Source organism: Sipha flava, unplaced genomic scaffold (assembly GCF_003268045.1).
Source record: "Sipha flava isolate LNK unplaced genomic scaffold, YSA_version1 3_pilon_pilon, whole genome shotgun sequence".
NCBI classification, from domain to species: domain Eukaryota; kingdom Metazoa; phylum Arthropoda; class Insecta; order Hemiptera; family Aphididae; genus Sipha; species Sipha flava.
The window spans coordinates 4,361,437-4,433,525 of NW_020273108.1; the positions used below are offsets into that span (position 1 = coordinate 4,361,437).

General features: G+C 30.8%; 4 protein-coding genes across 4 annotated transcripts in view; 1 reads left to right on the forward strand and 3 right to left on the reverse strand.

Annotated features, from left to right (window-relative positions):
• The window catches only part of LOC112688665 (cuticle protein 7-like), a 2,670-nt gene extending 391 nt beyond the window's left edge, over positions 1 to 2,279 (reverse strand). The window contains exons 1-2 of the mRNA XM_025561976.1: positions 2,152 to 2,279; positions 1 to 844 (exon numbers count right to left, since the gene is read on the reverse strand). The exon at positions 1 to 844 is cut by the window's left edge and continues 391 nt beyond it. Of these exons, the coding sequence (XP_025417761.1) occupies positions 422 to 844; positions 2,152 to 2,163 (435 nt within the window). The 5' untranslated portion in view covers positions 2,164 to 2,279 and the 3' untranslated portion in view covers positions 1 to 421. The remainder of the gene's footprint in view (positions 845 to 2,151) is intronic.
• A 2,727-nt stretch (positions 2,280 to 5,006) lies between these two features.
• On the forward strand, positions 5,007 to 8,702 carry LOC112688759 (sialin-like). The gene is made up of 3 exons (XM_025562110.1): positions 5,007 to 5,564; positions 7,467 to 7,853; positions 8,310 to 8,702. The coding sequence occupies exons 1-3, from the start codon at positions 5,007 to 5,009 to the stop codon at positions 8,700 to 8,702; spliced, it is 1,338 nt and encodes a 445-aa protein (XP_025417895.1).
• A 2,546-nt stretch (positions 8,703 to 11,248) lies between these two features.
• Positions 11,249 to 17,959, reverse strand: LOC112688760 (jerky protein homolog-like). Its single transcript, XM_025562111.1, has 3 exons — positions 16,871 to 17,959; positions 16,458 to 16,721; positions 11,249 to 11,317 (listed from the first exon to the last, which is right to left on the reverse strand). The coding sequence occupies exons 1-3, from the start codon at positions 17,957 to 17,959 to the stop codon at positions 11,249 to 11,251; spliced, it is 1,422 nt and encodes a 473-aa protein (XP_025417896.1).
• Positions 17,960 to 26,667: 8,708 nt separating this feature from the next.
• On the reverse strand, positions 26,668 to 49,514 carry LOC112688733 (uncharacterized protein PFB0145c-like). The gene is made up of 16 exons (XM_025562078.1): positions 48,896 to 49,514; positions 39,156 to 39,270; positions 37,528 to 37,703; positions 37,307 to 37,442; positions 37,142 to 37,238; positions 36,807 to 37,005; positions 36,590 to 36,676; positions 36,398 to 36,444; positions 31,850 to 35,844; positions 31,673 to 31,786; positions 29,444 to 29,483; positions 29,286 to 29,359; positions 27,909 to 28,052; positions 27,669 to 27,846; positions 27,213 to 27,597; positions 26,668 to 26,873 (listed from the first exon to the last, which is right to left on the reverse strand). The coding sequence occupies exons 1-15, from the start codon at positions 48,921 to 48,923 to the stop codon at positions 27,220 to 27,222; spliced, it is 5,808 nt and encodes a 1,935-aa protein (XP_025417863.1). The 5' UTR covers positions 48,924 to 49,514; the 3' UTR covers positions 26,668 to 26,873; positions 27,213 to 27,219.
• Between the last annotated feature and the right edge of the window lie 22,575 nt (positions 49,515 to 72,089).

Sequence of the window (72,089 nt, forward strand, 5' to 3'; positions counted from 1 at the left end):
CTGAATCGCACAAGTATTTTCTTCGACGCAAGTGAAACTGTTATATCACTGACAGAGATCTTGTAAAAAATAATCATTTTACATTTTGTCCAAATAATGTTTTATTCGAATGAATAAATAAAAAATAATTCGGAGTAGATAATATTGTAATACGTTTCGATAAATTTGTCCGGAGTGAAATGACGTAGTGTTTCGAACGGGATTTAAGGGACTGGACTCGGGAAAATGAAAAAATAAAAATAAATAAAAGACATTAGCCGAAGATGACACGGCTTGTTTGAACGAAAGAAAAAACAAAAATAATGCGCGACAACGTATACAGTAAATGAAAGCGAAAGTCTCGGGAAAAAAAACCAAAATTAAAAAACGCCCCCGAAAACTGAATACCGCCGCGGCGCCTCAGCGGTACGCAACGTGACGGTCAGTGATTGTGGAATATGTACGACTCGGGAACGTAGCTGTACTGGTGCCCGTGGACGGGCGCGTCGTACTCGGACGGCTTGGGCTGTTCGATCTTCTTCACCTGGGCGCGGAACCCGTGCTCGTCGTCCGCGGTGTACTCGACCACCCGCTTGGAACCGTCCGGCTCGACCACGGTGTACGTGCCGGTGACGGTGCCGTGGCCGTCGCTCACCTCGTTGTGGCTCTTCTCGTCGCCGGTCAGCGGGTCGTGCACCGCGTACTGGAAGTGATACGTCTTGCGCGACGGCTGCTCGCCGTGGTGCTCCGGTTCCGGCGGCCCGAACGCGACCGCGTGCTCGTCCTCCGCCGGCACCGCGTAGTGCGACGGCAACGCCGCGCCGGCCGCCAACAACGCCGCGATCGTCACCATCATCACGTTCAACTGCAATGCGTCGCGTCCTGTACACCCGTACGTACACATGTGCGAACCGAACCTACCGCGAACCGTCCGCGAACCGTTCGCGCCGATCCATCGAGAGTCGGTTTTTTTTTTCGACGAAAATAACCCAGTCCAAGTTGGGACGCTGTTGGTTCGTCGTCGGTATTGGTTGGCGAGCGGATCGCCAGCGTATACGTGCCATTAACGAACATGACACGAACCCTTCGCGAACGGCGAGCGGTATGTTCGGCTCGCACGTGGATACGCGTTCTGTGTCGTGCGACTGTTTTTTCGGGCGGTTTTTTTTTTTTTTTCGTTCACCGATAGAATGCGATCGGTTGTACTAAAAAAGTACTACCGACGGTTACAACGAGAAACTTCGAAACGCGCCCTTACGTATTTTTAACTCAAAGATATTACAATTGTTAGATATTGTATTCAACAATTGCTCCATAAAATGCAAATTTTTCATTTTCGCACCCGAAACGTAGGTACCTTCACCCCCCTTAGTTACGATCCAGATCGATTAACTCGATGTAAACACATTAGAAATTATGGGTAAGCTCGTAGGTGCCGTAAGTTCATCATTACGTTGATAATTTCAAGTAGAAACAACATTTGTATTAAATCCGTTTACATTTTGTTTATAAATCCGCTGTGTTATCCAGCGTATCGTGTTCAAATTTTTTTATTTTCTGTTCGCTAATTTTTAATTTGTTCATTTTTTAGAACATTAAGAAATTCATACACTCCAAGTATAATTCGATTTAATTTTTTTAACATATTGATGTATTGTGAATCATAACAGATAAAATTACAATGCACGGTTGAGTTTAATTATTGATAAATGACAAATTACTACGTCATGTATGTTCGGATAGTAAGAACAAAAAAAAAAACCGTATGGCCCAAAGTCAAGTATAAACTGTAACAGGTCATGTCACCAAAGATATTCATTTTGAATTAAAGGCTTTAACTTGTAAATTAATACCCTTAAACGCGTACTGGTCTGACATATTATTTTGCAAGTATGGTAAATAGTATCAAAAGACCATCGAAACCTGAATGGGAACCTGTTGTTCGTAAACACTCAGAAACAGACATTATAACGATTATTGAAAAGAAAAGCGTTGAATATTATTTTTGATTTTTCGATATGGTATGTGTAAGAAAAAATAATAAATACGAACAAACGAATCAATCACGGTTGATGTTACGAAAATCAGTAAGATAGAAAACCAGAGTAAAAAGCTCTACGACGACGACGAAAATGATTTTTCGTAAACTCCGGTACCCACGTTATTACTCACCTTAGAAACCATGTTTTGCTCGGCGGCGGGTGTTCTGTGCAGCGGGTGCAGAGTAGTTTGGTGTCGGAGTCGATGTAACGTCGTTTCTTGTTTCCTGTACCGGGACGCAGCGACTGATGACGGTCATCGCAAACGTCCGGCGGTATTTATACGCATCCAAAAGGGGGGCGCACCCGCGCGAGTGGCGAAAGTAGGGGTTGAAAGGATTGACCGTGGCCAATTAACGGGGAATCGTCAGCCGCGCATCGTTGTTACGTTACGAGTACAACGCGAAGAGTTGCAAAAAACGACCGAATATGTCCGTACGTCAATCGGTTACGCGTCCGCACGGTCCGGTGCTCATCCCAGGACCCGAGGGTCAAACGGTTGCCCGTCCGATGCGCTCGACGGACGTCAGAATGTCGGTCGGATCAAAAGTCAGACGTCAGTCGTCGTTCTGTGCCGCCACCGTTGTCGTAAGCGCGTACGCAATACACATGATCTCGATCGGTCGAACGTGTCGCGCTAGACCGTGAAACATCGTTTCTCAACCGTGTGCTCGCGCCGTAAACGAACTATTACGTCGTAGCGTAGCAGCTCTGTAGTGCCTACGGTTGTCGATTAGAACGTAATCGTAACAATAACAATAATAGTGGCTACAATGCCGCGCACGTGTTCGTGTCCAACAGTCGCAGGGACGGATCTGGGTCGCGGACAGTTCGGGAGTTTTGTCGGTGGGCCGCTTCTTCGAATAATTATTTTAAACATTATTTTACGGCCAATACGATTCCGTGACACTCAAGCACTTAGTTGATGATATTATTATTTGTTCTTACGTGGCTTCTCCGAATCGGCATAACTTTTGGTTTGTTTATACCGTCAACGATCGACAGTCGTGGATAATATCGATAGAATAAAATTGACTAAGTAATGAATGGAATAAAATATGCCGGCGGTTCCCAACCGTTTTAGCAGTGCGGACCACCAATTTCGTAGAAGATATTTGAGCCCTACCAATAGTTATTTATGTATAATGTGCACATGTGTTAGTTATTACAATTTATTTATTAAAAAACAATTGTTTATGAAAAAAAAAAAAACTTCATTGAACTAGGTTCTTCAAGAGCTAAACAATTTAATGTAATTTTGGATTGTCCCCCACGAAAGAATCAATATCTGGATTAAAATGAAAAGTTTTAGCCTTAAATCGTTCAAAATTCAATTTATTCCATCATTTATTTTTTAAAAAAAATTAAGTAGAAAAATCTCGTTCACACAGCGAAATACTATGATTTTCTATAAACACTTTTCTAGGAAAATAACTCAATGATTATTGAACATTCTACAAGTGTATTTTTTTTTATTCAAGAAACATTTTTATGAAAATAATAAAATAAATAAATAAAATGACATTTTATTATTATTACTATTTTAAATTAAGATGAAGAATTAAAAATCAAAATTATTTTTATTACTTTGCTTTGCTTTTTCTATATTTATAATTTTATAAAATATAAGTGCATATTTTTAGAGCATATTTGTACTTTTTTAAGCGCATAAGTGCATGTATATTTAGTACTTTTTAAATGCATTAAGTTCCGAGCCCTACTTATGACCAAATCGTTGGTCCCCTGTTAATTCTTAACCTGGCAAAAAAAGTTCCCGGCCTGAAATATTAACCCAGTCCATCCCTATTTATATAAATAATGTTAATATAATATGGTTCACGGCCCAGTATCACCTGCTAACGGTCCACTTATGGTCTGCGGCCCATGGGTTGAAAACTACTGAGTTATGCAAATATGCAATCACTCGATCAATACGAAAAAGAAAAATATTTGTTATAATTTATGTTAAATTTCTAATTTTTTTTAATACATTTTTTAACATAATTGATACTTAATATCAAATATTACAAATTTTGTAATACTCTAACAAACATTATTGCCCAACATTGTTATTATAAATTTAATTGCCATACCAATTATAAAAATATAAAAGGAATACCGTAATGTTTAACTGTTATGAAATGATTTTTCAACTTCACCTCTCCGTAATAACATGAGCAAGATCTTCACCTGAGCCCGTATTTCGGAAAGAAAATAGTGTTTAATTAACACTGTTACTTAAGTAATAATTTTTACATTTAATTCAAAAATAGTATACAGTGTACCTTCTATTGTCCGCGGTCTTACGCGGAACGTTTCATATACAAATTTACATATAAAAAGAAAAACGTTTCTATACGTAATAAATATATACATCATTACGATTAGGTTCGTTGTTAAAAACAACAACTTGTTAAATTTTGTCGAAAACTAAAAATAGTATAAATATTAAATGTCATTATATATGATTTTTTTTTTAATAAAAATAAAAGGTGTAATTGTTTGATTTTTCTTAAATATTATATATAGTCACAAGATTTAATTTTCGTTTCAATTTGAATTTAACTGTTAGGTTCCGGTCGGGAGTAGTTTCGAACTAAACTACTGTCCAGTATTGATCTATAAAATGCAATATATAATATGCAATTATAACAGTTTCGGATTCTCACGGAAGTGTGTAATACGTGAATAATTGCTAATTTTCTAATTTCTTTCGCAAAAGCCGAGGACCGATGCGGGATTTTCTGTTATGTCGTTCGTAAAACGTGAAACGTTCAATCGACTTTTTCCCGACAAGACATTTATCCGACACAAACGGTCACGGTTGCTATGCGCGTGCCAAACATTCGGTACGCTACGTCCGGCGATTTGTAATAGCCCGCGGATGAGAGCTGTATGACGGGAACGCGCTCGCGACCACAGCCCTACTGAACGGATTCGCGGCTCGCAGTGGTCGTGTAAAACAGACGGGGTTATAGTAAGGTGACCATGACGTACAAGACGTTCGTGTCGTCCCGCAGCCAGGTGACCGCAGCGCTGATGATCGGCGTCTACCTGACCATAGCCAGCCGAAGCCACTTCAACCAAATGTTGGTGGACGCTACTGGCGGCCGGCACCAAGTGTACTCCGCGATGAACGTCGTATACCAGGTGGCGTACGCGGCCATCCAAGTGCCCGCGTCCATGTGCGCGGACCACATGGACCCGGTGCCCGCGCTGGCTATCGTACCACTCATGTTGGCCCTCACGTCGGCGGTCGCACCGTTCGTGCTCTGGTACGTCGACTGGACGGCGTCCGCGCCGTTGCCCATCAGCTCCATCGTGGCCATCGGCGCGCTGTTCGCCGTCAACGGTGCATCGCTGGGCGCCTGGTGGCCGTTCATGAACGTCATGGTGTCCAACTGGGCGCCGCCCGACAGGCTGGCCGTCATGTACGGCACTATCAACACCGGGCTGCCCGGTGGCATAGCGCTGGGCAACGCGGTCTGCGGCTTCGCCTACAGCGTGCACGAAACCACTTTCCGTTACAGCTTCTTCGTCGTCAGCGTCAGTACCTATCATGTTATTATAAAATACACCCTGCGCCCGTCACCGCGCGTACCAGTCACAATACCGCCGACGGATTCCACGGTACCTCGTGGCATATTTACCGTTTCAGGTTCCCGATCGCCATGTCCAGTGTCGTAGCAACCAAACACTGCTCCCGGGACAAAACTTCGAAATGCGCCCTAATGTATTTTTAATTTAAAAATATTATACTTATTAGATATTATTTTCAATGATTGTTTTATTAATGTGAAGGTTAGGTTAGGTTGAAGATTTTGTAAACAAAATAGACGACGTTGACCGTTGTAATTTTTATCATAATACATAAAATGTAAGATTTTCGTTTTTACGTTCTCCCAGGAATTCCGCCGGAGCATAGGCACTTCTCGCCAACCCCCTTGCTACGACCCTGGTCCGAGCTCTCTCTCTCTCTTCGTCTTATCGTAAATTTCCTTCTAAATTTTCCCGCACCTGCATGTTCAATCATTCATAATGATGCGCGATCCGTTTATCTTCACACTCGATCATCGTTAATTGCTTCTGGTTAGGTGTAATAGTTGTTATGATTATGTTCAAATTTCCAGGCACAGATTATCATATCCTAATAAGAAATTCATGCCGCTGTTATTATGTCGTACCTAATGTTATGTATGTATGTATTTATATATTATATAGCTGTTGAGCTAAATAGATCATATACTATTATAGATAAGAAGCGTTTAAACAATTTGCAGTAACTTCTATACCGTATTACACTACCCATCCGTACAACATGTGAAACGGACTTTTGAACGAATTTCCCGTCCATGTCGTCCAGAGCCTAGGTTTCTTCGGGCAGACATTTGTCACAATTCCAGATTACAATTGATAATCGATATATTTTTTTTTTATATTAATTTTTTTTTCTACTGCCTTATTACGATTTGAACCCGTGGGTATCGACCGCTTCGTGTAAGAGGCACCCGTTCAACAGAACGTGGCGGATCGGCCTACTATTAACACTTACTAATCTGTTCGGAACACCGTTTTAGTTACTCACTCACGAAAGGCGTAACATTCACGTGCTATTTATGCCGTGAACGTCTACGAGTAAAGATTTCGCTTTAATATTTAAAAAATAATGTTTCTGTAACCACTTCTCAACCTTATCTGTGTTTCTCGTTTAGGTAACATGTTATGACGGTAACACGTTGTTTCTATCGATTATATTAATTTGCCCACATTTCCCGAGTACCTATTCCCAAATGGATCACAATATTACCTTACTGTTCAGTTTTTCGATAACGGCCCTACAGATCGTCGGTTTAGCGTGGGTCTGAACGGCTTTCTCCGGTGAAAACGAAAAAACGGTTTTAGTACGTAAGGGATGTTTTTACAAAACTCTGCAGTCCCTGATAAAACTTGATTCGTAGACGATTGCCGACTATACAAATAAGTCGTCCGTAGGCGGGGAGTATTGTACCCAACACACCCTCCAACGCTGGTCCTGTTAGGGACCTAACACTGCTATCGTTGAGTTCCCTGTTGTGCAGACGGTATGACCGGACGGGGGTGTCAATACCTGGTTATAAATTCGGACACCGATGTCGACTCAGATGTTAGGGATTTTTACGCCCGGGAAAAATGTTAAAATTACGCCCTATCATAAACCAATAATCAAATACTCTTCTCGAGAATTTTTTTCTAATAATTAATATACAATCATACTTATTGAGTTTTAACTTAATAACAGTATTTAACAAAGTTAAAAATATCAAATTAGTTGTTAATAATTACAAAAATTACACCCTCGAAAATGTTACCCCCGGGGATGAATCCCCATTTTCCACCCCCTAGTTCCGCCCTTGTGTCGACCCGACGACACAGCGCATGTGTGTTGTACGATGGTATGATCGGTTGCAGGCGGTCTGCGCACTGTGGAGTGCCGTGTGGTGGCACGCGTTCTACCGTTTTCCGGCAGACGACCCGGGCGTGCGGCCGGACGAGCTCGAACACCTAACCGCGGCCATACGGCCCAAGATCAAGTTGCCCGTGCCGTGGCGGAGCTTAGCCACCTCAGTGCCCGTGTGGTGCGTCGCAGTGGCCAACTACGGGTCCACCGTGTTCTACACGGTGCTCATCATGTACATGCCCGTTTACCTAAAGGAAACGTTGAAGGTGGCCATCGGGCGCAACGGGTTCTTGTCCACTTTACCGTCGCTGGGCCAGTTGGCCATGTTGTGGTGGTCCGGATGGTTAGCGTCCGCGGTGCACACTAGACAGTGGACGGGCGTGACGAACATTCGAAAGGTATGTTACGCGGGAGCGAGTGTGACGCGGAGCGTGGCCGCGCACAACTACCCCGACCGCACCGCGTACACCCTGTACTGATTATTTAGATTTAAGAAATGCGACAAAATAAATTTTTTATGTATACCGGTTTCCAGGCTGTGCGGCGTGCCGTACGGGTCGTCGTTGGTGCATGCGTGACATGCTAAATATAATATTGTTGTTTGGTTAATCAGTTTTTTTATTACACGCCAACGGATTTCTCTAGAAATCGCACTCGACAGACGATCCACACATTCCACGTTTTGTTCTATGAGATTTCCGTGAGATTAAGATAAGATAAGATATTTTTCAATGAAAATTTTAAGCGCAAGACTCTGGACAAATGACTCGTTTGGCCTCCCCTTGACGCCGGTCCTGCGTGTGCAACGCGCGCTCTCCTCGATGCGGCGCAACCGATTCGCTTTTCCGTTCCAGGCGCTGACGGCCGTCGGCATGGTGGTGCCCGCGCTCGTGCTCCTGACGGCTGTGGCGGTGTTCGCCGACCGGTACGTGTTCTACGGCTCGCTGGTGCTGGCGTACGCGCTGTCCGGCGCCGTGTTCTCCGGGTTCCGGGTCAGCCAGATGGAGATGGCTCCGAATTTCGTGGCCGCGATCACGGCCGTTTGCGACGTGGTCGGCAGCCTGGCCATGAACTCCACCCACGTGGCGTTCATAGTCGCGTTCGGCGACACCGCGGACCAGGCCACGTGGAACGACATCTGCTTGGGCCTGTCCGCGGCGCTGGTCGCGTGCGCGTGCCCGTTCCTGTTGGCCGGCAGCAGCGACGTGCAGCCGTGGAACGACGGGCCGCAGTCGTCCAGCCCGTAGCCGGCCGCGCGCGAGCACGTTCGCTCCCGGACAGCGGCACTCGACGTCCCGTTGTTTCGCGTCAGGTCCCGTCACGCGTTCTCAGACGGCCGATCGGCGCGCGCGCGCGCGTTCCAGCGAATCGTCTTCGTTGCGACGGACCACACTAGTCGTCGACGGTGTATTACTGTTGACCGGGTCGACGCGTTCGACGTTTTACTCTCTAAATATATTATGTTTACGTAGTTACATAGGTACACCCGTACAATTGTTTTATTCGTCTTATCGGTAGAGTCGCGTGTCCGTTTCACATTTTCAAGTGTACAACGCGTTCTTTGTGGACAATCGTAAATCGTCGGCACCGGTATCTAATAAGACCCGTCGCGATCGCCACCACAAATCGTGAACTAAAATATGAATCAACGTTCCGTTCTCTACGGTTTCGGAATGCGGTACGATTTACGGGAAACAAATAAATAGGTTTTCCGTTTTTTCGCTGAAACACACTCTTACACGGACGTTTAACTGTCGACAATTGTTTAATTCCTAAGGAAAATACGTGATTTATTTATTTTACGATAATGTCATGTTGAGGAGACGAAACGAACTCGAATCAAAGCGTTATTTTCTAATTTCTGGAAGGTATATAGGTTTAATAGGTGTAGATTATACATAAAATATTATAATTATTATTTTATATTAAATGCCTTGTCAAACAGAACGCGTTAGTATCGTCGCGTTCTTAACGCTATCGCGGACGTTATCCACGTCGCACAGAAACCAAAAAGCGTCGCATGTTCTATGGTTCTTAATAGTCGATATTGTTCGTTATTTTTATTATATTTTCTCGTATTGTTCGTAAGTTCTCGAGGTGTGTGGTTTATATTGAAAATACGTCCGCTAGTTCAGACGAAGAAGAACTTTTACTTTCATGCGCATTAACCGAAGGTCAACAAAAGAGGTAGCGAATTATTTATTATTAATATTTATTTATACTCGTATTTATGTATTATAGGTATTCCTTCTTTCGCCATTATCTGAACGCCAAAAATAACGCACTGTCGCGCGTGATTTTGTGATTTTGTACAACGTCGCGTTCTATCGCGCCGGCTGGTTTAAGAGGATGGCTAAGGGGGCATTGACCCCCACCCCTTGGGGCTAAGCTAAGCTAATTTTACAAAGCAAAGTATTATTATATATTAATAATTATAATAAAATATCGTCAATGGATGGTCATTGATGAATATAGTACCTATTTTATATATTTTTTTTATAAATAAATAGCTTACTTTTGTTGTTAATTATATGTATTTATCAGTGGCGTACGGTGGTAAAACATTATGGGCAAGCGCTAAAATAAGCATATCTACTTACCTAAAATCAGGGGTGTATTTAAACTAACTTCTAGGGGGGGGGGGGGGAATCAATTTTTTTTCTTTAATTCAGGCTCAAAATTTACAAGTAAAATTTTTGGTAACATTTAAATCAGATGAATCCTTAATATTTGTGGTTTTTAGATTCTGATTTGGGTTTTTCGATAAGAATTAATAAGAATGAAAGCGTCCATCGATGGCCGGTTCTGCCGACTACCATGGAATATGCCATAGTCAAGAACGCGCTGATATAATGTGACGGTGGTGGTGGCTAATCAAATCCAGTCAGAAGTGTTTTGCCGAGCGCTTTCGAGGACCATGTAAAATCGTCGTAACCTCCCCCCCCCCCCCATCTACCACACCCAGTCGTTCTAATACTACAACATAGGTCGAGTCTGGAAAAACTGAGAGCTTACTTATGTATATTAAGTTGCCTATACAATAAAATATTTTCTTAATTTTTTTTTACAAATTATATTATTGTTTGTAATTATTGTATTTGTAAATTCTTCTGATTAAATCATTAGCAATGACATTTTATATTATTAAAAATAACCAATTAGTACTCTTTTTTTCCCTTTCTTTTTACTTTAATCTGAACATGCACCGCTTACCTCGCTTGCCCTGACTGCACGTCACTGGTATTTACCTATATTTTAAAATGCTTTCAGATTAAAATTGATACCAATATTGTAACTATTTAAACTTTGACATCATTGTGAAAAAAATGACTTACTTATGAGGGACTCAAAAACATATTCTATAATTTAAAATCTTATATAGATTTAAAAAACCAACTAACTAAATTCTTAAATCTTTATTAGCCCCTCCCTTGGTTAGTGATAAAACCCGCCTCTGTTTTATCGTCGCGTTAATCACGTCGACAACATATATTTGACATTCAATATGACTTGGAATTGAATACAACGCGACGGTAATAACGTTTTCACTCGCGTTAATAACGCGTTTTGTTTAACAGAGCCTTAAATATATATATTAAATTACTTATGGATAAAACTTTACCACGGGATAACGATTTCTGGGAATCATAGATCTTACTACAGTAGAACTCCGATTGTACAGAATAATTATTCTCAACGGTGTACCGGGATAACCAAATATTCGGATAATAAGCTCCAGAATGAGACGACCCGTACTCGCCTTCAGTCAAACCATCGTCAGTTAATTTTCCTCTCATTCAGTATCACCCTTTCCACCTAATTTATGAGCTACTTTATCATTTAAAAGTATGTGGTAAGTATCCTAGAGATGATTTTTGTCCACAAGCAACCACTCATTTGTATTATCTTCATCACTGTTCTCTAATACGTGGACTTGTACACTAACACAATACAATTTACGATTAACGAGTAGTTTAAAGAAATAAGACTGACTTACAATTTTCAACATGCCGTTATATTTGATAGACAATCATCATGGGCGTAGCTTTGTGTATTATTATCTATGAGGGCTATTATATTATAGGATCAGAAAAATGTATTCCAAAAATTTCTTATCTTTAGTTTGAATTAAAGCGAAAGAGAACATTTCCAAGAAAAAAAATGTATAGGTGTCTCATTCTTTACCTAACGTTTTATTTTAAAATACATAAAAAAAAAAAAAAAAAAAAAAAACAATTAATTTTGAGTTATTAAATTAAACTAAGACGTCGGTGTTTTTCTACAAAAATATTTAATATATTTTCCGATTCTATTGCATATGATAAATCTCTTTCAATATGAAGAATTGATAAGTTTGTGAACCTAACGTTTGCCATGGTATTTCTAGTCCAATTTTTTATTCGTCTCATTACAAAAAATAAACGTTCACATGCGTGTTCTATACAATTATTCGTTATCGTTATAATCAAGGCTCGGAACTTTAGGCATTTGCATATTTGTCTAGAAAGTGCATATTGAAATTCTGATTCGATACAAATTCGATTCATAGTATGTATATTTCAGATATAAAAATTGTTGTTGCATAATTTTGTATAATTTGTTACTTTTTGTACCAATTCGCATATTTTGAGTTTAAGAACATTTATATGCATATTTCATGGATTTAACAAAATTTTTTAAAAAAATGTATAGTTTAGTAATAAAATATTAGATATATGACAACCAAAATTCTAAGTCTTATATCATTTGGCAAAATAAATTAATTCATCAACGGCTATTATTTATATTGCTCCGGCTCTCAATGCATTTAACAATAATATTATAATCTTTATAGTACCGAGAACTCGTAATAGTGACCACCACTGGCCAGTACCTATTTATTTTTATATAAATTTACCACTATATTAATATTTTGTAACATGACAAACAAATTGTATAACCATAGGTAATTCGTAAAAAATTATGTTTAACCATTAGGTTATCAGCTTATACACAATATTATTTCTATTCATTATAATACTGCATACATCTGCATGCAAGCGACTTCATTGTACAGTGTACACTAGTCAGTAGTCAGTTTATTATTATTTAAGCAATTATTTTCCAATTTTTTACTGCATATTATACCGCATATTTTGATGTTTTTAACGCATATGTATGCGCATATTTTAGTACTTTTTAGAGCATAAAGTTTCGAGCCTTGTTTATAATATTATCATCGGACGACGCGACAATGCATGGCCTGACGGGCGTATTCGACTCCGCCAAAAAGATCTTTTTACTCGTAAAAACTTAAGCTATCGATTGCACCGGCTATTTATTGCGCCGAATGTTTTTATATATCGACTCCGCCGAAAATATGTACCGTATGTTCACCAATTTAGAGAACACTGAATTTCTCGGCCGGAAATAAATACACATTTTCAGAAATTGTTGGTTAAAATTGTTAACCCTCTCAGTACGCGCATCCACAATGCAACTTATTGTTTTTTTTTAATAGCAACCGGTATTTTTTATATCAAATTCGGGTGGGCTGTATATTTTTAAGTCTTTTTGATCAATTAACCATGACTCTAAAATCAAAATTGACTAAATGAGATCCATTTAAATTTTAAGATTAACTTAATATGGATATACAATCATTTAATTAAAATTGTTTACACAATTAGTGACTTGCTTACCTTCAATTTTAATATCCCCCCCTAATAAAAAATACTAAAAACGCCTCTGGCTAATATTGATTATAACATACTCCATTTTCAATTGTAAAGTGTCTACTAGGCTACATAAACTATCCTTAGATTCCATTCGATATAATACAAATACAATTTTATAGGTCACAAATACTTTACTTGAAAAACCAATAAACGTTTTAAGAAATATGATTATGTAATGCAAAGAAAAACGTACGATTCACAGTATCATATTGTATTATAATATAATATTTTCATTTATGCGGTCAATAATTGTACTTCATAAAAAATATAAATATTATATAGGTAAATAACGCTTATTTGTAAAAAAAAAAAATTACAATAAAAAATTAACACTAAACTTAACAAAAATATCACACGTAAGTATTAAAGCCAAATGTTATAAATTTACAGTTAAATACAGATCCTACCTATTTCAATTTAAAGGCGAGCGATAAACGGTTTACTCTCACAATGACCATAAGACATTCATAACAATGATAAATATTAATATTATCCCATTGTCGGTCTTAAAATACAGGTTACCATAACTGTAGTAGAAACATAACGTGTCCGAAAATTTGTACAATAATAACCTGTTCGGAATAAAGTATCCGAAAACTATTAATTGTACAATAATTATAGAACACGATGATACAACAATTAATATTCATATTTTAGTTTATAACTGTACTATATTAATACACATAAATTAATCGTGTTTATGTATTAGATTTAGATGGTATACCTACACTTTGTCATTAACAATTATCATACAAAAAGAATCGTATTTTAATAATTGCTTTCCAATTAAATGATAATGCAAGTGTTATTTTTTAAATTATGTTATAGAAAATAAAGTATAACAAATAATATACCACTAATACTTCCCTAACCTCCACCCAACCTACATAACCTCCACGCATAATGAATACTTGAACCTAAAAACGTAAGCTATGAATAATCGAAAAATAATTTAAATAAATCTATTTAAAAATCAAACGACTTATGAAATACGAGTTCGTCTAGTTATAAAAAATTACTTTCCGTCTCATATTTTAAATGTTAAAACCACGTTGTTTGGTTATAGCACTTCGACAACAGCGTCTATGTTCCAACTGATCTTGATAATCAACCACATTATGTATAAAACATATCGATTTTATTGTGCAGCAGAAAAAATATGATTAATATACTATTACATTATGCATTCCTGTTAAATAAACTGTAATCAGATATCATATCTTATGTAGGATATAAGTTATAACCTACATTAAATATGATAAACTTATAACAGTTACTCAGCTCATTCAAGGGGAGGGGAGGAGTTTAAAACCATAAAATAACGCAGAAGTTTCCTCTCAACACTATAAATTAACAATTAATAATTAGAAATATTACATTTAAAATTAATTTAATATTGGTTTATTTAATTATAATTCTGAAAACATAAAATTAAGAATTTTACTACAAGTTGTAAATATTTATATTTATTTTTAAAACAGAAATATTACAAAAAAATATTACAATATTTTAATAATGCAACCTACTTCTTTTTTTTCCGTTGGTAAATCTATTAGGTAAAATATTAATTTATCCTACTCATAATAATAATAAATTTTCATTTGACAATTTAAAGTTTAAACAAATAATTCACAATTCAGAGGAATGAAATAGAATTATATTAAAAAGTAAACACTGCAAGTGAACTTTTCTGATAACAGCCAAGAAAAAAGTATGATGAAGTCAACGAGATATATAAAATATATATATATATATATATATCTGAGATGTCAGCATAAAAGGTTATTAATACATGGATGATTATATTATTATCATTTATAGGCCAAAATAAGATAACAATGGCATATTATATCATTATCATTACCTAACATTTGGAAACGTTGATAAAAAATGACCAATAACTAGTGAATTATGAAAACCATTTCAACAGTTAACAGGTAAAACCACATTATAACCATAGGCAGATATCAGGGGATTTGGGGGGGGGGGGAAGCTTAGACCCCCTAAATATTTTAATAGCATCCCCCAAAATCGAAACTTTGTTAGACATTTTATTTGTTGTTTTTATAATTTATTTATAATTATCTGTTAATTTTTTTTGAAAATCGTAAAATAAGAAATAATGAAAAACTATTTACAATAGCATTAACCAATTACATAGTTTGGCTATTTGCGAAAGAAGTTTCAGTGCAATGAAAAAAATAAAAATTTGGTTAAGGACATTGTTGGTTCAAGATAGATTCAGCAATCCCTCAATACTATATAGGTATTGAAAAATATATATCGAAAAATATAGAAAGCGATGATATTTTGAGTATCTTTGCTAATACAAATAGTTATTTGTCATTAAAATAAATTATTAATTATTTTTAAATATACGTTATTTAGAGTTTTTTTAATACAATTTAAATATATCTATATTTTTAATAGTAATAAGTTTTACTTATGTATGGGAAGGGGTGTGGGGACGAAGCCCCTGCGGGTTATTTTACATTGAATTATTATAACCCCCCCAAAAATTCAACCAAATGTCCGCCTATGATTATAACATTAGCAATCGGCTAAAAAAACTTCTAAAAAAATCAAAAATAAATTAATGATGGAGGGGGGGGGGCGATCGAATGCCAGAAAAAATTATAATACCTACCATAACAATAATATAGCTTTAAATGTAATTATCGATATATTATTTGTAGGTAGATAAAAAATAATTGATAAAAGAAACCACCCATAAATTACTCTAACAAAAATATATAAAATAAAATAAAAATAAAAATTCAAATATAAGCATTTTTTTTAAGTATGAATCAAAAATATATAAATACTTTGAACAATATATTATAAATAATAGTCAGAAATAATAATTCAAACAAATACACTTATTACAAATTTAATCAGATTTCACTATATTATACCCAATATTTGTTAAGAACAAATCAACATTCAATTCTCCCCCATTAAATTATATACAGTAGTGCCTCGATAGTCCGGACGAATTCAGACCGAGCATCGTCCGGATTACCGATTTTTTCCGGATTACCAGAGGTTTCTCAAGATTACCAACTCAAATGACTAAGATTTTATTTTTAATTTCACCATCTTTATATTTATTGCATTTTAAATTATAAGAATAACAAACAACTTAATTTAAAACTAAACTAATGAATTACAAAAAAAAAAAAAAATGTTTATAATATGTAGAATTTAAGTATAATAATCGGTAATTTTTTTCTGAATAGTACTTTTAATTTTCATTTCAAAAGCGAGTTCTCTGAATCGACGTACCAACAAAATATCAGTGCTATCCATGTTCTCATCTTCCGCCCATTGCAATACAGTATTCAGTGCATTCACAGCTTCTGAAGGAGAAACTTTACTTATACTGATTGAGCCACTTTCATCCTCGTCGTCAATATCCTCTTTTGCTGCAATTTGTAGAATTTGATCATCAGTTAAGATTTCATGATTCGCTAAATCTTCGTCTGCGCCACGGCAAGCCCATTCCTGTGCTTGAGAATCAGATATTTTATTCGTACATATTTCCTGTATCTGGTTTATGAGTGTAGAAAGTTGAATGTCATTAATTTCAACAACTTCCGTCGATTTTATTTTCTGTTTGGAAAGGAAGCAAGTTTTTCCACGATTTTTTTTAAGAGCATTGGCGGGACCAATTTCCAACAATATGCAAGACTAAAAACTGCGTCTTTTAAATTTATGGCCTTTAGAGCATCAATAAGGTTTTCACCATGCACCGGATCAGCAAGAACATTGACTAAGAGAGACTTACGATAGTTTAATTTAATATTCTGAATTACATTTTGATCCATCGGTTGAATAAGCGCTGTAGTATTAGGGGGTAAAAACATTGCAAAAATGTTGCCATCATCACTACGTAATTCTTCTGCTGATGGATGTCCAGGGCAATTATCCAACAACAATAAAGCTTTTGGAGGTAAATTTACATTTAAAAGGTGCTCACGAACTACAGGAACAAATTGTTTTTGAAACCAGTCTAAAAATAAAAAAAAGTGGCCCAAGCATTTTTTTTGTCCACGATAGTATACGGGAAGGTTAACTGATTTAAACGCACGTGGTTTTTGTGCAGTACCAATGACGAGTAAAGGCAATTTATGTGTTCCACTTGCATCAGCACAAGGCATGAATGTTATTCTAGCTTTAATCATTTTTCTTCCAGGGGCGTTTTTCTCATGACTTGATGTTAATGTATGCTCTGGTAACATTCGCCAGAATAAACCGGATTCATCAGCGTTATAAATTTGTTCTAGGTCCAAATTGTTTTCATTTTTGACTCGCAGTAACTCATTTCGAAATGGTTCGATTGATGCTTCGTCACATGAAAGTTTCTCACCCGTTATTTTAAGGCGCCTAATACCATGACGATGTTTAAATTTGTCTAGCCAATCTCTACTAGCAGTGAAACCATCTTCCTGCTTTGTTATTTTACGGTGAAATAAACGTGCTTTTTCGCAAATTATTTCACCACTTATCGGAATATGTCGTCTCTGCTGTTGCATAAACCATATAAATAAAGCACTTTTGAGAATAAGATTTTCCGGTTCTTTTAAAGTTTTACGTGTGCCTGGACCACGTTCAGTTGTGCTGACAAACTTCATAATTTTCTCTTTATTTTTTTTTATGTCACCAACAGTCGATTTACCTATTCCGTATTTCTCAGCAATCATACCATAGTTCTGGCCATTTTCCATTAGCTTAATTATTTCAATTTTTTGATCTAAAGTCAAAGTTACGTGTTTACGAGGAGCCATTGAACAAACAAGAATAATAACCCCTCGACAAGAAAGAAGTAAACGAACTGATCATCGGGCATCGATTTATTACCTACATATGTACATATTAGTCTTTACTAGGAACAGTAGATAATAAAAATGACGAAATTGTATTTGTCGATAACAATATCTTATGCATAGATTAATTGGGTTCCGGGAATTCTCGTAAAATCTATTTACGAACAAATGGAATTTTGCCGTCCGGATTACCGCGTTCACCGGATTATCGGGGGTCCGGACTATCCAGGCTCCACTGTATGTCTTTTAGGTTGTCGCTTATAAGTTGATTGCCCAATATTACTCAATGTTAATTTCATTTTATTACCACTTCGTTTATCATATATTTCAATAATTTCCAAATTGATGGATTATTATGCCCAACTAAATAACTAATTAACCTATTATTCTACTTTTCACACACGTTATTGGTTTTACTACTATTTAGTAAAGTAATTTGGTGTACATTTCACATTGGAGACGGGAATTGAGGAAGTCAACGAAACCGAATACTTAAATCATCATCAGTTCCTATTCTACTAGTTATTTGATAGACGCGTATAATCATTTGTTCAGATTAGTACGGTATACACAACCCATACCTATTAGATAAAGTAAAAATATTATATTGTAACGTTTATTTCGTAAATTACTCAGGTTGAAATTAACGGGGGGGGGGGGGGGGTCCGGGGACTCTTTTATCGGAGACTTTTTCTGTTTACCGGACTTTCGACACATCGCCTAACATTATACACACCACTATATTATAACATACTTCGAACAGATGCTCTTCAAATTTACCAGTGTTTACCAATATATATATTCATATTTTTATACGAAATACTGTCAGGTTAATAGGTACAGATAATAAATACAAATATAAAATAGATAAAATTGTATCGTGCAATGGTTAAACAGTGGAATAAAATAAAATAACATTTTCAGAGAAGTAATACAATTAAGTTAATAGAATGAAATAATTTTTTTCACTAAATCATCATACTAACAATCAAAATAATAACAGTTGAAAATTATTGAATATATAAAAATGAATCGCAAAATGTGTTGGTAAGCGCATAACTCAACAACGCCTGGACCAATTTGGCCAAATCTTTTTTTCAAATGTTCGTTGAAGTTCAAGGATGGTTTTTACGGCGAGAAAAATTAGAATTATTGCTGGAAAAACCCTAAAAATAGCCCTTTTTGACCCGGTCGATAACTGCACAATTGAAAATGAATTATTAAATAAAACTATTAAAAAACTATTAAAAAACTATAAAAAAAAACTATTTAAAAACTATTCATTTTATTTTTGGTAGTAAATGACGGTTATTGCATAAATATTAAACAAAAAAAGATCCCGCAACAGGTGTCAAAACAAATCAGAATGTTAGTTCGAAAAATTATTATGCATATCGGTTGATGATTAAACGATTAAAGATAATAATAAATAATAAATGATTAAAGATCAAGACAAAATTATTCTACGATATCATGAGCTTCGTCAACAATTCATGGTCGAAATGTATGTAAATACAGAGAGCGAACGATTTTGATACTTGCGATTTAATCAAAAAAAGCTGCGTGCAGAAGATTCTCAAAACAATTGTTAGATATTGGAGATGGGAAAGTTACTACAGATAAAACGGAATGTATAAAATTACCGACCGATTTCTGCACAATCATTTATTCGCAAGATGCTCTCATTGACTAGATATTTTCCAATGTACACAAACAATACATAAATCATGAGTGGCTGGCAGAAAGGGCAATTTTAGTAGTAAAAAATGTGGACGTCAACGAATTGAATCTCAAGATAAACATTTATTACCAGGAGACATGGTGTCATACAAATCTATAGATATAGTTTGCTATGCTACTGAAGCTGTAAATTATCTAACAGAGTTTTTAAACTCATTGGACTTACCAGGCATGCCACCGCATAATTTACAATTGAAGGTTTGTTCTTCGGTTATTTTGCTTCATAATTTGACCTACCACGGTTGTACAACGACACGCGATAAGTTGTTAAAAAATTAATGAAAAATGTTATCGAAGCCATAATTTTAAATGGCAAATTCCGAGGTGAAAATATATTATTACCACGAATCTCTATTATACCCACAGATGTGCCAATACAATTTAAACGCTTTAAATTTCCAATTAGATTGGCATTTGCAATGACTATCAATAAGTTTCAAAGCCAAACAATGTCTGTAGCTTAGATTTGAGCACATCATATTTTTCACACGGATAATTATACGTGGTGTGCTCTCGAGCCATCCAGTTTGTGTTTGCGAAAGATGGGATTACAAAAAATATTGTACACTCTGTTGCATTAAGGGATAGATATTGTTTTTTACTTATATTGTCATAATTAGCGATATATATTATTTCAATGGATCAATTTTAATAAATTATTAAAAAAATAAATGTTTGATGTTTTTTCATTTTTATATTTCGCTACCATTCATAGCACGCCATATATCTTCCTTACATCCTTATACTTACCCACATTCTTACATGCCTATATTTAATTAGTTATTTTTTTCTAGCAAAATATTCTCTAGAAATAATTTATATGACAAAACAACGTTTGTCGGGTCAGCTAGTTGAATATATAGCCAACCAACCTTAATAAACAATAATAAGTTACAGCATTTATACTTGGATGACCTAAGACCTAAGTGTGAAGTTACCAAAAATCATAATTGTATAATCAGGGCTCGAAATGGACCGGAACGCACCGGAACGCAGTTCCGGTTCAAGACAAAAAAATTTTTAGCGTTCCAGTTCGTAAAAAAAAAACCGTTTATCGTTCCGGTTCAAACAAATTTTTACTGTACCTACCATATTTCTGTAAAATTTAAACATTTTGCAGAATTGTGCATTGTAAAATATTTAATAAACGACAAACGACCGCAACGCATTAGTAAATTTATTGCTTATCTTTAGATAATCGTTGTCCGCCGATAGTGTAGTTATTGTCTATATTCACACGATACGCACCTATGTGTATTTTTAACGTACGATAAGAAATACTATGGAACGGCACCATACGACGGTTTGACATCCCCACGTGCCTGCAGTTTTGTACATACGTTCCCGCAAGTTAGCCGGAAATTCTTTATCAAACGTAAAAGTTTTGATTTTTCTGAGTGGCAGCAAAACATGTGATCATATTGATACCCGTATGTTTTGATTAGCTTTTAGTATCATTTAAGCTGCAGTAATACATGTATTATATTTTGCTTATCATTAATTACATTAGTTTATAGCATATATTATTCCGTGCGAAAAATATGAGTTCTTCTATACTAAATTGGGTAAATAAACGTTCTAAGTCCAATGATGAATGTGATAATTCGACAAATAAAAAACTGTGCGTTGAAAGTGAACATACATCATCTAATAAAGAATCAAATAAAAATATGGAACTTCACGAAACTAGTGATTTGCCCGAATGTTGGAATAAAGGTCAGCACGAACATTTCATGACTGTAAATGAGTGGCTAGTAGTTAAAAATAAAGCATTAGGTTGTTTGATTTGTAAAAATATAACAAATTTAGGATTATCTGTTGTTGATAAAACTCTTCGCTTTTCCAAACCTTAGCAAGACTGTTCTATAATTTCGAATGGAAAGTCAAATGTCTAGTTTGAGAAAAAAAATATTTGAACACAAAAAATATGACGCTCATCTTAGAGCAGTAGAATTACATGAACAATCAAAAGAAAAACAAATAGAAAAAAGTTTCGAAAATGCATTGAAATCAAAGTTCTCTACTACTGAAAAAGTTTTTATAACTGTTTATAAAATTGTAAAAACTCAAAGGCCTTTTGTTGATTTACCAAATGAAATAGATTTACAAGTTTTAAATGGTATAAATATGGGAAACATTTTACATTCCGATAAAACGTGTGCGGATATAGCACTCCACATTGCATCAGAGATGAAAAAAATTATTTGCCAAAATATAATTTTAACTAAAACAAATATATCTATTTTAATCGACGAATCAACTACTCTTAGTAAATTAACAACATTAGTAGTTGTTGTTCGTGCATTTATTGAAGATTTTCCCGGTGAACCTTATACTTTTAATCTTGACTTAATTGAACTCCCTAATACCTCTGCTGAAACTATTACTAAATCATTACTTGATTGTTTGGGTGGACACGGATTTGATCAAATTTTTTTAAATGAATGTTTTATTGCTTTTGCATGTGACGGAGCTTCTGTTATGATCGGAAAAGATTCGGGAGTAGCCACGCGACTTAAAATTCAATTTCCTAAATTAATTATTTGGCATTGTTCAAATCACCGTTTGGAATTGGCATTAGGTGATGTTATTAGCGAAGTTTGTGGTATAAACTATTTTAAAATATTTATTGATAAACTTTATACTATATTCCATCAGTCACCTAAAAACCAAAACGAGTTAAAAAAAGCTGCTAGTTCATTAGAAGTACAAATTTTGAAAATTGGTAGAATTTTGTCAGTTCGATGGGTAGCATCAAGCAAACGGACAGTTAATGCAGTCATAAATAATTTTTCTACTTTGTGTGAACATTTCAACTTGGCGTCAATGGACTCTACCAGAGACTCTAAAGAAAGAAGTAAATACTGTGGATTGTTTAAAATGATAACAAATATAGAATTTGTTAGTAATTTAAATACCATGTCTGATGCTTTAGACGAATTAGGAGATTTATCAGAATATTTACAAAAATGTAGTATTACATTAGTAGACGCTGATAAATCTATAAGAACAACAATACGTGTATTAGATTCTATGGCAACCGATCCAGGTCCAAAATTAACTAACGCATTAAAAGAAATAAAGAACGAAATGTCGTATAAAAATGTAATATTACATAGTGGCAATGTTCCTAAAATAAATTCTGCACAATTTTAAAAAAGCCTAGCTAATAATTTAAAATCTCGAATGATGACTTCCAGTTTATCAAATGTCAGTCGTAATGAAAAACATCGCCAAGACAATGAAAAAACGTTTAAAAACTTACTTGATAATATTGAAAAATTGAATCCAAAAAATTGGCCTCTTTCGAATGATGGCCAAATAGAAAACATACAATTTGGTGACTGTAATATTCGTAATTTATGTCAACAATTTCAAATTGATGAAAAGAGCACTATTCAAAGTTTTAGAATTTATAAAATGGACTTGGGCAAAAAGGAAATTCCAGAAGATTTGAAACCCCTTTATAAATCAATTGCAACGATTCCAGTATCGACTAGCGAAAGTGAACGAAATTTTAGTTCTATGAACGAAATCATGTCACCACTAAGAACTTCATTAAATATAAAAACTGTTGCTGCTCTTTTATTTATTAATTGTGTTGGACCACCTCTAACGAAATTCGAACCAGAAAAATACGTTCGATCTTGGTTATTGAATGGTCGACATTCAGCTGATAATACCGCAAGTCGTAAAAGAAACCAAAAGTGTGATAAGACATATGAATCATTGTGGAAGTTATTGTAAAAAAAATTGTATTGATGCTGTACTTTTTGAGTTATAAATATAAAATTTAAATAAAAATAAGTTTATAAATTATAAGTAATTCTTTAAACATTTTATATTCATATTTTTATTTTATATAATATATACATACATATTCGTAAGTAAGTAAAAGAAGATAAAAATATATTTAAATTTTTAAAAGGGCTGAAATTTTAAAGTGAGTTTCATAAAATAGTAGATAAAACTTATATATTATTAAAAAAGGGTTAGTATTTGAGGAAGAAGAAATTTTAATTTTAGTTGGGTGAAGCCTCCAATTCTATGATATGTACTCAAAAAAAAAGCGTTCCGGTTCAGAAAATTTTCCATTTCGAGCACTGTGTATAATAAATCAATATATTCCACTCCAATGTATAAACTTAACGGAGTAATATAATAAAAATATTAATACACACACACACACCCATACATATGTTATATCGATAAACATATTTGTATTTAAATTCATCTAAAGTAACATAAAAGTGAAACTAAAAAAAAAACTAATTTGATTTAAATAATATCTAAATTAAAAATTAAATTTCTGTAATTTGATATTAATAAATATAGGTACAACTAGTTTGGAATTATGAATCAATATTTATTTGATTTTATACAGGACTGTACATTTATTTTAATTAATCATTGTAGAATATTCAGTAATAGCAATGTGAATTTCGCCCCAATAGCTGAAAATTGTTAAATCAAATCCATATTTTCAATTACTACAGACATTAAACACAAATAATTGCCTTTTTTAATATATTGTTAACACTATTTTAATGAAGTAACATTTAAAGTCAATAGTACAAAATATAAGCGTTCTCCATTATTAAAAGTTATGAAAAGATTTAAAAAAAATACAAATATTTATATAATAATACAATTACTAGTAAAAAATAATCTCTTACTTTATAATAGGTTTTCTATTGTTAATATAATTTTTTACAACATCAAGTTTTAATTAAAATGTTTGGCAATTTTTTTTATTTTTGTGTACAAATATATGAATACATAGATGCATACACATGTCACAAATACACAATATGTATTTGTTTAGAGTTAAGACAAAATAATGATATAATGATAAGTTACTTTAATGATACATTAAAAAATAAATAAAATAAATAAATTACAAGAAAAAATACATTCCAAGCAGCTTAACAACACAGTCTAAGGACTAAATCAAATAAAAAGTAGCAGCCAAAAATAGTTCATCAAATTATAAAAATAAATATAAGACAGCATTTTAAAATTATTGCCAAATTAACTCACTATTCAATACAGAAGATTAATATTGATTGTTTCACAGCAATCAAAGCTAAGTCCTACTTTATATAGGTAATAAATATTGTTTGTTTCAATGTAAAAAAAAAAAATGCAAACAGATTATGTATAATAGAAAAATCCCTTTTTCTTGTCTACATGAACTAATGAAACCAATTTCTTAAAAATATTGTAGATATTTTTACATTGAAAAATCCAATGCAACAGAGGTCACTTACTACCTTACACTCTATTACCTTGTATCCCTATAAAATATTTGTCTTAGATCAATATCTATCAAAATGTGTCTAAAATATTGTATATAACATACAAGTAATCATTAACTAGTAAAATATTTTATAAAAAAAGAAAGAACATCTAGAATCTTGGTAGCTACTTAAAAATATTGTTTTCTTATATATAAAGACTCACATTGTATTACATTATTTTTAATGATAAATTAGTACAGGGATAACAAAACGTATTACAGGTATGGTTTACACTTGAAAAATGTATTATTTTGGAGACTCAAATAATTAAAGGTAAGAGGGAGATTATTTTCTTAACCAACAACAATTTGTGGTTAATTAAACAATATAATCAATAATACAGTAAGAAAACTATGAAAACGCAAGTATTAATTATAAACTCCAATTTATCATTAATTTAACAACCTCAAACCAATAATTCATCTATTCTGATAAACTCAAACTAATATGGCTAATAAAATAGCTACAAACTCTAATTTAATCAGAAAATAGATTGAGTAAAAAAATTGAATTAATTTTACCTCCATGTTCATAAATTTGCATAAAATTTTAGTATTAACATTAATAACTAATATTAAAACCAATCATAAATGTAATTAAATAACAATAAAAGTGATTTAAAACATTTTGAATTACTCTAGGTTATACATTGTATTTATACATAATCATTTCCCACCGATATAATATAAAATACATTCCACACTTCACTCAGAATCTAAAAAAAATAGTAGTTTTAAATATCTATGGTTCCTAATTAAAATGTTAGCTCAAGCTTAACCAGAATCTTACATCTATTTATATATTATATACAAACATAAATTAATGTAGTACATTAATATAACATACAGCTTAAAATGAGTAAATAAAAAGCAAAAAAATAAAAGAAATACTCATGAAACATAATCAAAATTAAAACAATGATTATTTTATATGTTAAATCACTGCTCGAGTTTTAATCTTCCCATTTCACTGGTTAATACTATTATTGACTTATTGACGATAATCACTAAAGAAAATACTTATAAAAATTAGATCCTGAATATTTATAGAACATTGGTACTTCTATTAATTTTTAATGTAACTTTTAATATTGTATTTCAATACCTAAACTGTAACACTCATGGAATGATATATAATTTATACGGTATGATTAAAGAAATTTGTTTTATAAATTAAAATTTTGAAGCAAGTGAAAACATCAAAATCAATATGATTCGGTGGTTTAAACTACTTGTAACACTTTTTATTATCATGTGAATTTTTTTCAACAAAATATAGATGTAGAAAATACAAAATTGAATTATAAAAATATATACTTAAAAAAAAAAACCAAACAACCTGCAAAAACATATTAAAAACTAATATAGTTAATATTTGAGGTTACAACTCGCAACAAAGCAAACACCTGATTTACTAGTTTAATCACTTTAAACTTAACATCACTTAATCAAAGTTTACTACGTACATACTAAACACCATTATCAAAACAAATGTCTTATAATTTGAGAAAGCTCGTAAATTATACCTAAAATATTAAAAATAAAAATTGATATAGTTTTCTTTTATGAATTTTTATTATTAGATTTTAATAGTACTGGATCTAATAAATTACTCATTAAAAAGGTGCAATTTAAATATGTATAAATTTATATTACATAATATTTTATAAGGTAACAAACTTCATCATGAAATATACATAATTGTAGTTTAATTACCTTAACAACATAGAAAAAATTATGACAAATAATAATATGCTAATCACTTCCACATAGTTAGTATGTCACATTTCTGATACAATTTAGGAACAATCCCTAAATTTGGAATTTTTAAATATCCTAAAACATATAAAATATAAATAAATTAATAAAATCAGTAGTAAAACAGGAGAATTCCAAGTCTATGACTGCTGAAATATGATTTAATTAAAATAATAGTAAAGGAAATAGAACATTAAAAATGTACAAGTGAATATCTATTAAAAGTCAATTCAGTATTGAAATATAGTTTTATCTTGAAACTGACTTAACTAAAACTTACCGAACTTGATTAAAAAGAATATATATATTATATATATAGTTAATGTTTTTTAAAACTCAAAATATAAAAGAAAAAAAACATATTGTAGCAGTCTTAGAAATTATAATCATATATATTCCAAATTTAATTATAATTACAATTCACTTAGACATCAGATTCATAATCATCACTATCTATATTAGAATCTGAAGTATTGACATAAGACTGGTCAATTTTTCTTCTTTTCTTGCGTACTGATAAATAACTATCAGATTCAGAATCACTAGAGGATTCATCCGTACTAAAATCTATAGTTTTCATTATGCAATCAACTGTTTCTTCACAATTAATTTCATTTAAACCAATATTTTCACTATCTTCTATTATAAAATGATCATCATCAATGTTATAATTAACATTGATATAGTCCTCATCATCGTCGTCAGTATTATTTTCATCATCGTCATCAATATTATTTTTATCATCTTCATCATTCTTCTTTTCTGATAATCCGCCATTAGTTGAAAATGCATAGTGATAGAACTAAATACAGATGAAACAAAAATATTAAAAACCTAGATAATTTATGTTATATTATTATATATTGAACTTACATTCATATTTGATTTAAGATTTTCTTGAAATTCTATAGTGTCACAATAAATTATAGAACCTGTATTATTTACCATAGCGTTATTCTGTGACATAATCAAAAAATATCTCTGTAAATCTCCTATTGATTGAATTAAACCAATATTTATTTTGTTTCTGATAGATTTTAAATTGAGTGGCCTGTTACATAAGTAATAATAAAATATAATAATACAATCAAAATAAAATTACACATTGCTTACCGTTTAATAACCATTTGTTCTTCTAAATATAATTCCTTGGCCTGGTTTTTACATGATGAAATGTACAAACTCTTCTTCTGTATGTCTGTCATAATGGCCCTTAGAACGCTCTTTTTTAATAATGTGTTTGCAAAACGTTTGATACTAAAATATATTTTGAATTAATATAGGTATACACTATAGCACTTATATACTTATATATTAAAGCAAATAAAAGTTAAACAAATCTTTAATACTAATTATACAAATATGTTAGAGAGTGCGCCGTTTTTAGCATGGGGATAAACAAAAATATCAAAAAAATGTTAAATTTTTTTAATATGCATTACATATTAAATAAAAATGTTATAATTTCTTTAGTTTCAATGAAAAAGAATAGATAGTCAAAAAAAAAAAAAACACTAGTGAGCCAGGATATTTTTTTCAAATATAACTTTTTTTTTTTGCGACATATATTGATGAGTGTGAATGAAAAAAATTAAGCAGTTAATAATAAAACTAAATTGTAAATATTTTTATGAGATCACTGTTGATAAATTTATATTAATTTACTTAATAATGTTTATATGCTATTATTAACGTTTTACCAATTAGCAGATTTATATGAAAATTTGCATATAATAGATGAAAAATAAAAACAATGGTAAAACAAATTTTTATACAGTAAAAAAATAATAACTAGGGCTGGAATTACAATGCTCTAAAAAATAAGGAAAAAAGTTCTAAAAAATATGCAAAAATGCTTAAAAATCGTATAAAAAGCATCAAAAATATATTTAATATAGTTTAAAAATAGTATTATAAAAATCATGTCACTAAACATATTTGTATTTATTTGATAATAAAATAGGTACCTATTTATTTAATAATTACATTTAATTTAAATTCAATTTATTTCATAACTTGCATTTATAATTGGTGTTAGACTCTTGTAAATAAAGAAAAAACTTCTTTCGACTATTTTAATTTTGATATATTTTTGATAAAATTGATACATAAGCCAATATGCTCGTAAATGTTAGTTTATCAATTCAGTTGATTATATACTAAACGTGCAAATTTTGAGTAAACAGACCCCAAAACGCGTAATCAACATCTTAATATTTAAGAATGTATCGATTAATTCTGAAAAATATTCTAAAAACTTGAAAAATGCTCTAAGAATGCATTTGGAGTTAAATTTATAAAAAAAAAAACATGCAAAAAAAGAACTACATTAAATTAATCAGTATCACTTAAAACACATTTTCTGTATACAGACCTACATATTGGGACATCAGAAAAAAATATGCATCAAACCTGCATTAACCCAGCCATAATAATAACATGGTGCTTATAAAATAAAGTGTTATCAAAATATGAAAATTTGAATCTTACTTTAAAATGTCTTCTTCTTTTTTTTTTCGTGCAAGATCATGGCTCCTGGTTCTTTTAGTTGGTGCAAATTTTACCTAAAATAAACATTAATTTTGAATTAGCTATTTATTTACTTATAAATTAAAATATATTTTATTGATAAAAATGGAAAAACATACATTAATAGTTCTTGCGTCATTTTGAAATTTTGATTTTTTACTGCAAAATTCAAATTCATAGATTAAGACCAACATAAATTAAATTTTTTAAAATTTTTAAATATGTGTATATATATATATATAGTATAACACTAACTGAATCATCCAGACTCGTCAAAGATATTTTATTATTTTAGATTGGAACAATTACCTACTTATCCTAAACCTAAAATTTTAGGTTGAAAGAAGCTCACAAACGTCGTCATTTTAATATTTGTTTATACTTATTGACAAATGGCTCTATACACATATTATGATCTAATAATTATAGTACAAATATTAACGTTAGGTATTTATAAATTATAATTAAAAATTATAGAAAATTCATGCAAGAAGTAAATTTGGACAGTATTGACTGTTCATATACTAATCTATTAATTAAATTATAGATAGAACTCTGAGTATAGCGTTATCTAACAAATAACTTAAGCCCAAAATGCTTGATTTAAAACAGTTTCATTTTTTGGCTTATAAACTAATAAATTATAATATTATCAACTATAGAAAAATACAAATACCAATTTCCGTGAGAGAAATAATTATTATCTAAACTTATTTCACAATAGACTGAGAAAATATGTCTAATTTTTCGTCATATTTATTATTTATGCAAAAGTAACTTTTATTGGACACCAAACCTTTCTTAATTGAACTGAAAATTTGTTGAAATATACAGGTGATTTCAGTAAAAATGTTATTTCTCTCATACCACATCATATCAAAATTTCATCACCGATTATATTTTTTGTAGAAGTGACTTTTACCCTAGTAGAATTATATAACATTGGATTAAATGAAGAGGACATAAAAACCATTATAAAGGAGCTGATAACCAGAGTGCTGAGTATGGGACTAATGATAAATGAAGGGAAAACTAAATATATGGTAGTTAAAAGAGGTAATCAACTACACCAAAATAGAAATTTGGTCATTGGAAATTATTGTTTCGAAAAAGTAGAATGTTTCAAATATCTGGAAGTGGATTTAAATAGTCGCAATAGTTACCATGAGGAAATAAACCTGAGAGTAAAATCTGGAAACAAGTGTTATTTCGCGTTACAGAAAACCTTCAAGTCCAAGGTAATATCAAAAAAATTAAAAATGAAATTATACAAGGTTTTAGTTAGACCAGTAATTCTATACGCATGCGAAACGTGGCCAACGTCAAAAGAGGACGAAAGAAAACTGGCAGTTTAAGAAAGAAAATTCCTACGACGCATTTTTAGTCCCAAAAAAAAAAAAAAAAAAAATGATAGGGTGAATATGAAATAAAATCCAATAAAGAAATTAAAGACCTGTTGGAAGAAGAGGACACTATACAAACACTCAAGGGCAGGAAAATGAGATGGCTTGAACACAAATAAAGATCGAAAGGCATAATGAAGGACGCGCTTAACTGGAAATCAGAAAGCAAGAGACCATTGGGCAGGCCGAAGAAAAGGTGGATAGACGAGCCCAACCAAAATTTAAAGATACTTGGGATTGAGAACCCGGAAGAATTCGGAAATGATAGAGAGGAATGGAGGAGGCTATGTGGAGCAGTGATGGCCCTTTAATGGCCTATAAAAGCTAAAAAAGAAGAAGAATTATATAACCTTAGTAAAATCAAATTTCTAATTTATATAATATCAATGATATTTTATGTTATTGCATACCACATGGTATTTGTAAATTTATAAAAAATATACAGTCTTCACTGTTGATAACTGTAACAATAACTATTGGCGAATTTATTGTACAACTCAATTATTAAGGATAGGTTAGGATATAATACGGTATATAAGAGTGGCATGACAAAGGTATCATTATGAAGCAATAGTACTTTTAACATTTTTAGTGGTTTTTTTTTTTTTTAACCAACAGAAAACCCATCACCTAGAAGCACTGTTAATTTGTTTTTGAATACACAAATTCAAGTTACATAAAAGTTAATTTTTTTCGATATTATATATTAATTAGGGAGTATTAATAATATATCAATTGGGGTATTAAAATAAAATTAAGAATGTTGACAAATAATTTTGCTCAAAACACCATTATTAAGTAAATAACTATTACTAAACATAAATTAGTTCTTAATTTTATTTTTAATATATTTTCTAAAATTATTTTTAATTCATTTATTATAATACCTACTAGTAACAAATACATAATTATATAATAACAGGTAATTACTGACAAATCATATACCTTTGGAACTCTTCGTTTTGTACAACAACATGACGTTTCCGACCACTTTTCTGAAATAATTTTTCTTTATCATTAGTAACGTCTGATTGTGAAAGTGGTAGTTCGTCAGTCACACTATAAATAAAAATTAATTAATTAACTCTCAGACATAAATATAATAAATATTCTTACACTTACACTTTGATACACGATTGTTTCATGGAATCCATTTTTTCTTTTAAAATTGGTAAATTTTGAGAATTTAATTTTACTAGAGGTATAGTCAATGCTCTAAAATTTTTTGGTTCTAAAAATGAACCCACAGTACATTTTTGAATTTCTGAACTTGAGGTCGAAACTTCAGAATGAGTACCAGTCACACTTTTCTTCATTCCTACCGTTACTTTTGGAACAGTATCAACTTGTTTATATGACGAAGAAGAACGAGTTCTAGTTTTACCATCAACTTGGGCCTTAGAAATTAATCCTTCACACGAATCATTTAATACAGTAGAAGTATCTAAATTATTTAACTTGTTTTCATCATTCACATTCTTAGAATCAAAATTGTGTTCTTTAACTTTTTCTTCGTGTTTTAAACCTCTGGTTCTAGTTAGAATTCTAGCAGCTGGTTTAGTTACGTTTTCTTTAATTGTTGATGCAATTATTTCCATTTTTTTCTCAAGCATTGGTTGTACTAATTTCTCAGTTTTATTTAGATCATTAATATTGATTGAATCTTCTTTAGAATTGTCTAATTTCAATTCAAGTTTTTTCAATTTCCTAGCTCTAGTAACTTGACGTTCATGAGGTCCAAATTCAATTGTTTTTAAATCTGAATTATCCACCAAATCAACATCAACCTTCTTTATGGAATCTCGTCTCAATACAGATCGATCTTCAACTTGTTTTTTACTTAGTATAGCTTCTTTCTCTTTTTTAATTGCAGCTATTTTTGCTCTATGGATCTCAGCAGTTAGGGCTTGTTGTTTTTCTTTCTCAATTTCTTCATCAATAGCTTTTTGCAAATTGATTTCATTAATTCTTCTATGCTCATTTTGTCTTGCATGTTCTTTTGCTCTTATTACTTCAGCTTCTCTAGCTTTAATTATTAACTCGTTTTCTTTCAATTTTGCAATTTCTAATTCTTTAGCTTTTGCCTTTTTCATTTTAATATTCCTCGCTTTAATTAACTCGGTTATTTTTGCCCTTTTCAATTGTCTCTTTTTAGCTCTTTGCATAATTTCAACTTCAAATTCATCTTTGACAACTATTCCTCCAGAATTATGTCCATATTGTTCTTCAAAATTCATTTCTACAGAATTAATTGCTTTCTGTAATATTTCTTCATTCATTTCATCGATTTCGTCAAATTTTTCTTGTTTAATGTTTGCTGCAGTTAACTTAATTTCTTCATATTTTTTTCTTGTTTCTTCTTCTTCTTTTCTTTTTCTTTCTTCTTCTATTCTTTTTTTTTCTTCCTCTTTTTTTATATTTTTTTCTTCTTCTTCTTTTCTTTTTCTTTCTTCTTCTATTCTTTTTCTTTCTTCTTCTATTCTTTTTCTTTCTTCTTCTTTTCTTTTTCTCTCATGTTCTTCCTTTCTGACTTCCTCTTCTTTTTTCTTTCTTTCTTCCTCTTCTCGTTTCTTCCTCTCATCATTTTCTTTTTTCTTTTTTTCTTCGTCTTCTTTTATTTTATTTTCTTCCTCAATTTTTTTGTCAAATATTTCTTTCAAGCGTTTTTCATCTATAGCTTTTTTAATTTTTAAATCTTTCCTACATCTCAATCTCTCTTCAGCTATTTCTAGTTTCAAGTTTTTCACTTCGGGTTCTTTAAATGTATTTTCATTTCCTGTTTCCTCAGAACTAATATTAATTTCATTTTCCAAGGCAATGTGTTTTTTTTTAGTACCTTTAGATTCTAATCCTGTTATAGAAAGAACACTTTCTGCATTTGAGACATTTTTAGCTGTAGGTTTTTTTAACATGTTAGAAATATGACTTTTAATATTTTTTATTTCCGAACTATTCAGAGGTGTCTCTTTGATTTCTCTTGAAATATTTTTATTTTTATTTATAAGTACTGAGTTTGTCTCCAGTAAATTTATTTTATTAGTTTCTTCTTCATTCAATTTGTGCATTATTATTTTTTTTACCGGGTTTTCAATTTCAATAGCAGTAGATGGAAATTGTTTTTTGATATGTGATAATTCTTCTTCATCACTACTTATTTCAACAACTTCATCAGTAGATTCATTTAATGAGTCAACTACTTTACAAGGTGCATCACGATCAGAAACTATTTTACTCATCACATCTGAAATTACACCTTGTAGTATAGGTATAGCAGTAACTGATGTTGCTGTACTTTGACCGTCAACATCAGCAGACTGAGTAATACCTTCATCACTTTCTAAATCTTTACTAACTTGTTTAATAGTCTTTGAATCTTTGTTAATAGACTTATCCTCTTTAGATGAATTTTGTGAAACTCTGGTAATCTGAGCAAAGGTATCAAAAGCTCCAATAGTTGAATCACTCACGCTCACAGAAGAATCACCTTGATCTAAATTAGTAACATTTTGACATTCTTCCGTTACGTTAATATTTAAAGAACCACATTCAATCAATGAATTTAATTCTTCATTATCAAATGAATGCATTTCAACAATTTCTTCAACACCGTTATACAATTCAGTTAATGTAGTTTGAGAAATTGATTGATCAAAATCAAAATCAAGTTCTTTTATAAAACGGCTATTGGTATCATTTATGTTACTACTAATTCCAATTTTATGGATACCATCATGGTTTTTTGATTTTTTTGACGAAATATTTAAAATATTATGGTTTTTTCCTAACATATTCTCTGGTATTTTATCGTTTTTAGTTTTAGAATTTAACTGAAAACCAACAGATTTTGAATTACCTGATATATTTGAACCACTATCATTTGTTCCAGCTACTGTTGAACATAAGTTTTGTGATTCACTATTACAAGGTGATTCATCTTTATTTTTAGTATTTTCATCAACATTGATATTGACATCATCATCTATAATAATTACTTCATCAGTGTGTGAACAATTATTTTCTATTAATGGATTCAAATTTTGTGAACTATTACGTAATTTAACAGTTTTTTTTATTTCACTATTAGTTATTTGAATATCATCAATGTTGTCTTTTGCCTCAGAAGAAGCTAGTTTTATATTGAATGGTTTTTTAATTTTGTTGACGACAACAATTGGTTGATTGGAAAACGCCAAGTATTTTGCGTCACTTCTACTATCAATACACCTCAAGTTGGCTCCTTTAATTTCAATTAATCTTTTTTGTTTTATAACTTTTCCATCAAACGTAGTTAAAGTATTAGCAGGATGTGGGAAAGATTGCCCATCTTTACGTAACAAAATACCATCTTTGACAGTTGATGCATCAACTGGAACAAGACACCCTGATAAACTTCCATTGTCAATTCGCGACTGACCAACCATTACATTTTTATATTCTGTAGCTACGTTTTTGATTGATGAATTTAAAACGAAATTGGCTGAAATTTCTTCTAACATTTGATTATTTATTTCTTTATTCTTCATTTTAATGGGTAATATATTTTCTGCAGGACTATTTAATTTAAGTCTTTGTACAGAAGATCTCGTAATTTTGGAAGGTGTGTGATTAATTGTTTCATCTTGAACTGATGATAAAGGTTCAACTTCGATTTGATCAATATCAATCAATTCATCATCAATTGAATGAGTTTCAGTAATTTGAGTTTCTCCACTATGTTGTCGCAGAGTTTCATGATCCTTCTTTCCACCAGATAGTTTAGTGTCATTCAAATGTTTGAAACCCCCTTCTGCTCTTGTTTGACTTCTTGTGGCTCTGGTTTCAATTCTTTTACAATTACTAGCATTAATAGTAATATTATCATTTTTCTCTTCAAATAAATGTTTTGGTTGGAGACTTTGATGAACTAGACTTTTATCACCTTCTTCATTATCACTATCACTTAACAAATTAACAATATTTGAATTTGCTTTAGATCCATTTTTAACTGCTGAACCAACACTCTTAGGTGTCTGTCTCTTCGAAGCTGATAAATCAATTCTATTAGTCTGATTAAAAGACCCAGAGTTTGATGTATTATCCATTCGTACTTTATTCAATGATGTTGACGGTGAGTTCTCCTATAACAAATTATAAAAATAAATTACATATATATTCTGGAAAAAAAATTTAATTTGTCATAAAATGTATACCATATATATGAATTATTTAAGGCACCCTAAATAAAATCAGTAAATTAATTAATCTGGACTTCAATCATTTAACATATTAATAAACATTAAAATCCAGACTTAACTAAAAACAATAAATTACATAAATTCTCTAAATCATATACATTAAAAATTAATATAGTACAATAAAACATTATAATATATTAATTTCAAACTTAAATAATATTTAGGAACAAAATTTATTGATAATAATAGATTACCAGTGGTTTTATTTAAATTTTTATTTTCATGTTAGACATTTTAAATGGTTATGAATATTATAAAAAATGAATACAAATTATCAAAAAATATTAATAAAATGAAAAAATATGAAGTAATCAGATTTCATACCTATAAAACTTTAAAATGACAGTCAGACATAGAAATGATTTTTATTAAGCAATTATTAAAACAAAATATACTAATTAAGTTGTTATAAAATAGTATATGTTTTCAAACTCACTTTTCTAGAAGTATTTCCAATAAGCTTATCTGTTCCAACAATATCATCTAAAAAATAATATTTTTAAATGCTACTTTCTGTATCAATTGATTATAAATAATTGTACATAATCATAATTTTTTTATTTAATTAAAATGATTTATTTATATGCATCAATATTTAAATTAAATTATTTACTTATACTATACTTACTTAGCTTATTTTTTTGGGATGCTTGTTGAGGACTTGGTATATAAGGGTTTGCTGGAGCTTCTAGCAGTTTGGAAAGTGTAGGAGTTCCTAATAATTTATAATGGTAATAAGTTTTAATAATTATTATAACTATAAATTTATTTATTTTATTGATTAAAATACTCATCTTAAAATAAAAATGTATTATGAAATTGATACTTAGATAAAAAAAATTTACCTTGTGTAGGAGTTCTAACAGTAGGAGATGTTGATAATAATTTTCCAGATCTAGTCCTAGATGTACCACCTACAGGATGTAGTATAGAAGTAGTAGCAGTAGCAGTAATAGCAGTTACAGTCCTACTAACTGATATAGTACTACGCGATCTTAGAAGACTTGTCAATAAAGGAGCAGATGGCGCATTCCATTTAATTGGCTAAAATATAAGAATAATTTAACTTTGAATATAATAAATAAAAATTAAATATAACTATGAAGACACTAATTAAAAACAATATAAAATAAATCAATTTTTTAATTTAGATATACAAAAAGTATTTAATCAAATATACCTCCTCTGATAACCCAGAGCTGGAAATTTCTGAAGCCAACCAAGTAGTTTGCCTAATCAAAAGTTGTTCCACATATTGTTTACCTTCGACTTCAGTTCTAAAATATGTATAAACACACATTTTACAAATATCTGAATTTCAAAAAAAAAATTTAATAATAATAACCTTCTTGCATTTGAATAAAGTGAAATGGCTTCACTTCTTGATAAATTTCCTTGTTTAATGCGATTCAAAACTTTGCACATACCATTTACTTTATTTACTAAATTCTCATTTGTTTCTTGTAATTCACGAATGTATTCTAAAGTTTACAAAAAATTTGTTTTAAATATTTTTTATTTATAAATATTACTTAATAATTCAAATATTTAATATAATTTCTTTACTAATTTTCATGACTTCAACAACATGTTCCATTACATTATTGAAAGGCTTTATCTTGATTTCTTTTTTAAAATTGGATATAATCATTTTAAACTGACGTTCGCAATTTTTTGATGAATACCAATCTCTAGGTCTATGTGGTTCTCCAACATTTTTAAGAACTTGAGCAATAGATTTCCTATATATTTAAAAATGTAATATTATGAATTTGTATACTATTTGATAGTAACATTTAACAATGTAAATTAATGTGTGACAAACTCTATAATTGATTATATTATAACTACACAGTCATTTTTCTGACAGGGAATCTTCACAAAATATATGCAATTAAGTTTTTAATTTTTCAAGAAATTATTGAAGTAATTACACATGAGTAATGACCGAATTTAGCATAAAATGCAAGTGCTATTATAGCATGTATAATACATGCAGTCAATGAGTGTCTACAAATTTTTAATTGATTAATTAAATATCAATATTTTATACTACATATTTTAGCAATTCTGACGTTAGTTCATGTTCTGCACATTTTAACAAAAAACTGTTCAAACACCAAACAATCCAAAATGGTGTTGAATAAAAAAAACAGATTATATGCAGGTACATTTTGTATATCAAAAATGTTATATCTCAAAGAATATTCAGACACTGAAAATAAATTACTGAACTTCCATAAGTTGGTTATAAGTTTTATAATGGAGACATGGCTTTACCTATTTTATCAAGTCTTGTTGATAAAATGATAAAATACTCAAAACAACATAGGTACATTATTACAACCACTGCTACATTTCTACAATTTTTAGCAAGAATTATGTTGTAACCAAGTACACCCATCAGCGCTGAGTGTGCCTGTATGGGTAAACATGCATTGCAATTTTTACAATACGTTCGTAGAAATTTGTATTCATATTTTTATGTATTATAACATTAGTTTATATATTGTCTCCTTTTCATTTCGACCAACATTTTAAAATAAGCAATTTTTTTATTTTCCTGGTATTCGACTACAGTAAGTATTAACTAATTATATTTATAAATGGGTGATCAAATATTTGCATCTTATATGTTCTTATTTATTTATTTAGATATTTTTTCAATTTGTTATTTTTACAATTTCTATAATTAAACAAATACATTTTCTTATTGCATACTTGCATCTAACTTTTTGTTTTTGAAAATTTTAATAAAATTAATTAATAATTATCACCGCAAAATTAAAATCAAATATAAAATTTGATAAAAATTGAAATTTTATTTTGAATGTTTTGCATTTTTTTTTTTTTGTGTATTTTGACTTTTTTTAATGCATTTTTGCATGCATATATTTTAATTTAAAATGCATATAAATCAGGTCTTTAGTTATGAGATTGGTTGTAATTATTTTTTTTTTTCTATACAATTTTTATGGCAGATAACTTTTGTTCGTTTAGTGTAGTATAGAATAAATCGATTTACAAACTTTTTAATTTCTTTTTATAAAAACCATATATGTCTAATATTAGTATTAAGAAATTACAGACAAAATTATGTAAGACATATTACATTTATTTATTAAGTATATAGTCCTTACTAATTAAAAAATTATATCTGTAAGAAATTATGTTATACAATAAAACATATTTACCAATCCTGGGCTCCATAATGATGTATAGCAGATATTAGCCAAAACTTTTCTTTACAAGTCCATGAGACTGTTTCTGATAGAGGTTTTTTGTCTAACCATCTATAATATTTTGAGTCTGAAACATTTTTTTCGACCATATTTAAAATTTTTAAGAGAAAATTAAGCTTGATTACATAAATACATTTTTATGTTTGTAGTCAATGAAACATATATTTAACTGTATAACACATAAATAAAACTACTAAATTTTATCAACAATTATGAAATAATGTATACTATAACCTGCATGATTTACATTGTTAAGGGGTAAAAATAAAGTCATTAGTAATTAAATCAATAAAAATCAATTTTGAAAACTGACAAATTTTTTAATCTTATAAATTTATGTTTAATATCACAGTTTACAAAGGCATAGAAATTACTGCAAAACAATCCTTGGATTGAAAACTTCAGAAAAAAAATATAGTTTACAACCAATAAATGCTGCAATATTATTGATTACTTTAAGTTAAGAAAATCTATATTTAACGAATTTCAAAACTACTTGATATGCCCTCTACTCTACACCCAATTCAAATATATATGTAAATAATAAATACAACATGTATATTTAATACATAGGTTAGACTAATATTTTAAGACTCTTTAAATTTAATAAAAACAATTATAAAATGGATAAGATACAAAAATAATAATAACATTTTTAAATTTTATTAAAAGTATAAAACTTCATTCAAATGTAAAAATTATTTAAAATTTCCAAATATTACTAATTTTACTAATATTTGTATAGATTACATTAAACCAGATTGATGATGGTGTTAAATCAGATGGTGCAACCCTATATTGAAAATGTAAATGCATGCCAATTCAACAATATTGAAAGCAATGTCACCATCACTCTTATGCTAGGGTAAACACATAGAAATAACTGCATTCTACAAACATTTTTCTATAACCAAAGTTCAAATTTTTCACAAGTAAACAAATTTGGCATTATCATAGTGTCATAAAAACAAAATGCAGTGATACTCATCATACAAATAATATTTTTCCATAGATAAATAATTTTTTTTTTTTTTTTTAATAGTAGTCTTGGATATAGTATGGATTGTTTACATTTTCAGGAAACAATGTGAGTGCACCATCTGATTTCATGCAATCTGTGCTAATATGAAAAAAATTAAACAAAATGACAAAAAACAAAAAATCTGAAAAATGTATATATGCTAATTTCATCAATCAATTTATTCATAAACAGCGTTTATTCCAATAGGAATTCAATACGCCCTTATACTAATGAATACATTTTATCATTTTCCTTTTAAATAGGAAATAAATCCTATCAACGTTTATTTTTTATATAATAATAATCAATTTAAATAAAATTCAGTTCTATTGGAATTTAATAATACAAGTACAACAATACAACAGAATAAATATAATAATTTTGACATATTCATGTTCTTCTTCTATTGCAGTTACTATGAAGCACGTGTGAAGAAAAACGTCGTGTGATGTTTAAAATATTAAGGTGTTTTTAATTTTAAAATGTTAAGTAATTTCTTTTCTGCTTTCACGTACGTACTCTAGTGCTATAGCCAGGCACGTAAATGAATACTTATTTTGGGGGGAGGCGATCAGTGACATAGTCAGGGAGGGTTTAAAAGCTAACCCCCCCTCTTTTCCTAAAAAAAGGATATCAGGATTACTGATAAAATAAAAAAAAAATCAATAAAACGAATGCACCGGGCAGTACAACGTTCGGGTATAAACAAATAAATAAAAAATAAAACGAACATAAAAACAGTTTTTGTCGTAGTTACATAATTCGTTACTATATTTTGAGTAATGACCATGGAGTTGTATTATACATCTTTGGAGTGACCATAGATAAAAAATCGATATGAGAGTGACGCAAGCATGGACAATAAAAATAATATTTTCTATTGATACATGACATTCAATTTTTTTTTTCATTAATTATTAATTACTACAATACAGTCTTGGGGAGGAGATTGCGATTACTCCTATCCCCCCCTAAATTACATGCCTGATTATAGAGTGCATTAAGCAGTAGTAGTGTGTATTAACGTGCAGTAACAACATTAAGGTCATAAAGGAAGATGATAAAATTATTGCACAGCCTCAACGCCAAAGTTTGGCCATGGGAGTTAGGGAGATTTATTTCCTTGTGTCGGTGACAGTTAGTATCAGATTATGTGTCAGCCCAAAAGCATTAGAATATTAATTTGATTCATGTTATATTATATAAATTTAGGAACATTTTAATATTATGCTAAAAATATGTAGACAATCATGTTAATCGTGTTAATTTACTCAGCAGCAATATTATATTAATTAATAATTAAATATACGAATAGTATTGTATAATTTTGTCCAAGGCCTTATTGGATCTACCAGGAATTAGTTAGTATGCTGACATAAGAAAACATTGTTACTTCAGTTTTCAAAAATTGTATAGAACTAAAGTTACTTTATAAATAAGTTGTTACAAGCAGGGCGGACAAGAACTTTTGAGGGCCCTAGGACTGATTGGTTCGAAATCCCTTATACATAACTCTTTTTAACCTAAATATAAACACTACTTGTTTATACTTGAATATACTTTAGTACAGTAAAAATATTCAAATTGAAATCTTATACTACAGCGAATAAGATTGTAAAATAGTTTTATATAAAAGATTGAGACAACGAGCGCTTACTGAGGTACAGACCCTGGGGCTTTAGCCTGCTCTAATTACAAGTCTGTATATTGAAAATTATAAAATGGGTCGCTACAATATCAAATCTTCCTGTGCTATTCTGTTTCCAGTCCACCTCAGCTCAGTTTGTTGAATTCAAGTAATAGTGCAAGCGTTTTAAAAAGAAAAAAATACTAAAAATAATTGTCGTCAATGTCAGAAAATGTAGTGGATGATATCAATTCATTATAACCGATTAACTGAATAACAGAAATTCAGAATAAAGACACGCAATCGCACTCTTACTGCCGGTTAGGTTGCTGTTTGTGTTGCTCGTAACATCGCCATTGGAGGGAATGTCGACAGAGACAACACGAAGGATATGGTCATCGGAGGAGATGCGAAGCATTGCATATAGCAGGATCAACGTGTCGAGTACAGAAGGGAGAATCATTAAGAGATAAATGGGATGAGTGGGCCGGGAGGCGGTTGTGGCCGAACCGGAGGCGAGAAAAAGAGATGATGACTTTACGGGAAATAGGGATATTCTGAAACCAGGGAAAATGTAGGACGTGAGGACAGACTAGGCAATAAGAAACAGCGAAGGTTGGAGGTAGGATTGACCATTTTCGATTCCACAATCTCAAAGTGTGAGCCTTGAGATTGGGTGTAAAATCGGAGTAGGGAATTTTGATCGGAGAGGGGACATTGAAATAGCATGAAGTTGCAAGAGCGTCTGCGATTTCGTTGCCTAAAATACCAGTATGACTGGGAACCATAAAAAGTCGATAGTATACCCAAGGCAGGAGAGAGAGAGGAGGATAGAACAAATTTGGAGAATGAGATAGGAAACGTGTGAGACAAGAGGAGAGGTATTTAAAGCCATGAGGCAAGACTGGGAATCTGAGACAATGACGAAGTAGCGTGCATTTAAGGTTTTAATGGTATGCAGAGCTACCAATATAGTGAGGCATTCTGTCGTAAAAGATGAGGCGGATAAGGGAGCATTATTGGAGTACTTGATAGAAAGGCTTGAGATGAAAAAAGAATAGCCTGCGGATAATTTGGCAACGGATCCGTCCGTGGAGACTAGATATGAGTTAGGATAATGGGCTAAGATGTAATCGTTAAATAGTGAATATGACTCAAGAAATCAAGAAATGAGCGAGACAGTCCATTGTGCCAAGGCCAAGTCTGAAACCATACATATTACTGGGAAAAATATGGTTGGATTCTAGCCACCAATCCAAACGATTTTTTAAAATTTTTTCCACAGATTTTTTAAAATTGTTTCCACAACCTTACAAAAAGACAAAGAAAGGGAGATAGAACGAAAACCCTCGCCATTGGATTTGGGAATCGGGAAAACCTCGAATTCTTTCCAGGAAGGAGGAATCAAGCTGTTAAGCCACAGACGGTTTAAAATATTAAGAAGTAACGGATAGGCATCTTGTGGTAGATGTTTTAGAAATAGTGGTGAAATAAAGTCAGGCCCTGAGGCTACAGAAGAACGGTGATTTATAGCAGACATTAATTCGACTAGCGTGAATGCGTTGGATAGAATTTGAGGATGTACTGAAGTGGAGACGATATCAACGGGGTAAGATTCTGCAAGGGATGGAACATAAGAAGGGGCAACCTTTGAGCAAAAGCTTAGAAACCAGTCGTCATTAACAGGGTATCTATCCGAAGGTGCGTTGTGAATTTTTAAAACATTTAGTTATTGACCAAAATGAAGAAATCGAAATGGATGGGTTAACAGAAGAGCAAAAAGAATGCCAGGACTGTCTTTTGGCGGAATTAAGGGTGATACGTGTGGAGGCGCATACCCTCTGGTAAACTAAGAAAGTATTCATGGAATAACTTCTACGAAATTTACGAAAAGCTATAGCGCGGTCTTTAACTGCGACCGTACAATTGTTATTCCACCAAACAGGAGAAGGACGGACAAATTTCGAACCTTGTGAATTATTTTTACGAGGGATAGCTACCAATGCAGCTTGGAACACCATATTGAAGAACCATTCGAATTCGATTATTGGGCTTGAATTAACAGGAGCGTTATTACTACTAGTTAATACTAGCACTGCCAACTTTCATGCTCACTGCCCGGAAGGGAGCTGATGTAAACAAGGTAATTTAATTAACTATTTCTTAAACTTTATCAAATACATAAAATCATATAAAAAATTTTTTTTGTAAAAATGTTACGATGAGATACGAGCTACTGTTTAGTTGCCCCTATTACATGTGTATAATTTATGTACACTTATCCATAAGTATTACACATCCTTGTTAAAAACAATGATAAAGGGTACTTCTTCCAATTGCATTATTAAGGTGTGAATAATTTTAAATGTTAACATGTTATAGTCTTCTAAATAATGTAAACAGTTAAACTACCAAAGAATTTTTCGATAAAATTAAAAATGTACTCATTAATTTAAAGAAACAGTAAGCTTTAAATTAAATACTATTAAAAATAATTAAAAAAATACAAATATTTGCATATTCTACTTCTAGATAAACTTCATTATTTTAGAAAATTTTTATTTGTATGAAAATATTTTTCATTAGTGATCAAAAAAATTAATTGGAAAATACATAGCATCTTCAAAATATTTTAATTATTACGGAAAAAATCCATTTATTTATTTACAATATTCTTATATTTGTTGCTATGCTATAAAAATTATAATAATTTATTTATGTATACAAAAATAAAAAATTTGACACAATATTTACTCATAACTGCCTTATATTTTGCATTGCTATACACTTAAATAAAAATACTTAACCATCAAAGTATAATACACTCACCTAATTTTGATAACATTTAAATTTAAAGAGATGCGATTAAAAAAGTGAAACCTAATGAAAGAAATTATAATAAATACCTAGTCGAAAAAAATTTATTTTCTAACATTTTTTTTTTCTATATTAAGCAATGGATATAAATAACTTAATGTTAAGAATAATTAAAAAAATAATACAATTGTAAATTCAGTCTCAAAAATAATTGATTCCTAAATACTCTATATATAAAATAATCAAAACAGGAAACTTAAAAATGGTGTTTAAAATTTGACATTAGGGTTATAGGAATTTTTTGAAGTAAAACATGAATTTTTTAAAAATAGTACACAATACTTTAAAGCAATATGAAATATATTCCAGGCTATCACTTCCTTTATCTATTCTATAAATTGAAATACAAATGCTTTTGCCATTATATACAATTTTTATTTATCATAATGTATCACATCAATTTATCTTTTATTTTTTTAATAATATTTTTAAGAAACTTTACTCATTTCTTAAAATAAAAGGTAATACAATTTAATACATATGTATATACAGGGTTGGGCAGTATCAAAGATACAATGTATATTGTAACTTGTATCATGATACATTTTATGGAAGTATCATGTATCTTTTTTTCCCAAAAGATACAAGATTTTTAACGCATCTTAAACTTTGGTACTCACGTTGTTCACCAGAAGCTAGTCTTTTTTTTCTGATCACAATATTTCAGAATCACATTTTTTACAATTTGGCATTTCACTGTCATTTGGAAGTTAATTGTGAAGTTGTAAAATACTTACAGTTGATTTTTCATCAACAATTATTTTATAAAATTCAGATGCATGCATTACAGAAAAAATTCTGACCAACGAACAATTTGAAACTAACCTATCCAGCAACATTGCTAATGACTCGTAGTTATATTGTAAATATCCATAGAAGTATAATAGAATTATTTGTCTATGTAAATGTCATTAATTGTTATCGCAATATTGCGTATTATAATAGTGTAATATAAAATAATATAATACGGTAGATCACCTGCTACACCTAAAAAATGGGTCGTCTCCTTCGGCTCCCGTTTTACAAAAAGGTCAATTCCCAAACGGCTCCCGTCCAAAAAGGTCTAACGAACAGATAAATTCCTAAATGGCTCCGGTTTTGTACACCACAAAGTCCTTCCCACTTTATACAGACTTAGGACTGTCTCAAAAGAGGTGTGGTTAAAAATGTCTTTGTGCACACTATGTAAATTATTAAAATTATAAAAAAAAAGCGTATAGTATAATATTAAATTTTAAATTTTTAATGTTAAAAAATATTTAAAAAATGTAAAAAATGTATAAATAAAAATATTAAAAAAAAATCATATATCGGGTAAATTTGTTAAGCACAATTAAGGTACATATAATAACATTGACGCAGTGAAACACGGTCGCAGTCGCTCTAGCCAAATCGTACCTTAAGTATGTATAAAGTGGGAAAGAATTTGTAGTGTACAAAACCGGAGCCGTTTAGGAATTTACCTGTTCGTTAGACCTTTTTGGACGGATTGATATATTATATATCAATTTTTTTATTTTTTTTTAATGGATTATTTTACTGAACAAAATGGTTGTGATTATGCTGTAAAAATATTGTGTATGACATGTCAATATGTTAAAAAGGAAAATAAAATACTTTCTGGATTTCTTAAATTGACTACAAATTTTCAACTACATATAAAAGTAATGTATCTATTATTATTTATTATATTGTATATTATAAAGTATTTCACAATGAACTGAAAAAGATAAAGATGGATTCCAGATTACATAAGTGACCACCAAAAAAAAAATAACAATACAGAGTTTATGTATAAATACTACTGAAAAAATAATTAATGAATTTAGTTATCATGAATCCAGTAAAGATTCCGAAGAAAGTTTTTTTATATTTTCTTCTCAAGTTGAAAATAAACAGCAATCAAAAAATGAGCTTGAATTAATCACCTACTTTAAGAAAAATAACAAATCATTAAATTGTTTAAATAACTATTCATCTATAAAAAAACAATTTATAAATTATAATACAAATCTGTGTTCATCTGCTCCTGTTGAGCATTTATTTTCATTAGCTAGTTTTGTGCACTCACCCAGTAGATCTAATCTATCAGATAAAATGTTTGAAAAATTAATTTTTCTTAAAGGAAATCAAGATTTTATTGATAAATATAACATTTAATTTAAAACCGTAATCCATAAGACCACAACCAATTATACACATGTATAACTATAATATAATATAAACTAACTATATATAAGTAAAAATAAAGATGTAATTTTCATGTAATTTTGGTGTATTAATGAATTATAGACTATAATTTATAGTGATATATTTTATAATATGTATTGACTTATTGTATTATTTAATATTTATGAATTTATAAGTACCTACTGTATATAGAGTACTATAGAATATGGACTGTATAGTGTATTGTATAAATCTTTTATGTTTAAAAGTTAATAAAATTAAATTGGAAATATAAAAGTATCAATGTATCTTTGATACAAGTATCTTGTATCTTGTATCTTTTATCTAGATACACTAAATGCATAAATCATACTTTTTTTAAGTATCTTGCCCAACCCTGTATGTAAATATGAGTGCATGTGTATATTTTTTTCTCTCTTTTCTCTGTCTTTATATCTTTTAATTGTTGAGACAAATGTATTTTTAATGCAAGTATTAAAAAAAAATAAAAAAATCATTACAATAAATAACCTTAATATTGTTATATATAATTTTTTAAGATTACATTTTTAATTTGTATTATATTGGTATAATATAAATAAATAAAACAGTATTTATTTTATTAAGTTCAGAATCAGTTTTATTCGTAAATCTATTGATAAAAATGCAGATATGAAATGGTGGTTATCAGAGAACTATTGTAGTAGAGGTGAGGCGACATTCATATTAAGATAGAATAAAAATGTAGTTCTTTGGAAAAATTATTCATTATTCATTGATGCAACATTTCTAATGAGCTTAACTGTATGAAGATAATTTTAGTATTCAAAAACCCCTATCCCATAGCCTATTTATTTATTCTATAATCAATTATCATATATATTTATAACTATAAGCAACTCCAAGAGCTATACTTGACAAATATTTAGCTTTATCAGATTAAGAGATAAATTAATAAATTAAGTTATGATTAAATAATTGAAACTGAAATGTTAGAATAGTGATGTGAATTCTCATAATCAGGTTATAAATTAGTTAGAGAACACAGACAAATTTCTAATATACACAGTGGATACTTACTTGATATTTCTTTTTCTTTCATTTTGTAAATGTATTGGAAACACAATACAATTTAGTCGAAAAAATATATTCTAAGACTGAAATGAATCAAATACTTTCAAAAAAACTAATACAATTTAAACCTTTATAAATAAACAACTAACACAAACAGAATAGTATTCAATGCAAATTAACAATAAACACTAAGCCATAATGAATAATTTTAATCATAGAAAAACATCAAATGTAAACAAAAATTCTGTAGCTAAGCAATTTCCTATAATTCTGTTATAAGAAAATTGATATTTACTATCAATTTAATTATATATATATAAATATATATATATATATATATATATTTATGTAGTGGATGTGATGGAGACAATATACAAAATAAAACATATTATAACGAACAAAGACGGTAACAAAAGATTAACTCTAAATACGTGTTCAATTTAGGATAAAAAAACAAACGTTTGTACTAAGGAAGTTTGATAACACACAATGATAAGAATATGACATATTTTGTTAAATATTTACATTAAACTCATGTTTTCAAAAGATAGTGGATGACACTAAATTAACATGAAACATAACAATGGAAAAATATTGTTGAAAACATTATTAGTGATGATGTAATACTTCTATTGTAAATTTACGAACACAACCAGTAAAATCAACAAATTGTCATGGAATATCACAAAGACAATCAGCGATGAAAATCAGTCTGTGGCTACAGGCCCATAGATGACTGGGATAACCATTAGGGTTTGTCACAAGCTCAAATGTTGACAAACAGTAAAACTGTACACGTCGGTGATAGATCGCTGAAGCAACACAATGCACTACCGATACGGAGTCCATCATACTAAGAGGCCAGGACGAGCCTATAACTACTTAGATGAGTGCGTACATACATGCACACACACACACACTTACTCAAATATTCTTTGCGACGGGACGCCATGTTGCTGCGACAATTGGTGGCTCCGGCAATCAGGGCTAACTGGACGGCGTACTTGCGGGTGGCGTATGGAGATGTGCCACGCGTCCGTCGATCACATCTTCGAGAGCGAGTGGTTTCCACGTTTGCGTTCGCGCGCGCACAGCCGCACGACGGCGTGTCGACGACGACGACGCGTGTCCGATCCCTGGGAACCCCTATCGTTCACAGCGGCGCGTGTCGCTCCGTAACGGAAATAAGCGCGCGCTAGCGCGCAGTAAACGGCGATGGTGCCAAAACGCGGTAGCGATAACAATAATCCCGGCAAATGATAAGTGGACAACGGCAACGTCGGGGTCGAAGGGACTACGACAGCGAAGATGTCAACGGCGGCTATTACGTGTCGGTCCAGCGTTCGCGCGTGTCCGTGTGTCTTGAGCGCCAACGTCTGCAGCCCGTAATACTGCTGGTGTCCTCGCTACTAACCTCGAACTGCTATCCCTTACTCAAGGGCAGGCGCGCACACGGGTTCTCGGAAACCATTTATATCGAATGCTGGCGCGCGTTCCTCATGGAGGAGACTACAGCTAACGACGCCATGGCGTACCGCTCCCTCTCGCCACCCATTCCACTCCCCTATCATCTCTCCGTCCTCACGTTGATGATAACAGCGCTATCTGTCGCTATTACACCCAAAGCCGCCGCCGCCGCCCGTTCAGAGTACTCTCTCGCGCTCGCACCCGCGACCCGCCGCATCGGTCGGCGCTATGCTGTTGGCCGGACTGGCGAGCCGCCGCGTCGATTTCTCTCGTGGTTTTCGCGCGCCGTCGCCGCCGCCGCACGACGTTTGACATTTTTCTCTCCGCCGCGAACGTGAACGTCGCTCGTTCCCCCGTCGTCCTCTCCTCCCTATCGATTCGCAGCGTGCGTCGAACGGCCCGCGATAACAGCACGTCGTTCCGGCCGGACCGCGAGAGCACCGACCCGGTCCCAGGTGCGCGACCATAGCTCCACTCCCTCCGCCCCTCCCCTTGTCCACACCCGTTGCTCAGGAACGCCGCGACGGTTTTCTTTGTTTTCCTTTGTTATCCGTTGCCAGCTGTTTGGATCCGTCTCAAAGCGACCCCGCCGTCCGCCGACGCGCCCGAACCGATTCCCGGCCACGTACAACATTCACACACCTGCCCCGTCGGTTTTCCCAAACGGGTTTTATTCGCGTTTCCTCTTTTCGTTTCGAATAAAAATAAAAAACCGTGTGTTCGTGCGATGACGTACTGCACGGCTTGGAGACTTCGGTTTTCACCGAACTGTACGTAAACACGACGTTTAGACGCGAAACACAATATATTGCAATTGTGCTTGTTCGACTGACAAGTTTGCTTTTTTTTCGATTCGCTAACAATTAAACACGATCAACTCCAAGTAATCCTATCGATAAAATTTTCCACTGAAAACTCCTAATAACGCGTGTCAAATGCCATTTTCGTTAAAACCTTCCGAGCACTACCTGACAACGAGGAATTGACCCACCGGTGCCGTCGTTTTGATTCGATTTTTGAAAACCGTGATATTTTATAATCTCCACTTTGTACGCAGTTCACGATTTGTTTATGTCTATACCAGGCATGCAGGGCATAACTTTCGCGAGATCCTTGTATAAAAAAAAAACCACTAGCGTATTCCCCAAAAATATTGATCTCAGAATAATATGACATTCGAACAATGTGCTTGATCCGATATATGAATTCCTATGATATATTTTTATCGTATCAACAATAAATGAACAAAATATAATCTAATAATATTGCGTTTTCTACGTAATCTTTTTTCGTTGTTTTGATCGACGGCCGTGCGTGTAGGGTAACACGATCGGTAACGGTTTCTCTGAACCAGTGAGACCGTAATCTTCAAAATCCCCGTAAAAATAGTTATTCATATAATATATACTCCTACAATGATGATAAATAATACGAGTTCTTATTTTTCATACATCATTATTCAAAGTTTATTGATGGGAGAGTTACTGAGATCGCGTAGATTCAAAACGGAAAAAAAATAAAAGCGTAAAAACAGTCAAATCTTTATTAAAATAAACAGAAATTACATACTGGAGAAGAACGAACACGTCACATGGGCCATTAATAACATACTACCTACGTATGTTCGTCTGTTGCGCAATGATATATATAGGTCTACCGTAGTTCCAAAATATTCGCGAGCTATCGATACGCGTTATCGCATGGAGACAGATCCACCGCGTAACAATAGTCACGAACATTCTAATACCTTTATCTTACTTAAAGTATTCATCATTATGTACAAAAAAAATAAGTTTCGAGCCGCGAGGCCCTCATAAAAACACGAGACCTCGGGCAAGAGCCCTGCTCGCCTCCGAGTCGCGCTGGCTCTTGTAGGCATGTCAAACTCAAAATATCAAGTGGGCTAAGTATAGGTAATGAATAATTTACTACGCACATAAAAATTTATATTTTTATATAAATGCGAGTAAAAAAATAAATAAATATAAATTAATGTATACTCATATGTGCACATATACAGGCGGGTTCTCACGGCACGTGGCTCGGCGAGTCACCAGCCAAATACGCTGGCCTGGTACACTACACGCGTCGTGGGAACGCTCTTGCTCGTCTAGGCGCGGTATAGCTCGGCCAAGCTCGTGTCTAACCGAAAATTGTCGGTCCGATGTGTCCGCGCCAAAAGAAACGAGCCGCGAACTTAAACAGCGTTCCCGCAGGCGTGTGGTTCGGCGAGCCGTAGTATACGTTTTAATTCTGATCGGTTCGGATAAGCTCGTTGGCTCGCCAAGTCACGCGCCGTGGAATGGTGTAGTCTAATATGTGGCTCGTAATACACCGAGCATATATGTAGTCTCGATACAACAACCACGCTGCGCGAAGTTCGCCGAGCCACGAGTTAACCGAGCCTAACGCGCCGTGGGAACCCGCCTTAAAACCATCGGTGAAACTTACTCGATTAAAGTTTATTAGAATATAAGACATAATAACGTATACCAAAATATAACATTATCCAAGAATCTAACATAGTTGCAACACGACATTAATATATTAAATTTTTTTTTTTTTTTTACTGTTCATTTTTTATTTTGTCGATTGATATTGGTAGTTGCGGGCCACAAAAAATTAATCGTGGGCCGAATGCAGCTCGCGGGCCGCGTGTTTGACATGCCTGGTCTATAATATTCATTTTATTTATTTATTTATTTATTCATTTATTTATTTACTATAATTTTATACGGATAAATGTCCACTTACAAATATAATTATTATAGATAACAAATTTAGTATAATTTAAAGTAGATAACAAATACATTAATAAACTTGGGAACTAGATTATAAAATAGATGCACATACATACAATTTGCACGAACATATACATAATATGTATACAGTATATAGGGGCAAATGTAAGTTCCTACACGAGAGTAACAGGTACAAAAAACACGTACGTTAGTTCCTACACGATAGAAAAAAGGTACATATGTAAGTTTTTAAAAATTTCAAAATCATTTAAAACTAGCAGTCGTTTGCCTTTTTCAGTCAACACGAATGATACATTCTCGCTCATTGTGATTGATATGTACGGATATGCAGGGACGGTACGAGGGGGTGGGCAATAGGGGCAGTTACCCAGGGCCCCGCGGTTCTAATTTAACTGAACTTAAAATATTTTATTAATATAAATTATAAGACCCAACATTTATTTTGCCCAGAGCCTTGCAAACTCTAGCACCGTCACTGCGGATATGTACAGATAAACGGATGATTCGAACAATACTAACAATACTTTTAAGTTAGATGTACATTTTACGGTGTATGGTTAAAACAAATTATAAGATTATCAAACCAAAATCAAGTTCTGTATCATTTTTATTCGTAATGAAAAGTCGTAATAATAAGACATTTTATCTTTCTTACGTTGATTCGGGATACTATTACCAGCCTGTAACTTGTTGTATTTTCCCGTAATTTCGTATACGTTTTTCAGATACTCTAATATATTATACTCCATATATATATTTGTACAGGACCGGCTCAAAGTATAGACGACCTAGGCACCTGTCTAGAGCGACATTTTCAAAATTGACTCGAACATTTTTTTAGTTCTATTTGTTTTTTATAAGAAAAATATTTAAATGAATTCATTCATGAAAATCATTTACCTATATAATAAAATAATGTCTAAAGTTATTATATTACTTTATATTACGGCCTACGTTGGGCGTTTTCAATTATTCAAAAAATATAAATAACCACATATCCGTTAGTGGTAGTGATGAATTTTGAGTAATAGAAATAGAAATCATTTTTAAGTCTTTTTACATATAATTTTATCCATAAAATAAAAAATTAAAATTTTTTATAAGTAAATATGTCACATAAAAATAGGAGGAGGGGCTAAGTAAAAATAAGAGCTCAAATTTTTTTTTTTAGAGGCGGCAAAATTTGATTTTGCCTAGTGTATTATTTTTGCTTGGTGGTCTGAAACATCAATGTAGACGGCAAAAACCCCATGTTTGAAATGTTAATTTTTTATATTTTTTTTTTATGATGTATAAATCAACGAAGTTTGAAGTTCCTATGTATAAATCAACGCGACTTACAGCATTTTTTTTTGTACATATTTTATGGTAAAATCGCTATTTTATCGAAATATTTATTTTTTTCTCGATTTAATATTTATTTTTTAAATATTTTAATGCAATTAATTTGAAGTTCAAGTTCTTTAAAATAAGTGAAAAATATAGTTATACACATTTTAATTTTTTTTTTTTTTTTTTTTTGTACACTTGAAAAAAAAATTTTTTTATTATTTTTTCACTACGACAGACTGCTATTAAAAATTACTCAACTTTACCATATATTCGATGCATATAATATGTTAAGAAAGTTCTCAGCTATTCAAAAATATAAATTTTGTTTGCGTCTGTGCACACATTTAGAGTACAGAAATTATTTACTTCTAACACAAATTGGTTATCATAACATTAGTAATTTGCTATTTTGAAAAAAAGGTAATTTAAAATACATATAACCCACTATTAAAATATCTGATGATAGCAATACAATAATAATAACCAGATATCATACCTATATAGCATATGTTACTTTTCGTATGCAATACTTTAATTTATAGCTTTAAGTTGAGATACGCAGACAGGCGATAAGTACGCGTATGTCATTTAGTTTGAACAACATTTTGTAAAATTCATTGGCACATCAACCTTGCTTCATTACATGATAATGTTCTGCAGTCGATACAGTCTATAGTCGTTTTATACAGTACTGAATAATACTTTCTTCATTTATTTGGCTATACATTTTATATTTTAATCAATAATTATGGATAACCCATTGGAAGGTAAGTTTTATTTAATGTTTAATAATTTTAGTAGAACAAATTAATCTTCAAACTGAATAGTATTTCTTTAATTTATCAATTTTATTTTTGATAATATTTATACTAAAAAATTTATATTTTTAGTTAGCAGTACGTATAAAGAGACATGCAGTTACTCGTATATTATAAATAGAGAAATATTTGAATTTATACGGTAGAAAAATACTTTGGCTTCTACCACATCGGTTAGTTGCAGAACTTCGGTATTTTTCTATTTACAAAATAAATTAAGTGGTTTTAATTGGAGCGATACTTATATTAAATTATTAGAAAGCGAATTATTAAATTTTTCTCTGGCGTTATCAAAAAGTGGTTAAAATCAGGGCGCAAAATTAATCGATTTAATAAATTGCATACTGAATGGCTTGTTAGTAAGTTAAAATTACCTTCACAAGGCTTATTAAATTTATCAACTGGTGGTTGACCACCGAAGCAATTTATAGATTGCACAGATAGAACTAAGCGAATGAAAATAAAAACTCTTATAGATAATTCTTCTATAACATCTCCAGAATTTATAGATGCGGAAAAAAAAACTACAAATAACTGGACAACGAAATGTTGTTTAACTCGTAAATAAAGTAATAGCTGCTCCGAACATTGCTAAAAAAAAATTAAACTTTCTCTGAATACTTCAGAAACAAATAAACCTATCCCATATACTGCCGATGAAGCTTTAGAATTATTTATTCAAAATGGTTTGACAAAACAACAATATATTAATATAAGACTTTCTGCTATTAAAAAGTAATAATCTAATCATAACTATTATTTTTTTTATCATAACTAGGGCTGGGATTTGTATGTAAATACATATTTTTAGTGAAACACGATAAATTAATTATTGCAAATGATAAATTCGTGATTTGCAATAAAATAAGACATATTTTATTTTACATATTTTTACATATTTCGTCATAAATACATATTTTTACATACTTTGTAAAATTTTCGTTTTTATTTACATACTTCGTAAATTTTGACAATTTCAGTGGTTTAGTAATATTTTACATTTATATTTCGATAATGGTATTCGGCAAATTGTATGTGTATAATGCATATAGGAAATAAGTAGGTTAAAATAAATATTAATAACTTGATTTTAGTTTATCTCATATGTTTCTGTTCGATAACCATACCTTAATGATGTTAGATTATACTTTATACCATTATACTGATATAAAATTATTTGACAAAATATATTTACGAATTTACAACAGTACCTATCAGACTATCAGTTCTTGTGTTCGCGTGGTTGTGAAAACATCTTTACATTTCGAGTTATAAATTATAATTTATAAACTAAAGACTTAATAATAAATTAGTAAATATAATGCGGATGAAGACACGATGGAGCTCAATCTTTCACCTAATGATATAACAGCTATGAAGTATGTACCGATAACATCTTGTGATGTGGAACGCTCCTGTAATAGGTATAAGTCAGTGTTAAGACCAAATCGCCGTACATTTCATTTTGAAAATTTAAAACAATGTATGGTTTGTCATTATTTCCCTTACAATTGATTAAACATCAATTTATTGTATTTCAATTATGATCGAAAATTATTTAGAATTGTATTTTTATTTAAAACTTTAACATAGGTATTTTTTAAATTTTTCTCAGTACATAATTTTTATTTTATTCAATATATTTTTTATTTTATACTACATATTTTGGCAATTTTAATTACTTATATATGTACATATTTTTGTTTTTTTATTACATATAAATCCCAGCCCTAATCATAACCAATATTTGTCAGAAGTAAATAATTTCTATGCTCTAAATGTATGTACAGACGCAAACAAAATTTATATTTTTGAATAGCTGAGAACTTTCTTAATATATTATGTGCTTCGAATATATGGTAAAGTTGAGTATTTTTTAATAGCAGTCTGTAGAAGTTAAAAAATAATAAAAAAAATTTTTTTTCAGGTGTACGAAAAAAAAAAATTAGAATGTGCATAACTATATTTTTCACTTATTTTAAAGAACTTGAACTTTAAATTAATTGTATTAAAATATTTAAAAAATAAATATTAAATCGAGAAAAAAATACACGAAAAAAAATAAATATTTCGATAAAATAGCGATTTTGCCATAAAATATGTAAAAAAAAAATGCTGTAAGTCGTGTTGATTTATACATAGGAACTTCAAATTTCGTATTAAGGTTCCTTAGGATGTCTATTTATACATCATAAAAAAAATATAAAAAATTAATATTTCAAACATGGGGTTTTTGCCGTCTAAAGTGATGTTTCAGACTACTATGGGCCGGCCCTGTATATATATACTATACTATACTATATTCTAATGTAGTATTTGAATGTTTCAAAGTTTCAATAACAAATAACCCAACATAACGATACGCCTGTTGGTGCTGTGGCACTTCCATGCATTGTTTTTTTTTAAGATTTTCTAAAGATTCTTATACACATATTTAATTTTTTCCGTCGTGTAGGAACCAACGTATGTAATTGTTTACCTGCTACTCTCGTATAGGAACATACTATTCCCCATACGTAGAGTAGATAATATTTACTATGAAATACTTATTACCAGTGTTCGTAAGTTCATGCCCTAAAAAATGCCTAAATAAGCATGCATTTATGCATTTAAAATTGGCAAAATATGCTTTTAAATATGCCTTTAAAAGTTAAATACATGCATTTTTATGCATTAAATATCTAAAATTATGCATTCAAAAAATGGTTAGTCAAAAAAATCATAAATAATTTTTGGAATAATATAAATTATCAATTTATTCTTTTATAGCTATATTTTATTTTTTACGTCACAATTAAAAAATAGATTTAAAATACTATTTAAAACCATTCTTGAGCTTTCATGAACTGCGTATAATGTACATCTTTGTCAGTAATTCATTTGAAATCTGAAACTTTTGAAACTAATTTATTCATTAAATTTACGAGTATCAAAAAGTTAAGAAAAAAATAGATAATAAAGTTTATATTTTTAATTTTATTCATATTTTCCATTTCAATTTAGCAAGTAGAATGTTTTATAATATGCCCGATAGAAATATGCATAAATATGCCAAATATACAAAAACATGCAAAATAAGATTTCACATATTTAACCGTAGTATACTTTGAAATATCATCTAGCATTAAATACAACTTTGCAAGTTTGATATGCAAACGCATGAACTTATGAGCCCTGCTTATTACATATAAATAGGGGAAATATTTACTTAAATAAATTACTAAATTCAAATGTAATGCCATGGAACATAAAAATATTTATTAGATAATTAAACATGTAGCTTTGTGAAAATTGATGAATGTAAAATAAATTATTTATTATTAGTGTTGTGATGAGAGATTTTAAAGTTAATTTGGCTTAATAAAAATTTTATGCAACGAATACTGATTCGAATTAAACGGTACATTTTGAAAACCAGCGATTGTCTTCGACCTACTTGCAGTGCCGTGACTAGACACTCAAGGCTAGTAAAAGGCCCATTCAAGCCCCTAATCATCAAACGTTTTTGAGCATTTGACCTTTTGAGGCCCTATAATAAATAATTCGAGGCCTGGGGCCAGTGTGCATTGCATCCTCTGCACACTCGGTTTTTACGGCACTGCCTACTGGCAGATGTTTGATTCACATCGACGTGTTTATCTTATCGAGATCAATTTTTAATTTATCATGTTCGAATAAAATCCATAGATATGAGTTCTAATCAATGTAATATAGACACATAGAAGGTTTATAATAATTTTTATTTTATAATAAATTTTCATCGGTCATTGAATTTTTTTTTGATCATGATTGATTTTTGGTCCACTCACACTAAATACGGCTAACACAGAATTACAGAACATTCCATAAAACTATTATTCAATTATTATTGAAGTTGGCAATATTATTCCACCCAAATATTCTGAATAAAAATAAAATATTCGAAAGAAAAACAAAGTATTCAATACAAATAAGTTTTTAATAGAAAAAAAAAAATTAAATACCATTGAAAATACTTTGTTCGGAAAGTATTTAAAAAGTTATTCAATACTTAAAAAAGTATTTGAATATTTTTACTGAAATACTTTACAGCACTGATATATATATAATCATATTCACTAAATTAATAATAAAACATTTACAGGTTAACCAGAGAAAAATCGTTGAACGAACGTTACACATTGATGGACAATTATTATCCGAGTAGGTATATTAAAAATTATTAGGAACTTCGGTATAAAGTCAATAAATTCAAAGAACTTACCCTAAAATGTAATCACTAACCGAAGTAAACTAAATTCCAGTGCATTTTTTAACTAGTTAACTAGGCAACACAAATGTCGCCCAGTGATTATACTCTGTTGACAATATTTTGAAAGATTGGGCGAAATAATGCGAAACAAACGTATAATACTATAATCGTACTATGGTATTACATTGACTATTTTGAGAAAAACATTTTTTGTCGCCTAGTGAAAATTCTATATAAATGCACTGCAAAATTCTGTTAAAATTTAATAGGATAGTGTAATTTTGATTTGTCCTTTAAGACAGAAATAGCCATTTTTAATAGACTTTTGTTCGACCTCCTAGTTTTTTTAGGTTGTCGCGATTGAACAAAAAAAAAAAAAAAATTGTCATCAGGGCCGGATTGGCCCGGTGAGTCACCGAGTAAAACTCGGTGGGCCGCGACAATTTTTGGCCATTTAAGTTGTGAAAGGCCGCTAACAGAAAATATTAATAGTTTAAAGTTGAAGATTAGTGCACCTATTGAAATATGCGATTAAAAAAATTTGGATAAGGGCCGCCAGTTAGTAAGTGAGTCGGTAACATACAGAAAAATCGGTGGGCCGACTTTGTCCAATCCGACCTTGGTTGTCATTAAACAAAAAATATACTATATATACATACGTGTTACACTTCTTTTATTATTTTTTATTTACAGTATAAATTCACAATGTCACACTACACATATTTTAATATATTTTATTACAAACTATTACCTACTTTTAACTTATTAGGTACTATTTAATACTATAACTATACTACTATTATATGTTAATAATTCATTATTATTATTATTATTATTATTATTCATTATTCATAATTTATTCAATGAGATGTTTGTGTTTGCATTTGATTCGATAATTTCATCTTTATATTCATGAAATATATAATGATACACAAATTTACAACAAAAATTTTTTTGCCAAGTCAAGCACTGAATACAACTATAAAAATATACATTATTTGTCTTATGTAATTACGTAAGTACTCATATTGTTATTCATTTTGACAATTTCTTTTTCTCAACACTTTGTTGTTTCTTGTTTTTATTGATAAAAGTATTGTTTCATTTGCATTATGATATAATAGGTACTGAAATATATTTGTCATGATTTCAATTTGGTGATCACTATAAGGAAATATCAATATTTTATGATATTCATTAAGAACAAATGCAATTGTATCAATGAAAATATTTGAATCATTTGCATATTTGACAAAACCATCTTCTATCACAGTTATTAGTTTTAAATAAGTTGTGATTAAAATGTATAAGGTAACGTCTTGATTTTAAATTATTGAGAGCAGATTCAGGCTTATGTTCATCCATATATCCAATTTCCTAGTAATAGATAATCTATAAATCAATATTGTACTATATATTATTCGTATATAACGAAAGGCGAGAAAATTTCAAAGAAATTGCCTTTATGATAAACCCTCCGTAACTAGTTCATTCTATCTACTTTCATGACAATTTCTCTCGTACCCTCCCATCTATTCGTTTCTAGACCTCTATTATCTTAATCTGTGATATCAATATATTATGGTGAACGAGCATGGGTCGCCATGGAAGTCGTGCGACTCGTTCCCCAACAATTTATAATAAACTAGCTGAATTACCCGTCGCTGCCGGGGTACGGTAGGAAAACACAAATCTTTGAATAATTGTATATTATAAATAAATATAAAGATGTATCATACTTTTATGTATACATTGTTAGAATAATGTGCAATTAATGTAAAGGAAAAACATATAATGGACAATAATTTAGTTTCTTAAGATTTAATTACATTTAACGATAGGTATACGCAAGATATTTATACACGGGAAAACTGTAAATATTTCACCCAAAACAAAACAATTGATAAACAAATGATTTTCAACGATGTATTGATATTGTTATAGAATTTTTTTATAAACTATATTCATTGTATCTTTTTTGTTGTTTCGTAGTATTTGTATAGTTAACTTTTCAAAGGATCTAATCCTGGACATGGCAACATAAAGTTGACCATGGCTAAACACAGTTTGGGGTAAATACAATCCTACTTTATCCAATGTTTGACCCTGCGCTTTGTTTATTGTCATAGCAAAAGCTATTCTTATCGGAAATTGACGTCTGGTGAATGAAAAGAGAAGAATAGAATCTGACGGGGTCAAATCAATTCTAGGCAATAAAATACGCTGACCAGTTCCTTGACTAGTTATAGATTCCAAGTCTAAAGAATGATCGTACATATTTCGTACAATAAATCGTGTGCCATTCATTAGATTGGAGGTGACATTTAAATTTCTCAGGAGTATTACAATAGTACCTTTTTTCTGGCCCCGGCAACATATTGACAATTGAGTTATTTATTTCATCACAATGTTCATTTTTAGGTGCAAGAATTGCAAAATGTGAAAAAATAAACACATTTTCTAAATTAAAAATAATATTTCCAAATACATCTTTTATTATATTTTTTGATAATAACGATGGTTTAATTTCAATAGAATATTCGTCCGAATCAGGATTTATTAGTGGATATTCACCATTTCCAATTTGTAACAAAAACTTGGAAAATTCAATTTAATTTTGGTTTAATCTCTTATTTCTAAATAGTTTGAGAATTTTAAAATGTTGCCAAATCGGAGAATTTTTTATGCAGTTTTATATTGTAAGCTGTCTAGAGCCATGTGGGACAACTGGTAAAACTTGTCTGAAATCTCCTCCTAAGACAATAACTTTCCCACCAAAGAAAACGTCGTTTTCCATTATATCTTTTAATAATCGATTGACAACCATTAAAGCACATGCACTTGCCATAGGAGCTTCGTCTCAAATAATAAGTTTTGATTTTCGAATAATTGATGCCTCTTTGCTATTTACCTTCAATGATGAAACTGAAGTATCTGTCAATATCAAAGGTAATTTAAATCGACTATGTACTGCACGACCTCTGGGTAACAACATTGCTGCTATTCCAGTCCAAGCAACCGGAATTACATCATAACCCATTTCTATACAACTGTTAATGAGACATTTATAGACGAATATTTTCCCTGTACCACCAGGTCCATCAATGAAATATGCGTTAGGAACACTTGTATTTTCAAGGCTCACACATTTCATAATAGTGCTTATAATATCAAGCTGTTCTTGATCTGCGCTGTCAATTAAATCATGTTGAATTGATAATGATAATGTATCTTGTTGATTTGATTCGCTGTCTATAATATTAGCATCATATTCTGGTAAACCGATTGATTTCAATGTCTGACCATGCAATTTTAATGTTAATGAAATATCTGATAATGTTTTTGCATAAGCAATAGTGGCATTTGAAACTCGTATAAAGTCTTCACTCATTGCGTATTTAAATGTTTCCCATAAAACGTTAGTGTCATAAGGTCTCTGAAAAATACATATATATGCAAACATTTGTCGAAGTTGCTTTGGCATTTGAAAAATGGATACTTCATTTAAAGAGCGATACCACTCTGAATCATCTGATAGCAAATTTCGATGTTTAGCTGCCTCTTTAAAGGTAGGAAATGTTATACCATTATATGTTCCAATATCTTCGAATGATTTAGCACCAATAACGTGGAGTAGAAGTAATCTTAGATAATACCGTTCACTATCAGAAGGCGATACATGGTACATTCTGCCAATGACTGGCTGATATTTAACTCGTTTTTTCCATTGCTTCCCATTCCAAACATAATGCATAGGTGTTTCGGGATAATTATATGGACTTTTAGTTTGTTTATGGTTATTTAAATTTAACTATCCTATTAGAGTAGTACTTTTCAACTCTGCGTGCATTATCATTTGTGAAATACACTTGTTGTTGATCGGGTAAATGTACGGCGAGTCGTACTACAGTATGTGATTGCTCATGCATATTGTATGAAAATATTCTATAAGCTGCTTCACATGATCCAACGTATCTGGTGTTTAAATAATTGGTCACTTCATCATGATTCACTGATGTTTGATCGACAGTTACTTGGAGATTAGCGCAGTCATGACTTTTATAATATATTTATGTAAGTATTTAATACTGTGGACACTCATAAATTTCAACATTAATATGAGCTTCAAAATACTATAACAGAAAGGGATTATATGGGACAACGTATCTGTTATCAATATTAATACATTTTCCGTTAACTTTTTTACTTATTGTTCGGCCATTATCTCTTCTCATATACACAGAATATCCATTGTAGTTTTCTTTTGTAACACTTGAAAACTGTTTAGGAAATTCTTTTTTATACTTTTCATTTTTCATGCAAACATTATTTAAATTTAGACTCCCGCAAGATCCATGTATATTATACTTTTTTTCTAAATTATACAATGTACTATCATGATTTGGATCAGGAATTTCTGCGGACATAACTCTATCAATATCTTGAAAATCTCTAAACTTACAATGATCCTCAAGGCCTACTAACAAATGAACGTGAGGTAATCCTCATTTTTGAAATTCTATTGTATAAATGTAAGTTTTCACATCACCAAATATTTTTTTTGTTTTTATTATTTTTAATAAGTGTTTAACTTTTGCATGGAATACACGAACAACAATATCGGGTCTGTTATTTGCTGTTTCGTATGAATGAATGCTTGTAGTAATCTCTGGTCACGAAGCATTACAGGTAAATGTAATGAACAAATCTGGTTTACCGAATTTCCTTACTTTTGCCATGGCATCTTGGTAATTCTGTACCATATTTCGAGGACTTCCAATAAACGAAGAAGGCAATACGACCAATTTTCCCACTCTAACATTGGCTTCATTTGCCGTTGCTTGTAAAGCGTCTGCTAGGCCAGAATATGTGTCTACTCTTAATTTTGATTGCTGATTTCTAATATATTTCAATCTATCACCTTCAATACGACAATAATAATCAACGATCAGTTGTTGAGACAGTTTGCCTGCGCTCAGTACTTACGGGGGAGTACCTTTTATTGCCATTCAAAAACATATATATTCACGCATGGAAATGTTTCATCTTATGGTAGTTTTACGTTTACCATTATATTGCATATTTATATACCAGCCTGGTTCTCCGTACGGTCATATTAAAACGTAAGTCATAGGGTCACAGTGCATGCTGTCGTAATCAATTCTTTGTATATCTCCTTTTTTTGGGTAAACTGATATATGTGTATGTGAAGGAGGTGCACCATCTGAAGATTCAAATACTGCTGCGATTTCAGAAACTGTTGGTTCGTTGTACCTACGGATATCTTCTCTATGTTCATGATAAAATCGCATAATCATATTAATAGTAGTTGAACTCCCACCATGAACCGTTAGTTCATGCATTTGTTTGTACGATTTAGCATATGGATTTATTTTAGATAATAAATTGTGTAATTTATCAACTAAATAACTTTTAAGTAATATATTTTGTGATTTGTTTAATCTAACTTTGTTTGCTTCAGCAAAGTCTAAAATATATAATTGACCATACGATGGATTTTGGCCTGAGCTAGGATAAAGGGAACTAATACGATGATACATATCACCATGTAATTTAAAACAATAAGGCCCATACCTCGATGGTAATGTTATGTGAAAACCAAGAGACAAATGACATCGCACTGTTATATTGACTTATATGTTCTCTAAAATGTTTGGACTCATCATTTTCACCAACAAACAAATCAAATATTTTATTAGGCAAACGGCTTTCCTATAAAGATATTTTGCCATTACCACAACATAAACTGAAATGCCCTCTAGTCGTTTTTTCACACTCAAAGTGCAACGAATGACAATCCTTGCATTTAAATGTTAAATTACCCAAATTATAGAGAGTAACGTGAACTATATTATGTGATAAAGCGCATTTATAAAATAATTTAAACAATAATACACTGTGATTCCGGGTTTCTTTATGTTTTTTTCTTTCTCGTCTACCAGATAAAGAATGTGTTTTACGCTTACTATTAGTGTTAGCAGTTATTTCGTTAGGTAGGATAAATGAATTTTGAATATTCATCTTCTTCTTCTTCTTCTTAGGCGTTTACAGGCCATTCAGGCCCATTGCCGCAACAACCACTTGCCTCCACCTGTCTCGGTCTCTTGCCAGCTCTTCCCCATCCTCTATTCCAAGTTCCCTCAAGTCCTTGACCACTCTATCCTTCCATCTTTGTCGAGGACGTCCTCTAGGCCTTTTTGTATTTGGCTTCCATTTCGTAGCCTGTCCAATTGGCCCCTCCGATCTCCACACGTGCCCGGCCCAGCTCAGCCTACTACTTTTTAAAATTCCGTTAATATTCGGTTCTCCGTACAGGTCTTGGATCTCCTGATTTGTTCTTACTTTGTATTCTCCTTCGTTATTTTTTTTTGGACCATAGATTCTCCTTAATATCTTCCGCTCGAAGGTGGCCAATTTTAGGTGACCAAAAACTAAAACACTATAATGTCCTGCGTCACCATTGCCAGAAAAAAATAAATTACACATTGTAGCACCAGAACCATATTCTACAAATTCATTAAGATCATTAGATCTATACACACGAAATGTATGATTTGAATAAAGTCGAATAATGCATTCAAGTTCGACATGACCAGCATACTTGCCATCTAGGCTCATCAACTGTTCGTAATCATTAGAATTATAAATAGGTAGTCTATACGAAAGATCACCAATGACAAATTCTTTGTACACATCCCAATTATTTACCGCCAAGTTAACCACTCTTAATCGAATATTTCGATGTTCTTCTTGCGTGCCGAGTATTAAATGTGACACGGAACGAAATAAACAATTTTCATCGCCTGGTATTGGAATTAATTGATATTCCATTTTAAATAATAATAATAAAATAAAATAATAATTAAATAATAATTATATTTTTGTTTGGGTTTTTCGACGACGATTCAGACGACCAGTGGCGTATCCAGAATTTTTTTTTTTTTGGAGGGGATTATAAAAAATGGAACATTAAATTTTTTTTGAATTTTGTGTGTTTTTATTATAATCAATAAACAATATACATACACTAAACATTTTTGGGGGGGGGGGGGTTATAACCCCCTAACTCCCCCCTGGATACGCCACTGCAGACGACGACACTACGACGATAACACAACAGTAACAGTGCACAATGCGTCAATGCCAAATATGAAATAATACATCGCTGCCGACGCGCAACGACGACACTACGATAGTACTGCAGCAGACGTAGGAGTAGTGGGGGTTCTAATGATGTGTGTGTGCGAACGGCAAGCAACGCGCATCGCTATGTAACAATACGGCAAACTTTATGCTTTTAATATCTATTTAAATAATTATTTTTTTGGAATTTTCTCTTTTGATGGCTTATCTACACACCGAGTACTTTCGTTAAAAAAAAAAAAATTGTGAAAATCGGCCTGGTAGAACTTCAGATATAACTGTCACAAGAAATCGCCTCACGTTTTAATAACATATATATATAAAGATAAAGATAATGTAGTCTATAGTGGCGCCGAACCTCCTTAACAAGTGTTGTTAAAACAATAGTTTTAATGGGGTGGGTAGTCCTATGGGCTTAGCCCTAAATAGTAATTAGGACCTTGAGGCTGCTCATATAACGTAGATAGTATCATACAGTAATATTATAATTGTATAATAATAACCTTCACATTTTTAACAACAGATTAGTTTTACAATTTAACTATTGTAACCTATTATGTATTTATTATTATACTGACAAAACATTATTGGTGGTTGGTACCTTGTGAAAATAAATGTGACAATAGTATTTTTTTTAGAGCTTGACGCCACTGGTAGTCTTTACTTGTAAAATAATGATACAACTTTAATAACAAAAAATATATAAATTGTAATCACAAAATGCGTGCGCGTGTACGCGTTATAACAAATGGCTCACGTGTGACGACAAAAAGCAAATGATAAGGCGTTAAAATAGGTCGTTCACGATCAGCTTCGGGAATAAGTAGTCGTGGTCCGGCGTGTCGGGCGAAACTTAGGCAGTCGCGCGGAAAAAAATAGGCGATGACGAAAGCCTCGGCGTACAACGCACAGTGGTTCCAAACATTAATTTAGCATACAAAAATCATAAATTTTTTAAAAATTACTAATTTTTAATTTTAACTACAACATAGGCTGCACATATCCATATAAATCCTTTTAATCTAATTACTAAACATTAATTGCTATTATAAATCTATCTATATCTATACTACATTTTTTAAATATGTATAATACCTACATAAATTAAAATCAAACTGAGAAGTCTTAAATTGCTACTTACGTACTTAAAAAAATATTATGTTGTTTAAAAAAATTCTCTTACTTTCAACACGGATTTTCTTTTTCATGTTAAAATATATTGGCAACAAAAATTCCGATAAAACTCAAAACGACAGTCTGCGGGAAAATGAACAAATACAATACGTCCAATGTATGTTCAATAAAAGCTGCACATTGTATTATCATACTCGGATAATAATTAAATTATGGTACGTTTATCTGACCGTTAAAATATACCATGCAATAAATACATTTAAATATTTTAAAAAAAATTTTAAATCACGTTTTGGCAAGCTAAACTGATGTTTAGGACCATTGTGCGACGCGGACTGCGGTCGAGAGCAGAGCCGTATCGGGCGAAGCGAGTCCAGTAACGAAGAAAGAAACGGGCGATGGCGAAGGTGTATGACGCGAGAGACAGTTGGAATGTGGACCTTTACTCACGCGACGCACATGACACACGACGGTGTCGAGATGGAGAAGCGACGCAGACAATGTTTGATAAGAAAGAGAACAAGCGCGAACGGTGTCGGAACACAATTGCCAACTACATCACTTCGACGAGAGAACACTGTGATGGTGGCCTACCATTATATCAACATAATATTACCGTGTCTACCACGGTTAAAGATATACAGGTTACTCAACGCCCTGTAGAAATTGGTTTCCCGAAACGAAACAAATGGATCTTTGCAGGAAAAAATTTTTTGTGTCCGTATATAATACTCGTATTGCCTACATTTAGCCCCTTTTTTTGCAGCTATCAACATTTTTTTTATCATAATAATTTTATATATTGTTAAATTTAAATTTAAATCGTTAAATACAATTATAGTTAAATAAATTTAATAATACACAATTCGAAAAAAAACACAATATTCACTTACGATCGTCATTTAAAAGGTACAATTCAAAAGTAATAAAAAAGTAACATTTTTATTACTCTCATATTTCTCCATACTTCTAAGTTCAAAATACCATATTTTAATGTTTATTAAACGAGGACAATGAATTAATTGTAAGATACAGCATTAATCAATTATGGCACCCAAATGAAATTGATAAATTATAGTTTACTACAGCTGATAGAACAAAATTGGCGGGTAGCTTATTTTATTTTATGTTATGCTATACTACCATCTATACTGGTTCCTATTCAAAGGGTATTAAATGATATCCAAGATTCTGTAGAAGGAACAACAATGAAATGTTTATAGTATGAGTGTCGTGGGCCTAATAATTAGTAAAATGTATTAATAATCTAATTTTGAATTTTATTCTGTGCAAGATGATTTTGCCACAAATTTAGGAAAAGATGATTTTTGTATTTAGAAATTACTAAATTTGTGTTGAAGGGACCTATAGTTTAAACTTTAAACAGTTAGGTACGCTTTTATAACAAAAATACAAAATATTAAGCCTAATTATAACATTTGTATTATATATTCGCTTGAAGTATTCTCAATGAATTATGTATTTTTAAATTTAAAATTACGATATTATGTTTTTTTTTTTTTGAACTGTGTATTATTAAATTTATTTAACTTTTAATGTATTTAACTATTTTAATTTAAATTTAGCAATATATAAAACTATTATAGTAAAAATGATGTTATCGTTTTATCAATGTTATCACATTTTGATAGCTGCAAAAAAAGGAACTAAATCTAGGCAATATATACGGACACAAAAAATGAAAAAATGTTTTCCTGCGAAGGTTCATTCGTATCGCTAACCATTGGTGATGACGCGGCGCGCGTATTGTACCCCCGACGGGACAATGATGATGATAAGAGATAAGTCAATAAATTACACCTTCATAATTGCTTTCTTACCGATGATTTTTATCACTTCATCATAACGCCATAGTCAAAATAATGTATATATGTTGATGAAATATTGTTATTTGTTTATCCGTTTTCGCGTCTTTCTATATTCTGATTAATATTTTATATTTATACTTATATTTGCTATAATATATAACACTTTACAATTTATTAAAATTGATAATGCACATAAATTGGAACAATGGTTACTTGAAGATTTTCCATCTGATATTGACACTGACATAGAAATATTTAATATAATATTTGAAACATTTATTATTATATTAAATGCATATGTATACTTTTATACATTTGTATTATTTAGAACACAAATATAATATTACAATTTTAAAAAATTATCTTTCAAAATCAGTTTTTTGATTTGTATGGATCGTATGTAAAAAAATAAATTGTCAACCCACAAAGCATTTTAAAAATATTAATATTTTCACAATATTTAAATAAGGTTTTATCTCAAATATTATGATTTAAATATTTTGCAATTATTTTGAAAATATTTGATCTCCAAATATTTGTGCCAAATAAAATCAAAACATTTTCAAAACATTTTATACCTTATATTATAAATCTATTTTGCTTATAATTTTTTAAAAATATTTGATCCCTAAATATTCAAAAAAAATTGTCTACGTAGTCAATTTTAAGTACCCAATAGTAATAACTAATAATAGATTCATAATTATTATCAATTCATCCATGAAAACGTCATGAAGACGATGAAGATTCGTGTTTTTATCCATTCACTATTATTATTAATTTATTAGATTTCTAATAAATTGTTATAATTATTATCAAAATTATGAAATTATGTGGCTTGGGCGACGGGACAATCGCGCCCCCTACTAATATTTATGAAAATTAATTCTAAATGTAATAGTGAAATAATAATTTATAAATTATCTATTTAATTTTTTATAATACTAAAATAGTGGTTTTCAAATAATGAAAGTAATTTATTTTATTTTATGAATACAATAATATAATTTATTTTGTTGTGTGCGATTATCATTATTTATCGCATGTCCATATTCCATATATATTATATTAAGTATGCAGGCACACTGCTGGGCATTTCCGTCACTCACAGACTGATGCTTATAGATGAAAAACGTCGTTCAAGCTACTCGAGTATTCAGATCTGAATATTATTTTAACAATATTAAATTTATAATAAGAAATTGTATAAAAAATTTAATAGGCACTCCTATTTAGTATAGAAAAATAAAAAAAAACAACATATTAGGTAGGTATACATATAAATAGCTTTTATATTAATTACTAATTATGTATTATTATTAAGTAAACAATTTTAAAATCGGTTTGAATGTATAACATATTATTATAATTAATATCTTAATGATATACATTTTAGTATAGAAAAAGACTTGATAATATTAAACTAAGTAGGTACCGTAAAAATAAAGTAACTCTGTATTAAAAGATCTATTTATATAATATTAAACATAATAATAAAGATAATGTATTTTTAATATTCATAAATAATGAACAATTAGATAAAATAAATTGTTATAACTTATAAACAAATTAATAATTGATAAGTGAGTAACATATATTATATTGATGTTTGATGTTAGATGATGTTATAATTGGCTGTGGCCCTTAAAAACTAAACTATTTAGGAAAAATTAAAATTGGTACCTAATTTTTACAGAATTACAAATAAAATCCACTTTATATCACTTATTATCCACAATTTATCCACTATTTGATTGACATCATTCTCTTTTTTTTTTATTTTCCGATGAAATGTTTGGCATTGCTCTCTAAAATGATACAATGTAAATAGAATTTATATTTTAATTTTTTTACAAATAAAATACATAAAAATAATAGTGGTTAAATAACTTTTGTGCTCGTAGCGAAGTCCTTGGTAATAATTCTGTATTGAAAGTTGTTTGTTTCTCAATTTTTTTCAATGGTTTTTTTGTAATACATTTTTTTTTTGCTAAAATTTAAATTCAAAATATAATCCAAGCATATAAAGTAAACCAAAATATGAATAATTAAAACTAAAAAATAGTAATATCATTTGAAGTAATTTAGAATGTAAAAAAAAGTATAGAAGATAATAGTTTAACAAATAATATTAATAATTTCTAAAGTTCAGGGTGTATGTTTTTTTTTTATTTAACAATTTACAATATCCATAATTACTTATGGATGAATACATTCATAAAAATTCATGGATTCATCTACAATAATAATATAATTTACGAAATTAATGAAACCACAAAATAAATAAAATTCAACTCATATATGCAAATAATACGTCTAAAATTGAAGAAATAGTACTATAAAACTACAATTTTAAAAATCTGCATAAATAAAGTAATGTGAAATTTAAAATATAAAATCCTTGTTTCTTATAACAACCTAAAAGCTTATTCTACAATTTTTATTGGTATTCAATAATAAGATAATAGAAATATTACCTAGACCTTGATATTTACCATCAATATTAGCTGTTTATAGGTATTAAAATTTTTTCCTAACATTTTATAAATAAGTCTGATAAATAGTTTGTATGAATAATTATCACCGTTTGGCATCATATGTAATTTTGAAACTTATACATTAAAAGAAAAACTATATCTTTCCTGGGATATATAATTAAAATATTTAAAAAAAAATAAGTGTTAGAGAATAATATTAAACGATTACGACACCAAAACCCTTATACGTAGAAAATAAAATAGACAGTGACGAGAGTGATTAACATCTTTCACTCCATATCTACAAATAATTCGGTCTATTTAAGAATATAATTTTAAATATACTATAGAACAACTATTTATGTCAATTTCAAATTTCTGGCATGATGGTAACCTTTCACTACTTAGAGGTACCTACTAACCACCACAGGTATTTCATGCATCATCTGATAAAATCATAACAAAATATCAATATTTAATATTATTTTCATTTTCTATCAATTTTAATCAGACATGTACAATGACAAATTAATATATATTTCAATAGGAAATACAACAGATTCAAATTAATTTGTAGATTTGTTGAGTAACAGATCCTATATTTAAAATTAATATTTACTTTTATAGGAGTTGAATCAGTTGCACATTCAACATTTATTGAGCACGATGGTTTTGGATTAGTTTTTTTATCCATTATTTGAATGACATCATTCTCTTTTTTTTATTTTTCGATGAAATGATTGGCTTTGCTCTCTAAAATGTTACAATGTAAATGGAATTTATATTTTAATTTTTTTACATATAAATAATAGTGGTTAAATACCCTTTGTGCTCGTAGCGAAGTCCTTGGTAATAATTCTGTATTGAAAGTTGTTTGTTTCTCAATTTTGTTACGTGGTTTTTT

Coding starts and splice junctions, on each gene's coding strand:
- LOC112688760 (XM_025562111.1), bottom strand. CDS start 17,959: ATGGCTCCTCGTAAACACGTAACTTTGACTTTAGATCAAAAAATTGAA. Junction 16,722..16,870: donor CCATAAATTTAAAAGACGCA/GTTTTTAGTCTT, acceptor CTCATAAACCAG/ATACAGGAAATATGTACGAA. Junction 11,318..16,457: donor ATAGCACTGATATTTTGTTG/GTACGTCGATTC, acceptor AATCATCTCTAG/GATACTTACCACATACTTTT.
- LOC112688733 (XM_025562078.1), bottom strand. CDS start 48,923: ATGGCGTCCCGTCGCAAAGAATATTTGA. Junction 37,006..37,141: donor GCTCTGGGTTATCAGAGGAG/GTATATTTGATT, acceptor CTTATATTTTAG/CCAATTAAATGGAATGCGCC. Junction 29,484..31,672: donor CAAAACGAAGAGTTCCAAAG/GTATATGATTTG, acceptor TGAATTTTGCAG/TAAAAAATCAAAATTTCAAA.
- LOC112688759 (XM_025562110.1), top strand. CDS start 5,007: ATGACGTACAAGACGTTCGTGTCGTCCCGCAGCCAGGTGACCGCAGCG. Junction 5,565..7,466: donor ACAGCTTCTTCGTCGTCAGC/GTCAGTACCTAT, acceptor GATCGGTTGCAG/GCGGTCTGCGCACTGTGGAG. Junction 7,854..8,309: donor GCGTGACGAACATTCGAAAG/GTATGTTACGCG, acceptor TTTCCGTTCCAG/GCGCTGACGGCCGTCGGCAT.